The following is a 72,089-nucleotide window of genomic DNA, read 5'->3' on the forward strand; positions in this document are numbered from 1 at the left end:
GCCCTTTGTAATCATCTTCATTTCGTTTTTTTTTTTTTAATTTTAAATAATCAATCCACCATTCAGTGTTATTTTTGCATTTCTATTTCTATTAGGTTCGCCTGCATCCCTCTCTTCCACTTCGGTCGAGTTTATTTAATAAAGTACTTGAACCGGCTGCAAAAATTGTGAACTGGAATAAAAACAAACGTAACCAGCTGTGATTTTCAAAAAACCAGGTCGTCTCGAAAAACATTACCAACTGGATTGTACCAGAGCCCACCAACCAAACGAAACGAAAAATATATCCTGGTTAAAAACAAGCAAACACCATAACATCCACTGATGGAAGCATCCATGCATCCATCCACCCAACCACCACCATCATCATTCGTTTGATGTTTGGGTATGAATGACGATTTGTTCGAACGACGCGTGCCATGTGACCTAAAACACATGTTTTTTGAGATTTGCACACTCATACGCAAACAGCAACAACAACTCAGCAGAAACAATCAGATAAGAATATCACAGTTTAAAGGTCCTGTTGATCCTTTTTGTGTTGTTTCGTGATGACTATTTATTGTTTTGTGTCCATTGAATTGAATGATGTTAAACATATTAATTGTATTATGAAAAAATACTTTTAAAACACTATTTGTTGTAGTTATTTGTGTGTGTGGACGGGGATGAAATGGAGAGACGGGCAGGCGTTGGAGGGCCTTTGGAGGTGTGCATTATTTATTTGTCCGTAATATAAATACTAAAAAATAAATACAAATTTTTTTGATTTGAGGACAAACCAAAGGCGTGGATTTTGAAAAAAATATATATATTTTTTTGAAGACAAATCAAAGGACTTAAAAAAAATATTTTTTTAGGACAAATCAATGGTGTGGATTTTGAAAAAAAAATATTTTTTGAGCTACCAATTTTTTTTCACCAAAATTTATTTTTAAAAACATTTTCCTTTCATTATTCATGTCAATTTCTTTTACAAGGCCCCTTCCTGGCATGGCCCTTCATTGCAACTGCCGAAACAGTTGCGAAAAACCACGACCAACCCTAAACCACAAAATATAGCTAATAATTAAGGCATTAGTCAATTATTATGACAATAGCCGTGTGGTTAGGGGAGGATTTTCCAGCAACGTTTTAATATTTGACAAACCAAAAAGAGGGTTGGAGGGGGGTAAGAAACAGATTTGTTCGGAACACGATCGTTTATATTCAATTAAAAACCTTTTAATGCCCGCACGCAAGCAAACACGCACACACACACGAACAAATACATACGCATTCAGTGAAAAGCCAAAAAGGCTTACAAGGACAATTGAAAAACGCACTCACTTGTAATTCGGATATCCTTGCTACACGGAATGAGGGGTGAGGACGGGAGGTAAACCGAGTCAAGTTGGAAAATTGTACACTTGCTGTTGAGGATGCTGCTGCACTTGTACAACCACCCTGATTTTGTAAGGAATGTTGCTTGTATGCAAACTGAATGTTGGGGTATGCAATGTTTGTTATCCTCACTGCTGCTGCTGCCGAGCTATACAGCCGCGCAAACGCTGGGAATTTTAACACTTGTTGGCACATGTTGTCAGCTTAGATTGTTTTGTTGTGTTTTGACACTGCAAGCCGTAACAAATCGTTTAGCACAAATCGCACAAATGGGTGAAACCCCTAATGTCAGTCAGCCAGCCAGCAGCCAGCAAGGATAAGGGTTTTGCAAAACCCAAACAGAATCTGATTGCGAACACGTGGTGTTGTACGCTAAACGTACTCTTCGCATATAAAAGCCAAAGGACATTTCCAATTGGAGTTCAGAATCAAGTTAGACATCAATCGAACAACATCATCCGACACTGAAGCGACAGCATACGTGAATGTGAAAATAATGCTTCCGGTATTGCCAACCTCACGCAGTATAGTACAACAACAACAGCAGCAGCAAAATCATCATTTAGTGGATAATAGCCGGGCACATAGTCAAAGTCCAACTCCCAGAAGTCCAACTAATAAACGTAACGCCAGTATGATATTCCGCATTGAACATTTATTGCCTCAGGCAGCAGCGGCAACAACAACAGCAACAGTTCCAGTTCCAGGATCGTCATCACCATCGGCGCCAACATCACCGCATTCGGAAAATAATGGCACCTCCTCAGCAGCCTGCAGCTCTCCGAAAAAATCCAAAATTATTCGAGCTGGAGTCCATGTCACCCAATTGATACCCAAGGATACAACATCGATTCTAATTGACAGTCATGCACTTTTGGCTGCCGGCACCACTGAAGTGGCCACCGAGCCACTGGCACGTGCCTATTGTTCGCTATCACCCAAGGGAGACACGCTCATCTTGAATGCATCGATAATGCGTAAAATCAAGCTCTCCGAGGATATTCACAGCTATAATGCCCTCTTTGAATTACAACATGGTCAGGTGCAGTTGCGAGTGGTACGCGATATCCAACGTGATGAGGAGATTGTTGCCTGGTTTGGCGAAGAGCTAACCCTGCTCATGGCCATACCATTCCTGACACCCTTGAATATTCAGGGTAACAATCGGTATATGTGTCATTGGTGCCATTTGACCTTTGAAACGCCAAATCCTTTGAAAATCCATTTGGCATTGGGGTGTGGCCGTCATAACATTGATGTCTTATGGATACGGCTGCACTATGCCCTTAGGGCCAAGCAATATAGCCAACAATTATTTACATTGCCATTGGTTAGCTCCTCTGCACGGAGCTCTCCAATAATGGTCACCACTACCACCACTGCCAGCGGAAATCCAATTACTCTTCAAACCACAAGTTCCAGTACGATGCGTAATGTATCACCCACCTATTCTCCACCTGCAACGCAAACATCATCACCACCCTCACCACCACCAGCACCAAGATTTTCCGCCTTCAAACCAATATCCTTGGCAGCACACACCCACCATCAACACCCAGTCACCTCACTTCCTGTTTCCCTAACCTCAGCGCCACATCTGCACACCTCCACAGCGGCGCACAGTATGTCCTTTTTACCCAGCCTATCATCGGCCAGTTTTCCACCACACATGAGTCTCCTACATCCATCGTCGAGCACAAATCCCCTCAATGCCGCCGCTCAAATTGAGGCAATTGTCAGTAATATGGGTGCCTCGAAACAGGGCCACCTTTGCATCTATTGTGGTAAAATGTATTCCCGCAAATATGGTCTAAAAATTCACATTAGGACCCATACTGGATTCAAGCCCCTAAAATGTAAATATTGTCTGAGGCCATTTGGAGATCCCAGTAATTTAAATAAACACATACGACTACATTTACAATCATCCGGCTCGGGTCACGGCAATGGGGCGGAGGTATATCAATGTACCCTGTGCCATAAGTCCTTTGGTCGGCGTCGTGATCTACAGAAACATGTTGAAAATCGTCATGGCGAGGCAGCATCTGGGGATAATAAAATGGAAAGTTCACACTCCGATTAAGGAGAGAGATCAATACACACCCATGAACATTGCCAAAAAATTACAGGAATCCATAATACCTCATCCATAGGGGCCAATTTTTTCTACAAGAACCATATGTGATATTAGACTTAAGCCTTACATATATATATATCAATCATATAATTATAAGAATATATATAATACATATACAGAAATATATTGAATCAATAAAATTGTACACTTATAAAAATAATAATTTCGGATTTTTATTAAAGTGAATCTTGAAAAATATTTAAAAAATCACACCTAATAATATTAACGGCTATATGTGGATCTTAAGAACAAAGCATATAAAAAAATTGGGCCTTATGTTTTTAATTAAAGGCGAGAGCCTATAGATAGGCTATGCATTTTATTTATAATTTCACGCCTTTTGGTATACTTTGAAAAAGGATTTTAAATACACACGCCTATAGGTATTAAACAAATTATTTAAAAAAATACATTCCTTTATGTAGATCCTGAAATTTATTTAAAAAATCACGTCTATAAATAGAACCTTAAAAATGATTAAAAACAATTACACATATTTTTTGAACATATTTTTAATCAATACTTGGATATAGACCCTGAAAAATATTATAATTTAATCAACGCCTGGATGTAGACTCTGACAAATATTTTTTATTAAATCCACGTCTGGATGTAGATCCAGAAAAATATTGAATTCATGCCTGGATGTAGACTCTGATAAATATTTGTTATAAAATCCACGTCTGGATGTAGACTTTAAAATATGGTTTATTAAAAACACGACTGGATGTAGACCCTGAAACCCCTTTTTATTAAAAACACGCCTGGAGGTAGCCCTGAAAACTATTTTTGAACCAGTAAGGAAAGCAGTAAAGTCGGACTGGGCCGATATATATACCCTTCACCACTTTGGGTGTATTCTACATGTGTATCCTAACAGACGTCGCTTTTTATATCTGAACCGATTTCAGGGAAACTTGCCAGAGACTTATTTATATTACATCTGTGGGCCTAGCTATGGATATTTCTCGAAGCTTAGCAAAATAATTCTAGACTCAATTAAGTACCCTATACCAAAATTCGTACAAATCGAAATATATGGTGCACCAATTACATAAAATTGGACGAAAATATATATAGGAGCTATATCTCAGTCTGAACCGATTTTCACGAAACCTTGCACACATCATTCTAGACTTAATTCAGTGCGCTATGCTAAATTTCGTGCAAATCGAATGATTTTCAGAGACTTTGGTGCACCAATTACCTAAAATCGGATGAAAATATATATGCAAATCGAAAGATATATAGGGACATTGGTACGCCATTTACCTTAAATCGGACGAAGATATATATGGGAGCCAAATTTAAATATGGACCGATTTACACGAAAATTATCACATATCATTCTGGACCTTATTCATTACGCTGTGACAATTTTCGTGCAAATCGAAAAATATATAGGGACTTTGGTACACCATTTACCTTAAATCGGACGAAGATATAGATGGGAGCTATATCTAAATATGGACCGATTTACCCGAAAATTAACACACATCATTCTAGACTTAATTCAGTACGCTATGACAAATTTCATGCAAATCGAACGAGATATAGGGACTTTGGTACACCATTTACCTTAAATCGGACGAAAATAAATATGGGAGCTATATCTAAATCTGAACCGATTTCAATAGGATTCGTCCCTGGGCCAAACAAATGAGCTATGCCAAGTTTCATCTAATTCGGATTATAAATGCGACTTGTACTTTGTTTACAATTTAGCATGGATAGACAGATGGATGGACGGACGGAATGCATAAATCGACTCAGAAAGATATTCTATGCATATTCTCAAAAACATATGCACAAAGACATAATACATTGCACCACAGTGTGGTGAAGTGTATAAAAAATCTACGCCCAGGAATTTATTTTACTATAAAAGAGAATATCCCCAAAAAATTTGAAATAAGAAGTCACAATGTTTTTTTAAATTTTTTCTTTATTTTTTTTTCTCATTTTCTTCTATACTTAAATCTGACACAATTTTGTTTCATTTCATTTTCGATTTTATTTTTCATTGGCTTACTGCTAAACATTACCCATTGATTTTTTTTAATTGCAAAATAGTTTTAGGCTAATTTCAAACACATGCACATACACGTGTATGTATTTGTCAGTGTATATACAATATTAATATGTTTGATTCTTTCATCTATAATTGTTTGCCAATTACCTTTGATACCTTTTGGTTTGTGTCATGTAAAGAGACTGGTCTTTTATATACTCCTTCGTTTGGGTTTATTTTTAATTGTTTATTTAACGGTAAAAAATTATGTGTTTAATGATAAATAGACACCAATATTTATTTGTTTTTTTACATATATATAAGTAATTTTTATTAACTCTAACAAATAATAAAACAACTTGGTTTTAACCACAGAGAAAATATAAAGAAAATATTTCAAGTAGTTCGGTATTTTTTCACTTATACAAAAAGTGGACATACATACAAATGTATATATGTTTATATCTATACATATGTTGATGTACAAATATTTGTTATTTAATGGACAATAATTTTTGTTTTTAAATTCTTATAATTTAAATATTTGTTTTTTATTTTCATTGAAGCACACTTGGGTTTTAATTCGTAAAAATTATAACTTAGTTGTTGTTGGTTTATTTAAATATATTTGTTTTTGTTTTTTTTTTTTTAAGATAGAGAAGTTACAAATATATAGTTATAATTGTATATATGTATAGTGTCAATGGATTTAGGGGCGGAACTCTTTATTTAATTCTTTTTGAATTTTTAAGTTTTACTCATTTAATTTTTAACAATATTTTTTGTTTTTTTGGTATTGAATATTATATTTTTTTTAGATTATTTTATATAATATATATTTTTATATCTACCACAGTGAATATATATAAATATTTTTTTATTTCATGTTGTTGTCTAGTACAATCGTTGTTGTTCCCAATAAGGTAAATTTTCTCAATTTTTTGGTTTTCCAGTTATTTTTTTGACTGCCTTCCTTACTTTATTTTTATTTATTTTTTTTTCATTTTAGAACTTCTGTGTGTTTGTATGTATGTGTATTTGAACATATTTGTTAACACATTTCTTTTTTTAATCATTTACTAATACTTTTTTCTAATTAAATACTAATTGCGCCATTAAAAATTACAACCTGTACGTTAACAAAATTAAAAATTAAATAATTTTGAGATTGAAGCAAAATAAGAAATTTATATACCATACTACACCAGTAGCATATATAAAAATTAAATGAATCCCAAGAATGAATTTTTTATATATAGGAAAACATTTACAGATCCACTAGACTGAGTATGCCGACTCAGAAAACAGCTGACATCCTTCAGTTATTAAAAACTATATATTTTTTTAAAATTCACGCCCATAATTAGATCATAAAAAGTATATTTATTTAAATAAAAATTAAAAATATAAAAATAAACTATAATATAATAAATAAAAATAAAAAATATAATAAATCAAAAATATTAAAAAAAAACAGGCCTAATAGTTGACTTTAAAAATAATTTTTAAAGAATCCACACCTAAAGGTGGACCAAGCCTAAATGTAAAATTTAAAAATAATTTTTAAAAAATCGAAGCCTAAATGTGGACCATACAAATATTTTTTTTAATAAACGCCTTTAATTAGGCTATGAAAAATAATTTAAAAAATCTTCCACACCTATAGGTAGACTATGAGGTAGGCTATGAAAATAATTTAAAAAATCCACACCTAAAAGTGGACCTTACAAATAATTTTTAATTAAATCCACGGCTAAAGGTGGAGCTTAAAAATAACTTTTGGAAAATCCAAGCCTAAAGAAAGACCTTAAAAATGGAACCTGAAAAATATATGTTTTTTTTTTTTAAATTCTGTAGTGTTGGCGGTTTTTTTCAAATATTTATATTTTCTTGTAAAAAAAATCCCCAGTCTGTAGAGCATCTCAACAATCCCCAAAATAAAAAAAATAAATTAAAAAAATTGTTTTTTTTTTAATTTTAATGTGAAATATGTATTTGTGTTTCGTTTCAATTTTTTATTTGTTTATTTTCAATGCTTAACTTACGTATATACGAATTATGTACTATGATCCATTATATTTTATGTATGTATTGATGTTTCTGAAACTATGTAGCTATGTTTCAATATTTAATGAATACCTTATTCAATACTAAGTTCATTTAAGGTTTTAATTATTTTAATAATTTTCTTTTTTTTTACTTTAAAGCTTTCCATAATGAAATGTGTATGATGTATGTATGTTTGGATGTCTCTGTTTAGAACTAATATGTCTGTTAATATGTGTTTTTTTGTATAATTGTATATACAGAATACAAAAAAAAATCATCTATGACTTCTTATTCGAATACAAGACACATTTTATATTACTTACATTTTTATTTTCTTCAATATAATTTGTTTATATATATATTGTTTCAAGTTTTACTAAGACATAATGTTGTGAGAAGAGAAGAAGGAGGAAGACGTAATATATATATGATATTAATAATATTATATACTATTTGCAGGATATTTTTTATTTAGTTTTTTTTCTATAGACACAAATTAACAAGACCTTAGGACTAGGTCGTTTTTCCTTACCTTTTTTTTCCATGGAAAAAAACACCAACATGAGGTTCTGTAAATTTTTTCTATGGAAAAAATCCAAAATTAGAAGAATTTTAAACCAGAAATATTATTTCATATTATATTATTATTTCAATTTGTCTTTATTACAATAGTCCTGCATTGTTGATAACTTTACATTCACGATTTTTCGAAGTATTTATGGAGGGGAATGTGTAGAAACCATTTTTTTGGTGTATGTATGTATGTCATTGTGTTACTATCTTTTTAAATATTCCAATATTTATTAATATGTGTTTACAAATAAAATATATGTATATATATATACATATATACTTTTGTCTGTAATTTGTGTCCTTCCAAAAAACACACTTTCTTTAAAACAAATGCAACAATTGTCTCTTTCATTGCACTACCATTTATTGCTTAAATATTTATCTTTTTTATTTATTTTATTTATTTATTTTTTTTTTTTTGTATTTTCAATTTTTTTCCTTACAATACATTTTAACGTTCGTTTGTCTTTGATCTTTACGTGGGTTGTTGTTATTTTCTTGTTTGTAGTAACTATTGCAAATTTCTTTTAGGAATATCTAAAATAAATTATTTCTTTTTTTCTTCTATTTTTTTAATTTTTTTGAAATTTAATGAGTCAATTGTTTTTTTTTATTATTATTATTATTTGGATACGAAAAATATGTTGGAAGGTAAAAAGCGTGTCGTTGTCATTTTGGTTTTTAATAAATAAAGAAGCATATTTGTTTGTAACACCGTTCCATTTGATATTTTTTTTATATGCAATGTGAGTGTGGTTAACAGTTTTAAACTTAAGAGGCAGCTGATATCCAGCTGGTCTCCCTGGATGACCTTATTAATAGACCTTGGATACATGTTATGTACAAAATATTTTAATAAGGAAAGTCAGCTGTTATTAATAGGCATTGATTAAGTAAAAACCAGGAATAGTAATAAGGTCATCCAGGGAGACCAGATGGATATCAGCTGCCTCTCAAGTTTGCTGTCAAAATCCATTATTGTGATTTGACTTCCACTATGAAAACGTAAACAAAGTCCAACTTTTTTTGACATTAGACTTGAGAAAAACCCTGCTTACTTTCGCTAGCTGGGTGACCTTATTAATAGACCTTGGTAAAAACAATTAAAAATAGTGTCAGCGGTTTTGCCGACAGATATATACCCTCAGCCTAAGGTTTGCGAAGGTTTTCGGACTTGATCTAATATTGGTAAAAGTATTAAAATCTGCAAAGTTTGTATTAAATCTGACATTCAATTTCCTTGGTAAAAAATATAGAGACGGATCCGATCTTCGAACTTTATTAAAAAAATTCGATAATGTGCAAAGAGTAGGCCAATTGCTTAATATAGGATTTATACACGAATGAGTGGAGCGATGGGTCCCATCTTCGAACTTAGTCTAGGATTGGTAAAAATACGACAATGTGCAAAGTGTGGGTCAAATCGGGCGTTCCATTCGCTTAATATTGGATTTACAAAATATGTGGCTCTAATTTGACATTTCCGAACCTAGATGGGTAAACAACTTCTTCGCAGGCCATTTTCAATTCCACCTTTTTTACTTGTTTTTATTTAGTATGGTTTGACATTTCATTGTGGAAAGTCTTAGGCCTGAACAATGTTTTCAAAAGGTTTAATTTTATTCTGCAAAATAGTCAGCCAGAATCCCAGTTTGTTGTTTTTATAAAAAAAAAACTATTTATTAGTGAGGAATGTATGGCATTGACCGCCGAGGACAACGGAAATTCACTTTCTCTAAGGAATGTGTTTTCTATACATAATTTTGTTCAGCAATAAGGGCCATTTAATGGCCATGGCCTAAAAATTCCGCACATGGGCCGGTTAAATAATCGGAAGGTATTTTTTCAAAAATTATACCGCTTTGATTCAGCATTTGCTGCAATACATCACACGTGTTGTCCGTCATATTTTTTATTAGAATCACATATCTAAGACCAAATAACAACCAACCCAACCAATTCAGGGAATACCAACTGTGATGAATTTGTAATGCCAGTTTTTGGAGGTTAATGTTCTAAATAAATTATCACAGTTGTCTGTGTAAATAAATAAGAAGAAAAGAAGTGATATAGAAACATTGTGACAAAGAATTCGTTGATAATATGTTTTTTTTTAATTTATTTACTTTTTTAATTGTTTTTAATATTGTACGATTATTAATTTTGTTTATTCCTAGAATCAATCACAAACAAAATATTATTTTTAATAGTAATGCATGTATAAACTTTTTGTTGGATATTTATATCATATTACAAAAGTGAATAATCCATATTTAATTATTTGTATTTAATTTGTTTTGTATAATAATTAAAGCTGTCATTTGAGTTTTATGCGCAAAACATATATTCATAATAACATAAGTGGTAGTTAAGGGGAAGAGGTTGGGGTTTTTTTTAAAGGATTTGAGTTTAAAATAAAATCGTGGAAGATTTATTTGAAATATGCATATATATAAGTTTGCTTTTCATCGAACACTTTATATTTTTGCAAATACTTAATGGTATATATATATATGTATATCATCTGTTTCCCAGTGCAATTAAGTATTTTTTTAACTAATTTCCAAAGATAATTTTGTACCCTAATAAGTAGAAATATGAAAATATGTGTTTAAAGAAAATTTACAAAACTCCAAAACATTTGCTCTTATTTGTTTGATTATTTCAACTTAAACTTTCGTCAATATATATATATATATATATATATTTCCAATAATAATTATATAAATATATGTAATTATTTTTAATAAGTTGATGTAGAATATAATAGCTTGAAGATGGCACAGTTCCTCTTTGGCTAAAATTTTAAATACTTAAAATGGGTTAAATTTCTGGAAGAATTTTGACTTTTCGAAAAATTGAGCAAATTTTTAAAATTATTTAATTTTATTTGTTGCACTTGTTTTGATTTCCAGATGATATTTATTTTAAGAAATAAATATTAATGGGAGCATTTCACATTAAATATACATACATATATGTATGTACGTATGTTTGTATATATTCGCCCATGTGTTGCATTTCGAGTTTGCTCGAATGTGAAACATTTTCCCATATTTGGTGTGCTCCATTCCGAATTCCCAAAAAAATATTGGGAATATAATTCGAGCACATATAGCCTTGCGGATTGAAAACGAAAATAGATAGTACGTGTTTTTCTGAGCACGTACAAGTTGAAAAAGAACGCTGAAGTAATATTTAACGTGTTTTTACAATATTTATTTAAAAAATACAGTATTTACATTAGTTTTTATAGTAAAATTAAAGAAAATAAAAAGAGCTCCTTTTATCAAAAACAACGCGTAACATTTTTGAGATCAATCTGGCAACTCAACCACCATATGATCAAAATAAAAATAGAATCTATAAAAAAATCTACTTTTAAGATTTCCTACAGTCCTTTTAATAATGTTTCTTGCAGATGTGTGCACTTAATTATATCGATATTGACAAGATCCATGCTCCACTTGTTTATGGGGCGTCATCAAAAATGTTTCTAAAGCGTAACCTCTGTCTCCTAGAAGCCAACTATTTTGCATACCATTTCCTCTTTTGTTAATGCTGCCTAGCTACACTCATATCTGGATCATGGCTGGATCCTGGTCTGCAGCTGTCGACAGCTCTCAGACACTTCCAGGATTTTCATTACTCTCCACAATATTTTACATATTGTTGTGCGATCAACACTTATATTTAAATCATTTGCCACTACCCTCTGAAACCCACCAACAGCCAGAAATCTTAAGGTAGCTGCTAACTGCAGGCTTTCGGGAATGGTACCCTTGTGTATGAAAGGACCAACTTCTCTCAAAATATCCATAAATGCTTATTTTAACACGTTCCAGTATCATTAGACTTTTTCTGGTAGAAACCAGGGCAATTAATAAGCCAGCAGGCATATTAATTGCCCTGGCCCGAAGAGCCTTCTGCTTTTTTTTCATATAAAAGACCAGAAGATCTTCTTATAGTAGATCAGAAGGTTTTCTAATAGGAAGCAATGGTCTTCTAACAGGAGAACAGAAGGTCTTCGTATCGGATACCATGAGTTCTTCTTATAGATGAAATGATATTGCTATAGAAGAATGGATGGTAAGTTGGTTTTCTTATTACTCTAGGAATAAGAAAACCGAAAAGAACCAAACGGACCAGGAGAACTTCTATTAAAATATAAGAATGTATTTTTACAGAAGACCAGAAAGGTTTCTTATAGAAAACCAGAAGTTTTTCTTGTACAAGAAAAATGTGTTTCTTATAGAAGACGAGAAGGTATTGTGATATCAGAGCAAAAGGTTTCCTTATAGTAGACCATAACAAATGATATTCCTATAGAAGTCTGAACTTGTATGAACATTCTTTCTGCTTTCAAATATTTTTCAAAACAAATAAATATTTTTGTTAATGGCAAGGAAACTTTTGTTTCTCATAGACGTTCCATGATAAATTTTTTATGTATGTTGACATATCCCAGTAGAAAATACTCTCATGCTTGACAATTTCGATGACGAAACGTTGACGAAATTTATAGAATTGTCATTAATGACTAAACACACGATATGTCGGCAAAATGTCGTTCTTCTCGAAATATGAAAACAAAATAATAGTCTGAATCGGGGTGCTATGAAGTATTGACAGGACAAAAAAGAAAATTCTTTCTGAAAAATTTACAGGAAATTTAGGATAAAGAAGGCGTGCTTAGGATAAGTTTAACTGAATATATAATTATATATCATTATTTAGATGCATTGTTTTACTCTTAGGATGGATCAGGTAGATTGCAATTGGTGAAATACTGTAAGTATAATCGGAAAGATATTTCATATTTCAATGATTTTTAATTTTGTTGTTTCTTTACATATATAAAAATGTTCATGCTATAAAAAATAAATATATGAAAAAAAATATTTTTTTTAATTGAATATGTCGTTAACGAAAAGTAGGGAGTTTAGTCGCCGAAGTTGTCGTCAACGACAGTATCGCTTACCCTGTCGCCCAAATTGTCTTGCGACACTTGTGTGAAAATTTCGTCAACGATCTCACATTGTTGTCTGCAAAGTTTCTTCAATGAATTGCCATTGGCTTGCACTATTCGTTAATGTTGTCTGCGAGACACTTTCTCCTGGGATAATATTAATATATGCATGTGTACTTGTGTTCCATTGTAATTTTGTTTTCTTTTTAATTCATATTGAAATAAGCAATAAAAATTATATAAATTTAGCACATTTGCAATACTATTTTTTCCACGAATTTAAAGCAAACTAAAATGGCCAAGGATGACAGGAAAGGATTTGTATGGGTGTGTGTGTTTGTTTATCTTTCTTAAAAAGTCTTGTTTTTTGCTTTACTTTCTTCTAAGATCTTACAATTTATTTTGAGTTTCATGTGTTGTTCTTTTGTTCTATATTTTTTGTTTTAATGTGAATCTAATTTTGTACTTTTATAAAAAGTTGATTCTTATTCCATTTTATTATATAATTGTTAAGATTTCAATTTTTCAAAACAAATTATTAATTTTTTTTATATATATACTTGTATATGCATATGTGTATGTTTTGTTTTTAATTATTTACTTATTTAGGTTAGTTCTTGTGAAGTTCGTTTCAATTTAGACACATTTAAGTAGTAAGGCGGGGATTACATAAAAATTTTAATTTAATTTGAATTTAAAAAAATATTGTTTTCTTTTTTTTAGCTTAACAAACCTCTTATTTTAGATATATTGTAGTTATTTTTGGATCATGTTGTTTTGTTTATAGTTGTTTTTTCTCATGGTTTTCATTTTTCTTTGGACGAACACTTGGTGAGAGTAAAAAATAAAATGCTGATTCATTTGCTTAATAAATTATTATTATTTTTCCTTAAATTGTTTGGTGTTGGAAAACAAGTTATATGATTTTTTAATTATTTTTTTATACACTTAGGTCAAAGCAAATAAAGAAATTGAATTAAATTATGTTATATATGGAGTTTGGGTATTTTTTTACAAACAAAAGAAAAATGTTTACAACCAAATAAGGTACAATTTAATTATATATGTGAATGAGGCTCGAAAATTAATATAAAAATATATTTTCTTCTAGGGAATTTATAAGAATAAAATTATTCGAGAAATATTTGTTTGATATAAAATTATTTTGGTAGAAAATATTAGAAGCTGATTACAGTTTTGGGTAGCTTTCTTTAAATATATATCATAAATGAAAATCTTGCTCAAGATCCCCAGAACGATTCCAAAGACCACAACCAATGGACTGCTCCCCAAAACATTTAAATTAAAATTACTTTAAATTAAAATTACAATCAAAGCAATTTAAATGTAACCATAATTCATCATTTTTTCTTTTAATATTAACATTCCCTAAATGCTAATATTTACTACAAAGAAACTCGTAAAGGAACATTTATTTACAAAATCCAAAAACTGCACTGGTTATTGACGATATTTTTGATAGAATGAAAGATTATGAAAATATATAATTAACTATATATTTCTATAAAAAAGGCTGCGCATTTTTATATGAAAATGCTCAATAAATTATTCAGAATATATTTTTCTATGGTAAAGAAATATGGTCAATTATTAAGCTTTTATTACTATACAAAAAATTGCATCCCCAGATATTTGGACATTATTCTATGGACAGAAAATTAAGGACATTTATTATACATTCCTTTTAATCAAATTAAGCATCTAAACGTTTTTAATTTTTTCTTTATTTTGAAGATTGAGTTTTTAAATTTTATTTGTAAATATTACATATATGTATTAAGCACTGATAATACAGCCATCTCCCACCTCTATTTTTTACCCTTTTTAAATTTGACAGAGAAATTGATATTTGAACACAAATCTCCAATTTAAATGTATATATCCACAAAGTGTTTTTATATACCATCAGTTAAAAAGAGACCTAAATGTATATGTATTATTGAAAAAAAAACTAAACGATTCTCCCTAAAATAAACGAACAAAAATAAAATAAATAACATTTTGGTATTAACTTCGTTTCTGTTTTTATACAGCATTTGATGTTTTTGTTTTCTTTTTTATTATTATTTTGTATTATTAAACAATTTATATTTAAAATTTAGTGATTTTTGTAATTTTAAGTGAGCAGCACATACTTCGCTTTAAGCGTATGAGACGACATAACTATAAAAATATATAATGTTCAGTTTTCTTTTTTCATTTGTTTTTATATATGTAGTATGTACTTATTTATGACAAACTAAAAGTAAAAAAAATCAACAATATCATCATTGAGAAGGAGTATACAAAGAATATGTGAAAAAAATAAACAAATCTAAATAAAAAAATTCTATTAACATATCTTCTAATTAAACACAATTGGCAATACGAGCGAGGACTTAACGTGTGTGTGTGTGTTTTTTTTTCTTTTTTGAAATTAATAAAAATATATAATTATGTATTTCTATATATGTATGTATGTAAGAATAGGTAATAGTATATAGTTTATGTGATACAAAGTCGTTTTCCTAACTTTTAAATATTTTCATTTAAATACGACGCTTTGGGCGGGCAATTAATACACAATTTGTTTAATGTACTACGAGCCTAATTGATTATTAATATAATTAGTTGTATAATGCTATTTCAATTATTGTTTTTATTATTTTTTTTTTTTTTGCATTTTTCACATCTAATTGCAGTGAAATGTTCTAGGGGGGTATAGGGGTAGGGTGTATGGAGTAGACGACATTTGGAAATGGTAGGAAGATAAAAGGATATTTTGTTTTTTATGGACACAATTAAACGTAATGTTTTGTTGTTTATTTTTATATTTTTGTTTCTCATCGTACATGAAAAGCTATATTTTTCCTTTTTTATTTTTATTTTTATTTTAAACATAAGTCTAACTACAGGACACAACATGTAAAACAAAACATGTCTTCAACCTCAGCTATTTTATATCTTTGATTTCAAGTCTCATCAACATTATGAATGCCTTTAGGTATGTAAAAAATTGGTTGAATATTATTTTCAACAACAAATACATATTTGAAATAAATTTAACATTTGGTTTGTTTTGGTCTTGAAGAAGGAGGATTTTTTAAGTAATAAAAAGAAGTAACTAAATGATTTGGTAAAGAAGAATGTTTTTTTTTTTGTGGTATCGAAATGTTCAAAATGTGCGACATAGTGACATTTATATTGTGTGTGTAAGTTTTTTTGTGGCTATTGTGGTTTTCCAAGTGTATCTGCTGTTGCTTTTCTTCGTTTACATAAATTTCTTTATGTTTTTCAATCTCAATAAAAATGCTCTTTCCATAGACACTATTTACGTTGTAGTTTCATCTGCAATAGGAGTACTTGTTGTTGTTGCATCAGTATTATCGGTTATTTTATTATCCTTAATATCAGCAGTATTATTATCGGCCTCTATTGTTGATTTGTGCTTAGTTAATGTATCATCATCTTCATTGTTGATAATTATATTTTTGTCTTCTGCATCTGAATCTTTTTCTTGATGCAGTTCCTCTTTATTCGTTAGATTTGTTGTATTGCCATCATCTTCTAGCTGTTGTTTAGTGGTAGGTTGTTCAACAACATCCACGTTATTCCTATAGATTTAAAAAATAATAAATTTTTTTATATTGTTATCATATCATTTAAATATTGCAAATTAAACAAAAAAAAATCAGCAAATATTTTTTAAACCAAAAACTCATATTCTTATGCATAAAAAACAAGATAAGTTTGTATGTTTTTTTTTAATTGGAAAATAATGCATATATATTTGAAAGCCAAAAATATTTAAGAGAGATATTTTTATGTGAATATTGAATTACACAAATATTTATGAAAATATGTTTGCACAAGCATAGATTTTTTAAACATATTTTCAAAGAAGTCAATAGGCATACAGTTTACAAAATACAAAAAACAAAATACTAAAACAAATTTTAAGTTACATTCCCCACTAATAAATAGTTGAACAAAGTGTAGATTTTTTAGAAAATTTTCAAAGCGTTGGTTTTAAAACTTAAAGTAGTCGACTTTTTTAGAAAAAATAAAAGAATAAATTTTAAGAAAAAAATCAAAGTCGTACATTTTTAGAAAAAAATGTAAAGGCGTAGATTTTTTTAGAATTAAAAAAATTTACAAAAACATATGTACGCATTTGTAAAAAAAATCTAATAAAAAATTGACTTTCAAATATACATATGTAAGTTAATTTGAAATTATATATCTTACAGTTGTTTAGTTGCCGCTTCTTGTTCGTCTTTTTCCATTGAATTATCTTCTTTTTCATTTTCATCCGGACTCGTCGTTGTGGGTCCATTTGTAATGGCAGACGACGTCGTCGTCACCGTTTCAACATCAGCTTTTTCACACGACTCTTGTTCATTGTTGTCGCTATTATTTAAAGCGGATGCCCCCAATGGCTTTGTCCACATACCTTCATCATCTTCATAGTCATCGATAAACGTTGTTTGTCTCGACTGGAATGATGGAAGTTCCCCCGACCACGACAATTTCTCTACATTGGCATTATTGTCATATTCCTCAGACGTTGTTGTATTGGATAAATTAACCATTGTGTTGTCGTCTGACGATGACCTTGAGTTTGTAACATCATTATTGCCGGCCGTATTGTTGTCATTAATCATTGATGAAATTGTGCCTGCCAGCGTCTCGCCCATATCATTGGTAAAGGAACTGAAGTGCGCATCAAAATCGGCAAAATTATCCGCGGTACTTGAAGTACTTTCCGGCGCCCATGTCATTGCACTGCTGGCCGATTTGAAGACATCAAAATCATCATTGGTATCCCATGGATTGCTGGTCACCGTAAATGACTTTAGTTTTGACAAGGGATTGGCGTCGAAGGATAGCACATCACCAGCTGCGTTATTCTCATCGTCGTCATCCTCGTCATCATCATTGCTGCGACCGAACTGAAACAAATTTAGAGCATTTTTGACTTGATGATGGTTGCCATTATCTTCGTTGCCGTTCTCATTATTATCGTCACTATCATTGCCGTCGCCATCATCGTCTTCGTCGTCGTCATCATCATCATCAGAGTCATTTTGCGTATTGTAATCAAGTGTAAAAAGAAAGTCCTGCTTTTACAGCACATTTTGTTTTTTTAGAAACGCAAAAAATTTTGAGATTTTGTTGTTGTTTTTTGTGAATGGTCAAAGAGATAGATAAAGTTTTTTGATATGCTCTTAGAAATTCAAAAGTTTCAACACAAAAAAGAAAGAAACAAACGTGTAACCAAAACATATGGAAATTGGAAAACATTTGAAGGAACAATCCCTCAGAGTAGTAGTGGTAGTAGTAGGCCAAAAACAGTCAAACAAAGTTAAGGATTTTTTTGCCAAAATAACGAAACAACAACAAAGATAGGAAGCATTAGTAGTGGTCATTAATTTGGAAACTAGTCCCAAATAATAATGTCATTTTTTTAACGTATTAATTGAGTTTGGCAATATATAAACAGAGAACGCCAAATGACACTAGATTACAACACACAATATTTCTAGACTACTTACTGTGTCCATGGCATCCGTGAGAGCGCATTGAGTGTTGCTAAAAAAAAACAAATATCAAAATAGAAATGTATTAACAAAATAATCGTTATTATTTTGTGTGAAAGAAAACATTGACTTACAAAGCACCCGAAAAATCATTATCGGTCAGGAAGTCCAGAGATATATCATAATCACATGCTTCACAATTGGCCAATAGCTTACTTTGCGTTTTTAAGGCCTGAGTTAATTCACCATCTGTGCTATTTACAATAGACTGCCATAGTTCACGTTCAGTATCATCTTTAAGATTATTTTCGATTAAGGCACCGATATGTTCCGATTCTGATATACAGGTTGTAATATGTTTGAAAATTTTAATTAAATGTCCCATATAACCCAGGCGACGACCTTTTTCTGCAGACCTAAAAAAGAGGAGAGGAAATACAAAAACAAGAACATTTATTTTTTTCTAAGGTAGTATTGAAAAGAAATTAAAATATAGTTAAATGGTCCATAATCGTCTATTAATTTCTAGAAATAAAACATTAGAAAAACTTATTGTTTATTTCTTTGAAAAATATTTTTTGTTTGAAATCCAAGCTCAGTCATTTGAAAGAGATTTTGTAATCCTCTCTTAACAAGTTTGTGCAAATATGTGTTTTTATGCAGATTACATGTTAGGATTTAGAACAAATATTTAGAAGATCTAGTATTTAAAAAAAAAACTTAATTTTGTCCTAAATTCACAGAAATGTTTTTTAAATATCTACCCATAAAAGGGTACATTTTGAAAAAAAAAAAACATTAATTCAATACTATTTTTGTTTTATATACACAGCGTGAACTGAATATATTAATAATCGATCTGTGCTTTTATTTGTGACATAAAAAATTAGCATGGATTAAAAGATTTCGAGAAATTACGCGGCTTTTGTTCCAACAAAAAGTAAAAACATATTTATTTAACACACTTACTCAATTTCTTTGTTAATTTTCCAGCATTCTATAAGCCTTGAAACCACTTGGCAATTCACAATTAACTGTAAATTAAATTCCAAAATATTTTATATAGCCGTTGCGAACAAACCCGTCTTTACTTACATGAGTTCTTATATGCTCCTTACTTTCATCCGATAATTCTGGTTTGCTTGACTTTGATAAATCCTGAAAAATATCTATACCGCTATTGAGGAATTTGAAATCGGTATTTTGTGGGCCATTTGCCGGTTGTGTTGTATTATTATTGGCATTATTTGTTGAGGAAGTATAAAAAATTGTATGAAGACATTTTTCCACTTCGCTGTGCAAAAAGTTATTCCAGGGATATTCTTTGAATAATGTTAGCAATATATCGAAGAAATCTGTTTCGCAAATACTAAAAGAGAACAAAACAAAAATCACAAACCATTAATGATTGTCAAATTATTGGAATTTATTGTATATGATACTTACGCTTTGCAAATCTCTTCGTTATTAGTCTGCAGTAATACTGTAAATAGACGGCAAATTTGTAAGCGTGTCATACCAAAGGGTGGTGATAATAAACCGGCTGATATGACAATATCGGCTTTCTAAAAATAATAAATGGAACAAGAGTTAAAAACAAAATGCTGGCAATATTTTATATGATGAATATCTTACTTTTGGCGGGTTCCTAAGTAATTCATTGAAGTGTTTAAGTTGAGGTTCAATAACACGGATCACAGTCGATAATAACTCATTGTGGATTTCCTTTTCACGATCTTGTAAAAATTGCAAACGGTCTGACATACGTTCATCTCTATAAAATAGAAATAGAATACAAATGTTTATATTACATTAAAATGAAATTGTGAATTCTTTCAATACTTACATCAGCATTACGGGTCTAATTATTTTAAGTACAACCGTTATGCCAGATACAATAGCACTTTCAAGAGCATTTGGTTGCAGGATCACATTAAACAAGGCAAATAAAGTGGTTGCACTTTCGATATTTTTCAATATAGGATTCGAACCTTCAAAAATTGGTTCAAAACTATCATTTTCTTGATCACTTTGACGCATGGTGCGTCCCTGATGTATAAGATCACAGAGGAATTCAGCAACATTTGCATGCTTCTCACTTTGTTCGGGATCACCAATGATGTCGATAAGTTTTTCAACCAGTCTTTCTTCATTTAACCACTGAAATGGAGAGATTGAAAAGCCACACGTTAAATTTCACATATTATAAATTTAAATGAGATGAATCTTAAAAATATTCTTAGTGGATCAACTCACCTCGTACAAGCTCCTCTTTAATTGAGCACCCTCAACATTACGCATCATTTCCATAATTAAATCGGGTATGACGGGCGTACTGAAATGCTTGCATATCAAATCCAAAAAATTACTTTGCGTTTTTAAAAACTCCAAAAGTTTTAGGCACAATTGTTGATACAAAAACCAATCTTGATCAGACTTTTTGGTAAAGAGCATGCTAAATGTCTTGCTAAAAAATGATGCTAGCAAGGGATTTAACGGTGGTTCATTTTCCAGATATGAATATAGCATTTTTAATGTCTCTTCTTCGGAGATCAGTTTCTCATCTAAGGACGGTAGGCCGCTATGGAATTGAAAAATAAAAATATTTGTAACGAAAATTTATAGGTTTTAAAATTAAAATACTTACAGCAATAAAATTTCACATGCCACATTGGCATGACGAAAACGTTGAGCCAATGGTAAATCTTCTGGAGGTTCTGTTGTTATTAATTCGATCATACGTTTAATGACATCGGGGCGAGTAAAGCTAAAAAGAGATAATATAAATTTAAAAATAAAATTATATGGAAAAAATATAAGTTTGCATTTTTAATGAAAATTTTAAGTCTGAATACAAATCACGAAAAAATCTTTTAGAAATCTTAAACCAAATCAGAGGTTTTATTTAAATGTTTGCAGAAGTAGTGGACCTGCATAGATTGGAAAAATATGTATATGATAGTTGCATTTTTTCTGGATTAATGCCTTTGTCAGACGAAATTAGAGAAAGGTGTAGGATGGCCCGCCGGCTTGACTTGCAAACCGTTTTAGTGCCACGGTGAGTTTTGAATTTTTAAGCCATGTTGCTTATTAGGTTTCGGGAAAATTTTGAAAAATTGAGAGTTGCTTTGAAGGGAAATATTGAAGTATTCAGTAGTCCATTCGTCCCAAAGCGAATCTTGAATTTTTGAAATAGCATCATTTATAGGCTTGAAGAAACCCTAAAACTTCAGCTGAGATTGAAGATAGTTTTTTATTTGTGCCAAGTGAGTTTGTGTTTACGAGGGAGAATGCTGCTCCAGATGTATGATCCGAGACTGAACCGTCGGTGAAAACATGTTTTACCCTTGAAGTCGTAGTTTGTTTATTTTCTCGTTAATCAGGAGGTTGATGGTTTCCCAGCTGGCATCATATATTTTAGATACAGCCCCTTGGAAGAAGTCCGGTTTGTAATGATGTTGGTTTCTGCGACGTTATTTATAATGTCACCATATTTGTCGATGTCTTGATTATAGCTGGTATTGTAAGGGAATAAAATCCAGGCATTGTTAAGATCTGGATGTCTGTATGCTTTAGCTTTAATAAGTTCTTTGGCGGTACTAGTTGGAACCTGTAGCTGGGTGGTAATTCTGCTGCCAATTGATAGATTATGGGTATTGGTGTGGATTTAATTACTCCGAGAGCCTTTCGCAGTAAACCATTTACTCATGTTTTGATTTCCAATGTTTTTGTAAGATTGGATATGGCTGCTCCGCCATATTCTACTTTTGCTCGTGGGAACTCCTTGTAGAAGGGTAGAGAAGGAGATACTTCGAATTTACAGCCGCTTTTAATACGGAGAAAACTGCAGGCTTTATCGACATTTTCCACGTCATTTTCTAAGCGTATTTTAGCTGATCCACTGGATGCGATGTAAATACCGAAATACTTCATGCTGGTTGTTTGGTTGTGAGTGATTCCGTTAATGGTAATGTCTAATTATCTTGGGCTTCTGCAAAAATGCAAAAATGCATAGTACTTTTTCCATATTGAAACTTAAACTCAGATTTGCGCAGTATGAACTGAAATGGTTTAGTTCCATTGCTAATAAGTTTCTTGTGGTGAGTTATGTTTTGGCATAGCATAAAATAAAAAAATCGTCTGCAAATTGGTACACTATAGCACAATGCGAAGATGTTTTGTGCAATAGAGCAGTATATAAATTGAAAAGAATTGGGCTGAGTCCACTGCCTTGTGGCAATCCATTTTTAACAATTATTGAGTTTTTTCCTAGTTCCAGTATTCTATATTTCATTCCATCCACTATCCATTTTATTATATGAGTGTTTAAACCATTCTCAAACAGAATTCTGTCCAACTTGGAAATATCGTTTGTTGTCGAACCCTTTTTCAACTTCGACACATGCACCTACCACATGGTTTCATCCGGGTCTGAAAGCATAAGACCGAGGTGGCAAGATCAGAGATGGCCTGTAAGAAACAGTGACGTAAATGACATACATTTCCGACGTAGAATACATACGTCATACATACGGTTTTTGACAAAATACCTATTTCCATTAATCAATTTGGAAATTACGCATGCTTTACTCAAATTAATAAAAAAAAATTCAAAATGTAGAAATTTTTATCAGTTCTAGTGAAATAATAAATAAATGACGTTTAATACATTTATTACATTTTATACAGGTATATGACGTATTCGACGTTTACAACTTTTCGACAGTCGAAACCCTAAAAATTCGTCACAGGGGCCATCCTTGGGCAAGATTTTGTTCGTTACAATAAATTGTAGTATTGTATCTTTGATAGCACTCTCAATTACAAGAGTGCAATAGGTCTATAATTTTGTACCAATGAGTCTTTTCCCCTTTTGGGGATGGGCGTGATTTTGATCCGTCTCCATTCTTCGGGGAAGACACCCGAGTTCACACTTCCAATAGTAATTGAAAGAATTTTCTTTCCTCATTGCTTTCTAAACTCGCTATCATACCGTAAGTTATCTCGTCAGGACCTGCAGCGGAAGATGGATTTCTACTGTTGAGAAACTGTTGTAAAATATCAGGATCGAGAGATAGGCATTCACGATAGTTGCACATTAGCTACATGAAAACATAGTGCTAAAAGCAATTAATCCAAAGTTGAGAACAGAGGCACGTAGATAATATATAAACGTCGTACAAAGTCGTCGAAACCCAGCAGACGTACTCGATATCAGTCTTTGTCATTATGTCCGGAACGAAGAGTTTTTCTACTTTACCCAATAACGTCACATCGGTCCTACTCGTGATACACAATTGATATATAATATCCATATGCATTTTGTTTTGGAGTGGTAGATTTTCTTTGTGGGTATGTTTTTTAGTATTATCGCTTTTGTGTTATCGATATTAAGAGATAAGGCGAAAGCATTTAATATCCTCCTTTGTAAAAGCCAAAAAAAAAACAATTTTATTTGGGTAGATGTTTTCACACATCTCTTAGTTGAAATCGTGGTATTCAAATCCAATAATTCTGTGTTATCTTTCTGAATGATTTTTACCCATCTCTTAGTTGAATCAAGGCATTCAAACAAAAATAATTCAGTGTTATCTTTCTCTATGATTAATACGAAATCTATTTGTCATTGTTCTAAGAGTACGGCCATTCATTCAAATATCCCCTCCACTCTACGTGAAAAAAGTAAATAAACAAACAAATTGTTACAAAACTTACTAGTTGACAATGCTTTTCTTTTGAGTTTTACATTCCTGTATAATATCATCTTCATCCAAAAATTCCTCCACTGTAGAATTCTGCAATAATAGGGGGTTTAATTAGCGGAGATTATTCATCAAAAATTACAACAACATCAATTATTACTACTTACCTCCCTCTCCAGCAGAGCCTCAATATTTTGTGAGGGTGAATCGTTTTTATCCCAAAACATGTTGATGGTGATGATGTTCGACCGTGATTATTTTTGTTTTGTTTTTTCGTTTACGTCTTCGACGTCGTAGTTGTGGCAGCCGCACTAAATATTTGATTTGATAATAATACAACAAAAACAAAAAAGAGAAATAAAAGAACAAAATGTTATTGTTGCGTGACGACTGAATGTAAAATCTGATGACGGTGGGTGATGATTTTTTTTAAGGAAAACTAGTGTGTAATGCTGCTTTACATTCACTACAGCAGAAGAAGAAGAACATGGCAGCACTGTGTTGTATTGCAAATTATGAATGGAGTGACACCACACAGGCATAACGACGAAGAAACCCAACAATGCATCACGGAAGTGGCCACAACATTTCATTACTATATCTCCCATGGACTTTTTCTGTATTGAGGGGAGTTTTTTAACTCTTGTGGTACACCAACACACAACATAGCAAAACACAACCAGCAGCAGAAATCACTCTGCTCTGCTGTACACGCACACAACTTTTATTGATTTCTTGTACCTTTTGTGATATTTTCCGATTAGAATGTGTGTTAGAAATTATTTTCCAGAAATCTGCTATTACATTTTCATTTAGTTTTTAACTTTTCATTTTGTATGGTTGAAATAGTTTTGAAAATACACAATTTTTCTGTTGCGTCTTATTGGTTAACGATTTTTTTCTTTCTACTACGTTTTGGTCTTGGCAAACTTCATCAATACTCTGCGGGGCGAATGAAAGTAATGCCCGCTCTCTGTGCACTGTACACACTCTCTCAACACAAAAATGACATTTCAATGTTGTTCTCACCATCCAAACAACAACAACACTCTCTGTTGTGTACGCGAGAATCGCAAACGTCAAACTGTGGCCATAAAAGTCCAACTGTCATACTTGTTGCATTTTTTTACATTACGACCACAATTTTTTTTTAATTTAATGAAATTTATGCATATTTTTTTCTTTTTCTGAAAACGTGGCCAGTTCAAATTTTGTTGCTTCCATTTTTCTTTAGACCAAAAACAAATAAACACAGTTATCGTTATTTACACATTGCACCATAGAAGGCGTTTCATCAGACCACACCACACACATTTTTTTATTTTTTCTGTTGCCATTCTTCGTTTTATTTCTGCTGCTTTCTTCCTCATTACACATCACAAACGTTGCATGACGTTGTTATTTGACGTAGCATTACTCACCTTTTACGTGTAATTGATTAATAAAGAAAAAGAAATATTAAATTGTTAGAAAGAAAGCAAAAATATTTTGCAAATTGTTAGTCCAAACTCGAAATATGTCGATGTCAGAGAATGAAGCTGACAAGAGGTTCTTGCCTGCGGCGGATTCAATAGACCGCCAATGTTATGTGTGTTATTTGACAGTCCAAGGGCAAAGGCGTGTTTCACAAAAGGGGGATTCACATGTTGAGGTTAATGAAAACTACAATTCTTTCAGTTCTTTTTAAAACGCAGAAAAAACATAGTTGGTTCGAGTATAAAGATTATAACCGTTTTAACCCTTCTGATTATTCAGGTATTATTAATGAATCTGACTTATACTTATTATACCATACAAACGATACGGATATGCAGTTGTCTACACTAAATAATGTAATAAACTTGCTTCATTCTTATGTTCCTACAGTTAGAATCAAATCACACTCAAACACTTTATGGATGAATTCTCCTGCAATAAAACGGGACAGAAGAGAAAGAGATCGATCTTATAAATCTTATTTGAGTACTCCTACTGATGAAAATTGGAAAATATATACCCGATTTAGAAATAAAGCTAAGTCCATAATAAGAAAAGCACGATTTGAATATGGTACAAGTTTTTTTTTCTAATGTGAGTGGTGCTGAAATATGGAAAAAAGTTCGGCAACTGGGTTGTACTGTGGAACAAAGAACAGAATCTGAGGAAATTGATGTAGAGTCCATTGCAAGTGAGTTTTTGGGTAACATGGGTCCTGTTGAAGATGTATTTTTAGACTTTGATGGTTTTGTCGATCGTACAGATTCCTTTTCGTTCCATTCAATAACTGAATATGAACTTATTCATGCTCTGAATTCTATTAGGACAAATGCTGTGGGGTATGATTTAGTTCCAATCAAATTTATCAAGATTATTTACCCTATTATTTCGCAATTTTTACTGCATTTAATTAATACAATTTTAACAGTTTCTAGTTTTCCAAACGCCTGGAAACTAGGAAAAGTAGTACCAATCCCCAAAGGTGATCGGAATGCTGTCGAAAGTTATAGACCAATTTCAATACTTCCATCAATGTCAAAGATTCTAGAGAATGTAATGAAAGAGCAAATTCTAGAACATTGCCAGCGATATTCAGTTTTTAATCCTTGCCAATTTGCTTTTCGTAGACATCACAACACTACATCAGCCTTAATTTCAATAACTGATTCCATTAGGCAACAGTTGGATAATAGTTTCTTTGGATGTCACCAAGGCTTTTGATCGTATTAGCCATGGTATTTTATTACTGAAGCTGCGCGACCGCCTTAAATTCTCAAAAACTGCTTGTAAACTTATTTATTCATATCTCTTTGGGCGTAGACAGTATGTTACTGTAGATGGGGCTACATCTTCAATTGGCAATGTGACATCTGGTGTTCCACAGGGATCAGTTCTAGGTCCGATTCTCTTCCTGATATATATAAATGATATTATCTCCGCCATTGTAAGTCCAATTTGCCAGCCATATGTCTATGCTGACGATATTTTCTTATTATTTAATTCATTTGCTTCTGAAGAATCTATCAATTCGCACCTTTTATACACATCTGTTATGTCAGCCGGTTAACGCAATGCGCAGCGTAAACATCGCCCGCATTGTGGTCGATGCATTGATAGCCTGACGGCTACCGGTTATCGATTACCCCTTTTTTTTGCAAGGTGACATTTTCGATTACGAACAGCCTAATCGTTTACAAAGGGAATGCAAAAGAACGCCATTTGCATTCTGTCATTTGTTTCAAACTCATCAAGGCGGCAATTGGAGAAAAAAAATAAAATAAAAGTGAATCGTGCTAATTGAGAATAAAAAGTGAGTGCTCCGAATTTACTACCATCAGAATTTTGACGGCGCCCGGGATTTTTTTGTATAGAGTGAGTTGGATCAAAATCCTTTCATGCAGATAAGGCATTGTTATAGTTGTGCATTTTTTTGTTTCTTATTGGCAACAGGTATTTCTTTGGGCACATGGGAGCGTAGGCTTCGGCCTCAACCAGCACTTATTTAAATTGCTACCACGCTGCCATTACCAATTGCTATTGACCAACGACCACAGTTTGCATTTTTGTCCATTGTTACCATTCCAATACCGGGTTTCTTTCACCGACACCACCACAACTCATTGAGAGTGACCACCACTCCAACCCATATACAGTGACCACCACCAGAACCAATTGGCAGTAATCCCAACTACAACCCATTGTAATTTATCACCACCACAAACCATCAATAGTGATCACCACCATTGTGTGAAACCATTCGGTACTACAACAACCACAAGCTGTTGCATCAACCATTTAAAACCATCTCAATAAAGTCCAGCCTTCCAGTCGCTGAAGTTTTTTTGTAAGACCTGGGTGCGCTTCCCCCATCACCGCAGTAAGCATTTAGTGTAAAGAAAATATATCATCATTAGTTATTCGTATTTTTCTGCCACAGGCAGGAAAATACGGATACTATTATTTCTATATATTCATCGACGGACAGCCGATCTGAAAAACATACATTGTACTTACGTACATTTAGGTATATATAGTGCAAATATAACGGCATATTACCGTTATTTTAAGCAGCCCATGTGCTTTCGTTTCTTTTCTTTTTTGTGTTCCAAAAATTTTTGATACAGTACAGTTACAAACAACGATAGTTGTCGAAGATGATTAATAATTAAAGTTTGTGAAATAGCTTTAATCGTTTAAATTATTTAAAAAAAAAAAAAAGAAAAAAATTGAATTCATTAAAATTTATGAAAAATCTAGAATAATAATCTAATTTTGAGATTATTTGAAATGAAAAATGAATAATTGAAAACCAAATAATTATAATAATTAATCATTAAAAAAAAAAAAATTATTAAATTAGAATTTTAGTCGATTTTACAATAAACTTTTTTTTGATTGTCGATCACATTAATCATTTAGAAATTCGATTATCAAGAAATTGATAAATTAATGAAATCGATTGATAAAAAAAATATTAATTAATTATTTGAATTATAATCTATCATTAATTTAAAGAAATTAAAAAATTAAATTAATTATTTTAAATCAAAAAAATAATTATCTGAGGGTCTAATAATTAACAAAATTAATTATACTATAATAAGTAAATTGTTAATATTATTATATAATTTAAATAATTAATGAAATTAAATTTTGATAAAATTAAACTCAAATTTTTAACTCAAATAATTATTAAAATTAATTATTTCAAACCCAAATAATTATTAAACTTAATTATTTCACAATAAAATAAATTAATTATTTCAAAATTTAAATAATTATTAAAATTAATTATTTCATAATTAATAAAATTAATTATTTTAAACTTGCTGGACGAGTAATTATTGGAAGACTTCAAAAGATTGATTATTTGAATAGCAATCTAACGTTGAAATAATTAAATTAATATTTTTTTTGAGAATTAAAAAAAAAACGATTTCCATCATTGAATATTTAAAAACTAATGAAATAATTCAAATTATCATTCATATTATTATATTATATTTTCTATATATTATTGTATGTAAATGTTGATCCCTATTAAATACTAGTAGCTTTTCAGTCATACCCGGTCTAGAAGGTGACCGAATATCTTACCTCTTGAGCTCAATAGGGTCGAGATTTATTTTACAAATTCTCATATGTTTGCATATTTCTTTTTATTGAATTTATGTTGGGATAAACATAGAACAATATAGGTATTTTGTTACTATACATATTCCTACCTTTGCTTTAATATAATGTTCACTCATATAATACAAACTTAATGTCATAATGTACTATATATGAATCCCGATACAAATAAAAGGGAATAATGAATTTTTGTAACGGTGAAGTGAAAATGTGTTAGTCATTTATTTAATGGTGAAATAAGGTAGGTTCAGCCAAATAAAAATGTTTTAGGGGGTTTCCTGCAAAAGAAGAAACCCGCAGGGGATTTTGAAGAAATCCGTGGGAGGGCTCAAGGTACCCATACACCATCTGGGGTACCCACAACAACAATATCAAACATCTGTATCGCTATCGTGACTTTTTAATGTTATTTTTCTTTAATATACTGTTGTGCATGGTCGAGTGAGGACGATGAGCTGAGCCGAGGCAAAACAATAAAAATTGATGACATACCAACAACAGCTGAGTATGACACAAAGCCATAATACACTCTCGCCGATTTCATGTTACAACAAAATGGCGCCCAACGTAAAGCAAATTTTGATTTTTAGTGTCATCGGTTTGATTTTTGAGTCCTGAGGTATTATTAAATTATAATACTCAGTTGCGTCAGAAACAAATCAATGCATGCAATTGTTATAAGATCTCCATCTTCTTATAAACTATTTTGTTCGTCTTGAACAGTTGTGTATATAACAAGGTTCAATCTTGCGACAAAATATAGTCAAGTTTCTTGTTTTTCTATTTTTAAACAATGCTAGTACATAGTCATTAGTTGCAGATTTTTATGTCAAGCTACTAATTTGCGGTATTAGATATGTTTATTTGGTATATTGATACAAACAGAATTTTATTGGTAAAATTTTTAAGATGATCTTTACAGATGTTTGATGGTTACAAAGTTGTTGTTTCTTTTATTTGGCTGGAACCTAACCTATATTCATATTTCACCTTATCGTTACATATATATATACTATACTTTTTCTTGAACATATTCTTTATGATTTCTTTTTGCGGAATTTCAGTGAACATTTTGGAAGATTTTATATCAGATCTATATCGTTTTGTTTTTGGATATTTTTCTTATGGTATTTTATGTTAATTATTGTTGAGGGTTAAAAGATTTCTAAAACTTCGAAATTTTACAGATTCTAATTTAGATTACGGCAAAGACAATTATTCTACATTTACATTCTAAATTACATTTGGCATTCAACTTTATTTTCAGGTTTTTTATCTTGGTTTATTTTTCTGTTATTTTTTTTTAAGTATATTTCTGGTATTGTTTTTTTTTTAATTTTAATTATTATGCCACTTCCACCTAAAACGCAAGGCAGGACAACTAGGTCCAACAGTAGGGCAACCGGAGAGATGGAATTAAATACGGAGTCATCTACCAGTCATGCCGCAGGCATACTTCCAGTTACTCAGCCTGATGTAGATGGTGAGGAAACTGTGATACAGTCAACCCCTGTCACGGGAGACGAAAACTCTATCAGTCAGCCTTCCTATAGTCCATTGACCATCCGCGGCAATAGTGTGAATGAACCGCAAGGTCGATTAAGTAGTCCAGGAATAGTTGAAGTAGTTGAGTCAGCTTTAGGTGCGACCAGGGAGTCGATGATTGAGGTTATGCGCAGCGAAATGCAGCAGGCAGTTGCACAGGCGGTTAAGACAGCGTTATCTCAGACATCTTTATCTCAGGAAAAGTCGAATTCTCCTTCTAGAAACATAGATTGGCCACATGAATTTCCAACTTTCGACAGGAATTCCAATCAGAATCGCCGAGAAGATGATCAAGGTAGATTTAACCACAATTATATGCCATCATATGAGAATCGAGATTATTTCAATAAACCCAAGTATCCGTACATTAGTAAATGGGGAATCCGTTTTGATGCTACTTCTAAAACTCCGCAAGTGGAGGATTTTATTTTTAGAGTGGAGAAACTCCAGAGAAGTTATGGTTGTTCGGATCAAGATCTTTTAGATGGTTTCCATCATTTGTTGGAAGGACGTGCAAATCAGTGGTACTGGGCACAAATCAGATTGCATCCGAATATGAACCTGGCGAATTTAAAACTTTCTATTATACGTGAATTTCAGAAATATCAGTCCAATTTAGACGTGTTGAGGCAGATCATGGATCGTAAGCAAGGTCGGGAGGAATCTGCAAGCCAATATATTGATGCCATAACTAGTTTGAGGTCTCAGTTGAGCAATCCGTTGAAAGATTACGAGGTCATTGATATTATTAAGGCTGGTCTGAAACCCAGATTAGCTCATTTAATATTCAGTGCTGGTGCTTATTCAGTTGAGGGATTACGAAGCGAGTGCAGGAAAGCCGAAGAATTTCTGGATAGGGAATCTTTTCAGCGATCTAGAAGCAACTTTTCTCCTCGTGCAGTAAACGAACTTTTTGATTCCGAAGTTGATGATTTGGTTGAAGAAGTTGATGAATTGAGGTTGCGACATAAGCCAATTGGTGTTTCAAAGAACGATACTGGACATTGTTGGAACTGTGGTAAAAGCGGTCACGGGTTCAAGCAATGCACCAGTTCTCAACGTTCATTATTCTGTTTTCGCTGTGGTGCACCTGGTGTTACTGCTCCTCAGTGTAGTCAATGCAAGCAAGGCAGTCGTTCAAAAATTGAATCCAAATCTGAGTCTGTTTCTACTCAAACAGTAGATTGACTATCTGTAAATGGTAAGTCTACTTCTACCGATCCTTTTGTTGTTGACCCGAATTTTGTTATAACCAAGCCATCTGAACACTCTGCAAAAACAAAACCTGACATAACTCAGCCTTTTCATATTCGAATGGCGAACTATTTGAAAGTTCGTGAGCGTATTTTCAACTCCGAAGTTTCCGTAAAACCCATTTGTATTTCCAAACGTATTTTGAAAGCTCGAGAGCGGTATCGTATCCGTCGTTTAAAACGAATTTCTATTTCATCTGCAAAATTTTCTGAATTGGGATTTAACGATCCTCGTCCATTTCGAGAAGTTCTAGTTAATGGAGAACCGGTTTTGGCATTATTTGATAGTGGAGCAACAGTGACCTGCTTAGGCAAAAATTGTATTTCTTTAATTGAAAAATTGAATCTTAAGATTATTCCTGTTTTCAAGTGTAGTGTAGGTACTGCTAATGGACAGCGTGTTACTTGTGCCGGAAAAATTAGGGTAGACCTTACATTTGATGATATGACGAAGACCATGGAAGTGTATGTTATTCCGGGTCTCGAAAACTCTATGTATTGCGGTGTCGATTTCTGGAAAGCATTTAATATTGCTCCGAAGCTTATAAGCAGTTTAGAGATCAGTCCAAAAGTTGAAGATTCTGATTTACATATTCTTAATGATGATCAGATAGCTCTGCTCGAGAAGAGTAAAGAAAGTTTTCGTGATTTTGACAAATATGGTTTGGGGAAAACTCATTTAGAGGAACACGTCATCGATACTGGTGATGCCGTTCCGGTTAAACAACGTCACTATCCCGTTTCTCCAGCAGTGGAATCTTTAATTTATCAGGAACTTGATCGCATGCTTAGTTTGGGAGTCATCGAGCCGAGTACTTCACCGTGGAATTCACCAGTTACTCTTGTGCGTCGTGGGGAGAAGAATAGGTTATGTCTGGATGCACGCAAGTTGAATGAAGTCACCATCAAAGATGCGTATCCATTACCTTTTATTGATGCATTGCTAGGTCGTTTGCAAGATACATATTTCATTTCGAGCATAGATTTGAAAGATGCCTTCTGGCAGGTACCTCTGGCAGCTGACAGCCGTCCGAAAACTGCGTTTACAGTACCGGGGAGACCACATTATCAATTCACTGTCATGCCGTTCGGGTTGTGTAATGCAGCTCAGCGGTTATGTCGGTTGATGGATAAAGTGATCTCACCGGAACTGCGGAACAAGGTTTTCGTATACCTTGACGATCTTTTAGTGGTTTCGCCAGATTTTGAGACTCATGTCGATCTGTTGCGCAAGGTAGGAGAGATGTTGACCAGAGCAAACCTGACCATTAACTTGAAGAAATCTAAATTTTGTCGTCGAGAGTTGCGATATCTAGGATACATTGTCGGTGAGGGGAAGCTCAAGCCAGATCCTTCAAAGATAAACAGCATTACCGATATACCAATTCCTAAGAACACACGCGATGTTCGCAGATTTTTGGGAATGGCCTCTTGGTTCAGGCGTTTCATTCGAAACTATGCCGAAATTACCGCTCCTCTCACAAGCACGTTGAAGAAAGGTAAATCTTTTTGTTTTCATGATCAGGCCATCGATGCTTTTAACAAGTTGAAAGTAGCTTTGACTACTAGTCCTGTACTGAACCATCCTGTTTTTGATAAAAGATTTTATGTCCAATGTGACGCCTCTAATTTGGGTCTTGGTGCAGTCTTGTTCCAACTGGACGCTGAAGGTCTGGAACGTCCCATCGCATTTCATTCCGCTCAGCTATCCAAGGCAGAACGGAATTACAGTGTAACAGAGCGTGAGTGCTTAGCTGTCATCAGTGCTATCAAGAAGTTCCGTCCTTTTATTGAACTTATGCCTTTCACTGTAATTACTGATCAGCGCTTTGAAATGGTTGATGAGACAGAAGGATCTCAGCGGTCGGTTGGCAAGATGGAGTTTAAAGCTCCAAGCTTTTAATTTTGATATCCAGCACCGTAAAGGATCACAAAATGTAGTCGCGGACACATTATCCCGTTTGCACATGGACGAAATCAACATGTTTATCGATGAAAAACCTTTAATTGATTTAGAATCTCCCGAATTTAAAAGTGAAGAATATTCACAGATAGTCAGCATGGTGCTCGAGAACCAAGACAGTTTACCCGATTTTAAAGTTTGTGATTCGTTTGTTTATAAAAAGACACTTCCGTCTGATGGCACTTCAGTCCACGAAAATTTCATTTGGAAACTCTGGGTTCCAAGTAACCTAACCGAATCACTTATCGAGAACACACACAAATCTTCTAGTCACTGTGGTATAGGTCGAACGATCGCGGCACTTCGACAGTATTTTTATTGGCCTAAAATGGCAAAACAAGTTCGAGATTTCATTAATGGTTGTATCGTTTGCAAGGAGACAAAAGCTCCAAATAAAATTTTACGAGGCAAGATGGGAAACGAAACTGTCACACACAGGCCATGGCAAAAGATTTTTATCGATTTTATTGGACCGTTTCCGAGATCGAGGTTAGGTAACGCGTTTATTCTGATTGTTTTAGATCACTTGACGAAGTTTGTTCTTTTGAAACCACTAGCTAAGGCAAATTCGAAAAATGTTATTAAATTTCTAGAAGCCGAAGTATTTCACAAGTTTGGTGTACCACAATTAGTCCATTCGGACAATGGAAAACAATTTATCTCGTCCGAATTCACTTCATTTTTACAAAAGTATGGTTGTAAGCAGATTCGTAACGCGGTGTACTCTCCACAAGCGAATGCATCCGAGAGAGTCAATCGGACCATTATCGCAGCGATTCGATCTTACGTATCGGAGGATCAAAAGGATTGGGATAGATATTTATCCTCAATCGAATGTTCATTAAGATCCACGCTTCACACTTCGACCGGCTTCACACCATATTTTTCACTTTTTGGCACACACATGATCACACACGCGAGTGAATACGATTTGGCACACAAACTTGGGATTCTAGAGGACGGCACGGTAGATATTGTTCCGAAACACGATATGTTGCACTTAGTCCGAGATACGATTAAAAGTAAATTGCACGATTCTTTCGAAAAATCGGCAACACGTTACAACACTCGATCTCGCGAAGTTAGCTTTAAACCGGGACAGGAAATACTGAGGAGGAATTTTGTTTTGAGTGACGCTTCCCGCCATCTTAATTCAAAATTATGTCAGAAGTTTGTCAAATGCAGAGTTGTTCAGAAGGTAGGGACCTCACTCTACGAGATTGAAGATTTGAACGGTAGGAAGATAGGGGTCTATCATTCGAAAGACCTGCAACATATGGTACCAAACAAGTAGTCGCCCGGCTAGCTAAATCGGTAGAGAATGAGTTTCGTAATCTCAGGGTCGCAGTTCTTCCCCACTTTTCGTACACATCACGGTTGACTTCCCAAATCAGTTAGACTTCGGCTGGCCTGCGTCAACATGTTCGGGTTTGTTATGTCAGCCGGTTAACGCAATGCGCAGCGTAAACATCGCCCGCATTGTGGTCGATGCATTGATAGCCTGACGGCTACCGGTTATCGATTACCCCTTTTTTTTGCAAGGTGACATTTTCGATTACGAACAGCCTAATCGTTTACAAAGGGAATGCAAAAGAACGCCATTTGCATTCTGTCATTTGTTTCAAACTCATCAAGGCGGCAATTGGAGAAAAAAATAAAATAAAAGTGAATCGTGCTAATTGTGAATAAAAAGTGAGTGCTCCGAATTTACTACCATCAGAATTTTGACGGCGCCCGGGATTTTTTTTGTATAGAGTGAGTTGGATCAAAATCCTTTCATGCAGATAAGGCATTGTTATAGTTGTGCATTTTTTTTTGTTTCTTATTGGCAACAGGTATTTCTTTGGGCACATGGGAGCGTAGGCTTCGGCCTCAACCAGCACTTATTTAAATTGCTACCACGCTGCCATTACCAATTGCTATTGACCAACGACCACAGTTTGCATTTTTGTCCATTGTTACCATTCCAATACCGGGTTTCTTTCACCGGCACCACCACAACTCATTGAGAGTGACCACCACTCCAACCCATATACAGTGACCACCACCAGAACCCATTGGCAGTAATCCCAACTACAACCCATTGCAATTTATCACCACCATTGTGTGAAACCATTTGGTACTACGACAACCACAAGCTGTTGCATCAACCATTTAAAACCATCTCAATAAAGTCCAGCCTTCCAGTTGCTGAAGTTTTTTTGTAAGACCTGAGTGCGCTTCTCCCATCACCGCAGTAAGCATTTAGTGTAAAGAAAATATATCATCATTAGTTATTCGTATTTTTCTGCCACAGGCAGGAAAATACGGATACTATTATTTCTATATATTCATCGACGGACAGCCGATCTGAAAAACATACATTGTACTTACGTACATTTATGTATATATAGTGCAAATATAACGGCATATTACCGTTATTTTAAGCAGCCCATGTGCTTTCGTTTCTTTTCTTTTTTGTGTTCCAAAAATTTTTGATACAGTACAGTTACAAACAACGATAGTTGTCGAAGATGATTAATAATTAAAGTTTGTGAAATAGCTTTAATCGTTTAAATTATTTAAAAAAAAAAAAAGAAAAAAACTGAATTCATTAAAATTTATGAAAAATCTAGAATAATAATCTAATTTTGAGATTATTTGAAATGAAAAATGAATAATTGAAAACCAAATAATTATAATAATTAATCATTAAAAAAAAAAAATTATTAAATTAGAATTTTAGTCGATTTTACAATAAACTTTTTTTTGATTCTCGATCACATTAATCATTTAGAAATTCGATTATCAAGAAATTGATAAATTAATGAAATCGATTAATAAAAAAAATATTAATTAATTATTTGAATTATAATCTATCATTAATTTAAAGAAATTAAAATTAACTTAATTAAATTAATTATTTTAAATCAAAAAAATAATTATCTGAGGGTCTAATAATTAACAAAATTAATTATACTATAATAAGTAAATTGTTAATATTATTATATAATTTAAATAATTAATGAAATTAAGTTTTGATAAAATTAAACTCAAATTTTTAACTCAAATAATTATTAAAATTAATTATTTCAAGCCCAAATAATTATTAAACTTGATTATTTCACAATAAAAAAATTAAATATTTCAAAATTTAAATAATTATTAAAATTAATTATTTCATAATTAATAAAATTAATTATTTTAAACTTGCTGGACGAGTAATTATTGGAAGACTTCAAAAGATTGATTATTTGAATAGCAATCTAACGTTGAAATAATTAAATTAATATTTTTTTTTTGAGAATTAAAAAAAAAACGATTTCCATCATTGAATATTTAAAAACTAATGAAATAATTCAAATTATCATTCATATTATTATATTATATTTTCTAACTATTATTGTATGTAAATGTTGATCCCTATTAAATACTAGTAGCTTTTCAGTCATACCCGGTCTAGAAGGTGACCGAATATCTTACCTCTTGAGCTCAATAGGGTCGAGATTTATTTTACAAATTCTCATATGTTTGCATATTTCTGTTTATTGAATTTATGTTGGGATAAACATAGAACAATATAGGTATTTTGTTACTATTCATATTCCTACCTTTGCTTTAATATAATGTTCACTCATATAATACAAACTTAATGTCATAATGTACTATATATGAATCCCGATACAAATAAAAAGGGAATAATGAATTTTTGTAACGGTGAAGTGAAAATGTGTTAGTCATTTATTAATGGTGAAATAAGGTAGGTCCAGCCAAATGAAAATGTTTTAGGGGGTTTCCTGCAAAAGAAGAAACCCGCAGGGGATTTTGAAGAAATCCGTGGGAGGGCTCAAGGTACCCATACACCATCTGGGGTACCCACAACAACAATATCAAACATCTGTATCGCTATCGTGACCCTTTAATGTTATTTTTCTTTAATATACTGTTGTGCATGGTCGAGTGAGGACGATGAGCTGAGCCGAGGCAAAACAATAAAAATTGATGGCATACCAACAACAGCTGAGTATGACACAAAGCCATAATACACTCTCGCCGATTTCATGTTACAACACATCTAACATATTGACAATGAATAAGTTGGAAATAAACGCTGCAAAAACAAAAGCCATTTATTTTCACACACGCCATCAGGAGACTCTTTGTCCAAAGATTGCTTTAAATGGACAAATGATAGAATTTGTACGTTCCCTAAAATGTCTGGGGATAATACTTGACTCTTGCCTTAATTTTAATGATCATATCAATGACATATCTAGGAAAATATGTTTCACTTTAAGGAGATTGTATAGTCTTAGAGCTTACACCCCAGAGAACATAAGAAAACGTTTAGCCTTTTCGCTTTTGATGTCTATCTTTAATTATGGTATTGAAGTATACTCTGGTACTTGGTCTTATAACTTAAACAGATTAGAAAAGATCATACGCAAAGTAGTAAGATATGTTTTCAAACTTGGGATACTCGATCATGTTCGCGCATTTGAATTAACATCTGTTTTTCTTGGTTGTACTTGCCGGAACTATATAAGTCAGCGCATAGTTCTTCATTTTTATAAGGTTATAAAATTGCAAAAGCCTGAAATTTTAGTCAAGCAATTTACATTTATTAATTCTCTCGCAACGTGCAGATCGAAGTACCCTTGGTCAGATCATCAATTTATGAGCACTCATTTGTGGTTCGTGTCTACAGAATTTGGAATTGTTTGCCTAATTCAATGAGAGTATTCTCTTATTCATATTTCAACTTCTCTAAATTGTTAAAATCATTTCTCAATGGTTAATTTAATTACATTACACATGTAGTTATGGGATCCAAACTTTTTTGTTTTGTTGTCAGCATTCATATTGGCTGGGGAGCCATTTAATTTAATTTTTCTTACTCTTAAATTTTTATTAGTTTTAATAATATTAATAAGGTATAACATCACTACCAGAGTTTTAGCTCTTTTTATTATTGTTATTTCCAATACATGTATAATTGGCATAGAAGCTTTCTTTGTATTGAGTAAATAAATAAAATAATAAAAAAAAAATAAAATGTCTTTTCCATCTATATTCAGAAAACTATTAAAAAACGAACTGACTTTTTTAATAAAATTAAAGTAAATAAAATTAAGTAATTAAATCGAGATAATGCACATTATTAAGATAAGAGCGCGTTTAGACTACTAAACCCATGGTACAATAATACAAGATAGGGCAGCTTGAGTTGAGTAACAAAAAAAACGTTTTTTTTTACATTTTTTCAACACATAACTAAAAACGAGAAAAATGAATGAATGGCTATGATTTCTTTCCAAAACCCAGTAGGGAATATAATTAAGTATTTCTTTCATCTATAACAAAGTAATTACTTCCAGGTGGACCCGTTAAAACATCATTCTTATTTCAATTAAATTTGAATATATTTCAATTTATTTGACATTGTAGATATGCTTATTTTAACATATTTTAAATGTTGGGTTTTATTATTTCAATTCACACAAATATCAATTTTAACAGCAGCATTAGGCTACGTTAAGACTACTAAATCCACTCGATCTCAAACGTCAATTCCATTGCGTATACGCCACGTTAATCCTGTTCACAAATCGAGTGGATTTCGAAAATCTTAACGTACCTTTAAACGGCATATACATTAGAAATTTTTACCGGTTAACCTGCTTTATGAGGATTTGACCTATATGCAAATGAATTGACAATTGAAAACCACTGGATTAACGAAATCCGGTTAAATGTAAACGTACTATTAATAGATATCGGGCACACTAAAGGCCTTGATACACGAGCCATCAATGTCATCTGTACTGTAAAATTTTACCTATGTTAATAGAAACATATTTCTGATAGAAAATAATTCGAAGAAATGAAGTTAAATTAGTTGAAGGAAAAAATAATAAAAAGTACATTTACACGTGTGAACATTAAAGTACCAATTTTGACAAACATTAATAATGTCGTATATACAGAAAAACTGACAGCACATATGCCAATAAGGGCTTGTATAACAACAACAGCATTTTTATTTTATTTTACTATTACCACTTTTTATTATACCATGGGCATTCTCTTGTTTCTTGGCCCAATTCGACTCGTATGCCTTTAAAAACTCCAACAAAAGTTATGTAATTAATATTGAAATGTTGTGAATATGCCATTATTGAAAATATACCACTTTAATGTATGTAAAAATATCTTTTATTTCATTTTTTTTCTGTCAAACCCTGTAATGTAAACATGTCATTACCTCAGTGCTAGAATACATTGCTGTGTCAACGGCGTTACTCTTCAATAACCGGCAATGCAGAGTAATCTTCTGATTCTGATTTTTTTCATATATTTCAATGGCCCAGCGAAAAAAACTATATGTAAAATGTTTAATAAACAAAAACATAGAGGAATCTGTTACATAAAGTTCCCCATTCCAAGTTCAAGTTCAGGAACATGTATACGGTAACCTCAGAAATATACAAGGAAACAAATTTCAAACCCATCAAGGGAAAGGATGGTAAAGTAACGTCCAAATTTGAGTTTGTTTATCCCGCCGATGATGAGGTTCTCAAGCCAACTGTGGATAAAGATGGTGATTTGATTGTCCCCCGAAAGAAGAAAAGTGATGCCACGACATGTGGTACTATTGAATTGCAACATTCGGAAGCAACTGAAATAAAATTGGTGGGTTTGCAAGTTTGGAGAGGTGCACTACTGTTGGCTGATTATATTTTCCATCGCCGTGATGAGTTCAAAGATAAAACTATAATGGAATTGGGAGCAGGAGTGGGTTTGACCAGCCTTGCCGCAGCATTATATGTAAAGAAAGTTGTGTGCACCGATGTTGATATTGGTGGTATATTGGATTTGATTAGAAACAATGTAAAGTTGAATTCAAAATTATGCGATACCAGCAAAATTGATGTTATGGAATATGATTTTATGAAACCCGAAAGTGAATATTCAAGGCAACTGCTAAAGGCCATTGATGAGAGTGACATTGTGGTGGCAGCTGATGTCATATATGATGACGATTTGACCAATGCCTTCATCAAGGTAATAGATGCCATCTTCCAACGCGAACAAATAAGTGGGAGAAAGAAAGAAATATTTGTAGCCTTGGAAAAACGTTATGTGTTCACATTCTCTGAAATGGATGCTGTTGCGCCAATGTTCGAGTATTTCCTCAAACAGACCTTGCATAAACCTTGGAAATTTAAATATATTGAGACAGATTTCCCACAGTATTTTAAATATGAACGTTGTAAGCATTTAGTTTTGTTGCAAATAACAAAGTCTTGAATTTGATTGTTTTTGCTAGAAAATTTGTATAAATATACTATGTGTCTTTATTGTTTTTCTTTATGGTCATACATTTTTAGTTACAAGTTAAAATTATATATAGGTATTTATATAAATTATTTCTTAAAATCTAAATATTGTTCGCGTCTTTGATTTTATAAATCTTGCATTGCTAAGATTATATTTTCCAATGCCTTGCGGGCATCATTGTTGGGGAAACTTTCGAGTACCTTTAAAGCTGCCGTTGTGTGTTTACGTTGCAATTGTTTTGTTTTCTCTAGACCGGGTCCTTGCAGGATCGCTTTGTGTATTTTATTGTAGTCAACATTTTCAACACTAACTTTGCCCTTTTCAATTTCATCATAAAGTTTTGGATCATATTCCAAATGGAATAAAACGGGAGCACTCACCAGACTGAATGTGGTATCTGAAAAGATATTAGAAAAGAACATGATTAAAATATTTAAATAAAATTAATGTTCCACGTTCTTTGATACTACTCACCATATGGAAGTGATGATAATTGAAATGGTTCCGCATCAATACATGCCTGCCAGGCCAACGACAAATGTTTACCAAACAAATATGCCTTCTTCTGCAATTCCTCACTTTGTTGAGCCAACAGCAAAGAGGCCGAACATGATTTGCCCAACAAACTGCCAACATTTAAAATATTACGTGCCTCCCATTCCTTTTCCGGATCACCCAAATATTTATTAATATTCATGGGTTTCAAGACATCTTCGCGACAGAAATCAATATCTGTTGTACTAATTGTTTTGCTGGTCTGTTGCAAAGGTTTCGTGCCCGGTCTTGATGGCAAGGGATTATTTTGTTCATCTCGTTCACCGATAAATTCCGATTCACTAAAGTCACGAACAGTCGAAGAAATCATTTCTACAACAACTTGATTTCTCAAATTGGCCATTTCTGCACTGGAATGACTTAGTAAATAGTCACCAATCAGCAAACCGATTTTATTGCCAAAGGTCATGTCATCATAGGAGGCACTGTCTTGGCTGGCTTTGGTGGAACGCTGTAGATTAACTAAACTCTAAAAAGGGGGAAAATAAATTAATTTTTAATAAATTATATCCTTTATTTGGCGACTACTCACATTGTGAATCAAATGGGATATACGTATCATTTCCGTAACCTCCACCAGACCCCGTTGACTGTGCAAAACTCCAGCACTTTTATCCTGCTCCATATCGGGTACAGATGGTGCATGACCAGCAGCTTTGGATATGAGTAGAACAATTAGACCCCAGGCCTGCATGGTATTTTTGCCATTATACAAAAGACCTCTGAAAAAATTTAATTAAAAATGAAACTATTTTCTTGCATATTGTTGTTGTAGTATTATAAAAATTGTAGATTACTTTTTTTTTTTTGCATGAAACATAAAAAATTTAGTTGGTGTTGTAAAAAGTCAAGGTCGTAACAGTTCAATGTTCAACACAAATGAATGCATGTATTCAGTTTTGATTAACAGCAAGGTTATGTTGCAAAAGTTAACGAATAATTTTAATTAACAAACTTAACTGTTAAACCAAAAAAAAGGTTGATTTCTATTTTAATGGATTGCAGTGCATTTGGGATGATCCAAGTGAATCTGAAAAACTTTCAAAGCAAACAACAACAGAAGTCGTTGAACCACAACCCAATTTGTATACCCTTCACCACCCTGTGATACAGGGTATTATGTCTTTGTGCATATGTTTGTAACATTTCTTTTGAGAATACCCAACAAACCAAAAGTATTGAGAATAATATTATATTAAGCTTACCACAAAAGCATTAAGCTTGAAAAAGTCTTGAGATAATCTTGAGAAATGTTTATTAATAATTGTTTGATATTACATTTCGATTGTTTACAAATGTAATTTTATCTTAACTAGTATGTATAAAGGTTAGTCATCTCAATATACAACTCTTGAGAAACATTTGTGTACAACAATAGTTTATCAAGCATAGTTGAAAACTGTTTGTGAAGTCAAATTTTAACAACATTTTTTTAATATTACGCTTAAGAACAACTATTATTATAAGCTTGTTCTCAAGTGGTATTGAGATTTGATTACTGAATGGTATGTTGGGTATGCATAGAATCACTTACTGAGTCGATTTGTGCATGTCCGTCTGTCCGTCCGGTCATGTATTTTTGTGAACAAAGTACAGGTTGCATTTATGACCCGATTTGGATGAAATTTGGCACATATGATTTATTTGGCCCAAGGACAAACCCTATTGAAATTTGAGAAAATCGATTCAGATTCGATTTTATGCCAATATTGGTCCGATTGAGACAAAATTTTGCACAGAGTATTGAATTAGGTCCAGATTAATGTATGCCAAGTTTGGTTGAAATCGGTTCAGATTTAGATATAGCTCCCGTATGTAGTTTCGTCCGATTTTATGTAAATGGAGCACCTAGAATCACTTTATAAGTCGATTTATGGATATCCGTACGTCTGTCTGTCATGTTAAATTGTAAACAAAGAACAGGTCGCATTTACGATCCGAATTGGAAATGGAAAATTCGGTTCAGATTTAGACATAGCTCTTATATATATTTTCTTCCGATACCCAAAGTCGGCCCGGTCCGACTTACTACATTCCTTTTTGGCTATTTATTACATTTCACTAAAGAAAATAATTGCGGCAATTGAAAAAAATCCCACAAGAAAATGCAAACTCTTTGTCGCAATTTCGGGAAATTTTTTTTTTAAATTTTGTTGTGGCACATAATTTAAATAAAGGCCTATTATGCCCATAACTATAATTTATTGTGTCATTTATATACAGATCAAAAACCTTGAATTCGATACAGCCTATCATTGTATTAGTTAATGTTTGTTTGCTGGATTTGTTTTACAAGATACTGATTTCAAAATCAAAAATAAAAAACTAGTTTCTGCACACTAAGATAATTTTCAGTCAAAACACGGTTGACAAATTTTCAATTAATACAATTTATTATTTGTAATAGACAGAAGGGAAAGTGGAATGCATACGACCGCTAGTCTTTAACTCTTCTTGATATATGTATAGGATTCAAAATCATTTCAAATTTGTATATCAAATCATGTCAGAGTTCCTGTCTGCAATCAGGTCATGTTCAAAGATTAATTGTATCTGTCTGTATTTCATTCATTCTTTATTTCATTTATTGCGGCTAAGCCATATTTAGGTGTAGATCCAGTATAACGATAACCCCAGTTTTAGAAATTTGATGGGTTTTGAACATGGGTTCTCAGTTGGTGGAAAACATTCTTTCCTTATTTTTATGTCGAGTTTGGAATGGCATTGCAAACCGTGTATCATTACTACGAATGATACTCCCGGAAATCTTAACTGTCCACCATACTTTTAATGAATGTCATCTTTTGACCAAGCCCATAAAAACACGATTGTTTAAATCACCATTACTAAATTGTTGTTTAAATATTAAACCACCTTCATAGCATAGTCTCTGGCTTATACACACATTATATAAATAACAAGACCAACAACAACGACAACAAAAAGAAGACATTGTGTGTAAACAATGGCTAAATGCGCACATTTACATTCCATTCACACACATAACGATGTCTCGATGTCGCAATCCAAGCTCATCACAATGCTTCTTCATTCATACATTCCTCCATGCAGCAGTACATATGAACGCACATCTTATCTCTATACACAAATACAACAAAACGAAGTAAACCTGTCTTAACTTACTTGGCTGTCTTCAACAGAGGATGACTGCTACCAACTAATTTACGTAGATACAATGCCACATTAGCTATTTCATCGCTAAGTAGCCAGCGTAAACTTAAAAAGGATGTGGGATAGCCAACAATACGCTCGGCTTCGCTAACAGCACGATCCCAGTCATGTTTTGGTGGAGATGATTTGACGCTGGTGGTGGTGTTATTACCATTGATTGCAGCCGTTGTTGTTGACCAACGTTTTTGTGTTTGCTGTTGTTGTCGTTGTTGATCGAAAGTGAAAGTTTTATTTGTCGATAGCACAACAGCAGGATTTGTATTAAAATGCCTATTGATTGCCAAATTTCTATTCACTTGTACTTGAATGGATTTTCTCCAATGTGACACCAATATTTTACTTGACTGCATTTTGTTTTGCAATACAATTGATTTTAACAAACTATGTAATCGATTCGATCTTTTTTGTTGTTGCCTACTTCTTTGCAACAATATTGCTTTATGCACAGCACTCGCGGGTATGATATCGCGTTCTTGTTAACACCTGTAACAGTGAAACTTGACTCACTAAACAACGTAACCGTTTCAAAACTCTTCAATGGCTCAAAAGATTTCTTTTCTCACATAAATGTTGGTTACAAGTCGTTGTCGTTGATCAGCTGTTAAACGTAAACACCTGTAGAGCTGTGACAGTATTGCCACATTATTTGACAGATGCATATTCAATATTACAATGAAAGCGTCAACGTTAGACGTCAGATTGCTTTACTAGTTGGCGTTAACATGTGGTATGTTCCCGTAATGCAAGAATCTACTATTTTTTACTCTGATAACACTTTTTACCTTTATGATATCGAAGAAAATAGTAAAATCGAGTAGATTCTTGCAGTAAGGGAACAGACCAATTATGTTGTTTATGATTGCGAGTGTTTACTTATGACAAAAATGGAAAGGATTTATTATTTAATAAAAAAACATATCTTTTTGAAAAATGTATGTAAAAAAATTTAATTTATTCAAAATTATGCTTTATAAATATCGAACTAAATGCAGAATTTTATTATTCCATTCAATAAAAACAAAAGAAACAGGTCAACACGTTATTAATGGTGTTTTTACACGATATGTATTTTACATATGTGTTGTCACTTATTTCATCCATATGTAATTCCTTATGTGTGTCAAAATTAGCGGCGTACACAAAACATTTATTTTTGTGTTCAAATTTGTATTTTACATATGACATAACCTATAAACAAAAAAATCACTTTTATTTTTTCTTAAATCAACATCTTTTTTTATTAAACACCTACAAACGAAATAATAATTTGTAATTTTTGCCTTTTCTTTGACTTGCAATTGAAATATTTTCTTCCAACAATGTGTTTCATTCAAACAGCTGATTTCCTTATGTTTCACATACGTTTAGATTTACGAAATCCACTCTAACTCAAATGTCAAATCCGTAGCGTATACGTCAAATATAATCCACTGGATTTGTGAACTAGATTAACGTAACGTATACGCAATTGAATTGACGTTTGAGATCGAGAGGATTTAGTAGTCTAAACGTAGCCTTAATTAATTTTTTAGATAAACTAAATTATAGTTCCATTCCAGAACCTTCAAGAATCTACTAATGTTACAAGTATTCACGGTAAACTGAAGTCCTGATATTGGACATTTATTTCTCAGAAAGAATGTACTGTATCTCCCGAATGCAATGATGTTGTGACGACAAATTTTGTACATACCCTATTTAGGATAATTGCACAAAAAATAAAACTGGAATAGTCATAATCCAATTAATCAAAACCATGTTTTTCAATTTGCTCGGTATAATATTTTTAGTAGTCCAATATCCCTCCCTTTTACATTTGTATTGATGGAATCTATATTTAATTATGAAATGTAGTATACAGCCTTAAGTCAGGAAAAAAATTTGGGTTATAGAGGTTAAGAATTGCCTCCTGTTGCATTTAAATTTTATTAACATTTGAGAATAACTAATTAAGTCATTTGAACAGACACTTCCACACACATTTGTTACATTCACTGTAAAATGTTATCCCCGACAATGACGGTTCACATAGTTCCTTCGTGTGAATAACATTTTGAATAGATTCGGAAAGCAAAACAATTCCATATATTTTGGATGTAATTGCACGTTTTCGCCACTTTTTTTCTGGCAAAAATAAACAAAATATCGAAGAACCATGAGATCAGTTTGCCGAAATATATTCAGAGAATATAATATTCCCCGGGATGTCCCCAAAAAGGGAAAGCGGACCACCAAACAAATGGCAAGAACAAAATTGCGGTTGAACACATCGTCTATATCCGCAACTCAGCTTGAAGAATCCATTGAGAATTTTAGCGAAGATGAGAATTTTTCACCAAGAAAACACTCCTTTGTTCATGTGAGGCGATCATTTGAAATTCCCCTAAAAATAACAAAGATACGAAGAAATTTACAAAACACCAACACATCATTGCCACACGAAGAACCTCCAACTGCAGCAATTGTGCCCAGATGGATAAGGAACGGTGAAATTATGCCAACACCGCCGGAAGATGACAGTGATGATGATGGCTTGATGCCACGTCCCATTGTAATAAAACAAGAACCCTTAACACAACCCAGTGAAGAAATACAATTATCTTTACCCTGTTCAGCTGCATCTGTTGTATCCAGTGTCAGAAGTATAACACCGCGTTTACGATCCAAGATATCATCTGATGAGTCTTCTATAGAATCAGAAGACGAGGAATCTACACAAAATTCAGTTAGAAGAAGACGAAAAACATCCTTGAGCTTAAGTGGCTTGAATTCCTCAAAACGTTCAAGAAAAGAAATTCTATCCCGATATAAACCATTGGATATTAGTATTACCAAAATGAGTTCGCCGAAAAGAAGAACTTCACCACGTAAAAGAAAAACAAATACCATCAGCAAAAGGCAAACAAGATCCCAAACATCAAAGACTGATTTGAATATATCTGGGCTGGCATCAGATGAAGAACCCTTTAATAGTCTCTCCAATGATAGATCATTTGTATGTAGTTCACCCAATCCTACTCAGGTTATTAGTACACCCTCAGGTACACCGTCTCCACGTAAACGTCCCACCGAATTGGATCTTATGATTGAACTTATTGAAAAGGAGAACTCTATGAAAAATAATTCGATTAGAAAATCACCAAGAAAGTCAACGAAAAAATGTTTACCAGGTGGTTATGTGGAGCTATACAGAAGATCGCTGAACAAAGCTAAAACTGATGCTAGATACTTCAAACATGATAAGAAATTTGGCTTGAGAATGGGTACTATTTTACGAGTACTCAAATTGGAATGCCAGCATAATGTTCATGTGGCCCGGGTGCAGCTCGATGATGATAGAGAAGATCTCCAGCAATATTTTAATGATGATGAAGTTTTTTATATTATTCTACCTCATGATATGATGGCACACATTAAAATTGATACCAAAATTGAAGCTTTCTTTGATGAAGCAACCCGACCTTACAATTTAAAATCAAAAGATGGTAGTAATACCAAAGTATATATTAAACCCTATAAACTATTAGTATTGTAAGATTGTTAAGTTGTCGTTGTATGTAGAATGTAGTTCCTATTATTGATTTTGTTTTCTCCTTTTTAGAACTGTTAGTGTTAATTTTGTTTTTGTAAACACTTTAATTAATGAAAAAAATATGCAATCAATAAAAAATCTTAACTTAATTTTGTTAAATAAAAACAAATTTATTTTCATAAAAAAATTAAACAGTATGACTCCCTTATGTTTTGGGTTTCTATAGGAACATCTTGTTTTATAATCTATAAAATCGTTCTCTAAAAGAACAATTTTTAGGCCGCTTTAAGAACATTTGTTGGTTTTCTTTTAGATATATTATATCCTACAATCGGAAGATTTTTTAGATCATAGAACCAGAAGATTCTCTGTACTTCTATACGAAGAAGATTTGCGGAAAAACTTTGTGTCTTAATAAGAAGAGCGTTTGGTCTTCTATGAGAACACCTATTAGTCTTGGCCTTTTATAAGAGGACCCTTGGTTATTTATAAGAGGGCCTCTAAGAATTCTGTAAGAATAATACCTCTACGAATTTTGTAAGAATACCTTTTAAACTGATGATAGAAGGCTTCTTTAATCAGCTCTTCTATGAACAAACCCTTCAGCTCTTCTATGAAGAAGACCTTCTATACGAAAGATGTTCGGAATAACTTTGTGTCTTAATAAGAAGAGCGTTTGGTCTTCTATGAGAACACCTATTAGTCTCTGTTCAAAAGAAGTCCTGCAACTCTTCTATTAAGAAGACATTCAGTTCTTTTTTATGGCCTTTTTTCTTTTGGTCAATTTCGATCATAAATTTTGGTAGTAGAATAAATTAAAATATATATGATAACACTGTTGAATTTTCACTCTAACGTTCTGATAAACCAAAATAACTCAATACCCCGGCAATTGAGTAGAAATTTGCTGTCGTATGAACTGATAAAAAACATATCGGTACACCAACAACAATATCAACTTCGAAAATTAGAAAAACGAAAACAATGTCCATAATGAGAATTTAGTAGAGTATTTGAGCGTATTGAAAAATGTACGTTCCTTGTTGCTGTCTAGTAGAATGGCCCTCAAATATTAAAAGTTTTCTTTAATAATCTTATCTTGACTACAACAACTATGTGGACATGACATAGTAAAAAAAATAACAGTGAATAAAAATGTTAGTATCACGACAAAATTTAATGAAGGGTATTGAAAAATAATAGCTGAATATATTTTCAAAACACGTCTGAAAAAGTAACGGTATTTGCAATGTGTTTAAAAAAGTGTGTGGGGTGTTGTTAATGCGCAGGGCCGGCTGAATACAACACTGACACTCGTTCCAGCCAAAAAGGTGAAGACGAACAAATGACATTTATGAATGAAAACATTTACGTTATCCTTTCAAAACCCACCCCTCTGTTACACCCCGCTTATCAGAAAGGCGAAAAACCGGAGCTAAAAACAACAATATTGGAAAGTTACACTCACGCATTTTCTATTTATGGGGGATAATTGTTCTCCGAAAATTATTTCAGTTGTTGGTGGTTATTCCAGTTTCAAATCAACGAAGAGTTAACACAACATAACAGTCGTCACAGCAATAAGAAGAAGACTATCTTAGACACAAAACCAGGCAATTTCCATCAACAACGACGACGTCGACAACGTCGTCCAAATCGATACGTAAGAATCGCAAGTGAAAAAACCAAACGGAAGAAAAAAATTTTGTTCGGTATTTAAAAAAAGTTAGTTTCAAAATTGGTGTAATTGTTTAAACGGGCAAATCGTGTTATCTTCATGTGAAGAAGTAATAATCAATGGCCAAAAAGGATAATACAACAAAGAAAAGTGTTAGAAAAGTTTGAAATATATTTTTTATACCACAAACACGCATAAAACCCCTTTGCCTAATTGTTTCTCAAGCAAAAATACCTTGAAAAATGCATAGAAAATCTATAGAATTGCTGCTTACAAGCCTACGCCTATGCTATATGCTTTTATTTGCCTGAAATAAAGGAATGGGAAAAATAAAACAGTTTTGAAATAAAACTTGGTTGAAACATAAAAAAAAAACGAAATAAAATTCAGTGCTTTTTCGGTGTGGAGAAAAAATTTGGGATTTTTTCTCGCTTCCTCATATACAAACATTACATAAGTGTACATAAGAAACCAATACCCAGACAAACAGGCAGGCAGGCACACACACATAGATATACACACAACATAATATAGAAATATACACAGCCATATATATAAAGCATAAATATTCAAAAGGGGATATCCTTTTCTAATGTTGGATATTTAAGAAGGCAATCATCCTCTACAAACACCACAACCACCACTACGATAAGAAAACTGAATCTTGTGAAAAAAAAACAACGAAATGAATTTAAATAACTACAATAATTTTTTTTGTACAAGTTTTTTTTCTTTTTCGTACTATTGGAAAATTGCCAGGGACACGTGAAAATTTCAAAGTGAAGAATTTTTCCTAAAAAAAAGTAAAAAAAGAAATGATTTACAAATTGGAATACGTTTAATATCCATGTCGACAAAGTGCATTGTGAAAAATGTACTTCCAAACAAGTGAAAAAAAGTAAAAGTGGTTTCCATAGTCCCGAGAAGTGGGTAATTGGCTTAAGAGGACACCAGGGCTGCATTAGTACAACTATAATAAAATAATCATTTAATATAAATACTTGAGTTAAGATTTTTATAGGAAGTGAGAAATGCAAGTGAAGATGTTGGACATAAAAAAAAAAACAAAAATAAATGAACGCAAATTTGATAAATTGGACTCAAACCCCAATCCAAAGAAAAAATAATAAATAAACGAAATTTTCTAAATTATATAAAAAGGAATTTGGCACTGAGTGATTTTATTGGAAGTGAGAAATTTAATATTTGGAGATAGAGAGTGAGAAGATATGAATATTTTCCTCTCCCTTCATCTCTCTCGAATGAACAAGAAATCAGCTGATCTGAAAAAATGGATTTCAAAATAGAAGCGCGTTTACCATTTTTGACGCCCACTTTTTATTAATGAAATTTTATTTTTTTTAAAAAAGGTTTTATGAGTTCAATATTGCAAAAAAGAAAAAAGAAATACGGTTATGATAAAAAGGTTATGGATCATCAAGCGACCCTTAACTTAGTAGCAGGGTTGATAAAAACACGTGGAATTCAATTCCCTTGATTATATGTCAAACAATGTATCCTTTATAAATAGACAATATAAGACAATTTTAAAATTTAATGCTGATTTTTAAATCCATAAACCAACAGATTTTAAATCGTTTTGAAATATACAACTTTTAAAGTACGTTTACATTATACCGGATTTTGTTAACCCAGTGGGTTTAAATTGTCAATTCCATTGTAGATATGTCAAATAAATTCCCATAAAGTAGGTTAACACCCGGTAACAATTTCTAATGTAAATGCTGTTTAAAATGTCCTAATTTGTTTAAAAATTATCTAAATTATCAAAAATACTGACATTGGTATGGAAAACGTTTTATAGTTAGTTTTATTGAGTTATGAAAAGAATTAAAAAGAAAACATTAGAAAAGGGTGTGGCAAAACTATTTTCAAAAATACAAAAAATTGATTAATGTTATTAAACATGGTTTTCTATAGTTCAATAAGATGTAAGAGTTTTTTTCGACTCCACTTTCTAAGCAGTTTTCATGGTCTTGATCGTAGCATCGTATTTTTATGGCCTTCTTTAATGTTTGGAACAATTTTGTTTTTGCCAAATAGTCAGGATGAATCCCATTTTATTGTTTTTATAAAAAACCAACTATTTATTAGTGGATAATATATGGCATTGTCCGCCGAAGGGTAATGCAGAGAAGACTTTAGTTCGGGATCTCGCCACTGATCCTCATCAATTCCCTTAGTTTTTTAGAAATTGGAGTAAATATAGAGACCAAGCTCTATTAATAATGTCGAAATCTTTGTCGTTATTTATGCCTTCATAAAAAATTAAGTCCTAGGGGTGACCCAGCAAGGGAAACAGCTGTTATTTCTCAATGACAGAAAACTTGTAAACAGCTGATACACAGTGGATTTCCATCGATGACCTTATTAATAAACTATAGTATGTCAGATCAGCTGATTGGGCTTAACTCTAGTTTAGTAAAAACGATCAGAATTTTTTTTCCAGAGGTATGTATTTGTACCCTAATTATGGGGATATCTTTTTCTCTTGGGGGAGTTCGGGTACGGGTCCCCGGTTATATCCGGTTCTACGGATCCGGTTAATATAATATTAGTATAATTTTAAAGGTTATAAAAATACCTTTCCATTGAAAGGGCATTTTGGAAAGGGCAAATTGTGGTCTATCATTTGAGTCTGGGTTGGAGAGGAACTATAATGGACCCAAGTTCAACTTTTAGGGAGTTTTTCAAAAAAATCTGGGACCAAAACCCATTTTTTGTCTATATCTCCAATGGTTGAGATATTACCTCTCAATGGAAAGGTATTTTTATAACCTTTAAAATGATACCCATTTTATAATTACCGGATCCGTAGAACCGGATATAACAGGGTACCCGTACCCGAACTTCCGGACCAAATAACCGGGTACGTCCCCCCAGATAAAAATATATCCCCATAATTAGGGTAAAAATACTTACCTCTGGAAAAAATTTCAGAAAAATCTGATCGTTTTTACTAAACTAGAGTCTTTCCGGTTGTCTAACATAGATCAGATCTTCAGATATCCTTACAAGGGTCTGCTAAAATATTAAGGTTCAGGAGAGCTTCCAAAACAATAAGGCCAGGATGTCTTACAGTAGAGACCTTCTGGCTTAGAATAGGAAGAGGTCTAATATTTAACATTATGCCTTCTGACAGAGAAGATGAATAGGTCTTCTAAAAGAAGACCAGGGAAGCTTCCCGAAAATAGATCATTATGTCTATTAATATATAATAAAAGAAGATACTCTGACGGGGAATATGAAAAGGCCTTTCAATAGGAATGTCCATGGGGTTGTTTAATACAGAAGCTCTATTGACCGCCAAGTAAAAAACAAAAACGTCATATTTGGAAAATATAAAATATACAGCGTATATAACTGAATATTTTTCCACTTATATATTAGAAGGTTTTCTACACCGGACGACTTTATTGTATGACTTATTTGATCAAGAATATCGGAAAATAGAAAATATCAAAAGGTATTTTAATATTATCTGGATGTCTTCTAGGATGAGAGTACTTCCCGTCTTATATATCAAAACTCATTGAAGTTTCTACACGGGACCTCTTTATGGCATTCTTCTGTTTATAGATACATTTCAATAATAACCGAATATAATTTTGTCCGTCTAATTTTTAGAATCTAAAATTATAGTCTTGTGTGTGTGTCTGTGTCCGTATACATTATGCATTGAACAATTTATTTTTGCACTTTCAAATCGCTACGACAGAAATAACGAATAAACCTGTATTATCTCAATAAAATATTTATAAGCTATCTCCAATTTACTTTTCATTTTCAATTGCGCATACATTCAATTAATTTCTATTTTTGTATTGTATTTTTAGATAAAACGACCATGAGTTCGTGCTTGTGTTGAATGAAAAACAAAAAACAAGAATCAGTAAACTAATAATAAAAACAATACGCTAAATGCTTAACGCTTAAACGCACCAATACTCACACATATATACATACATACTGTCATTGGACAACCAAGGTGGACTAAGGAAAACCCCTCTATTTACGGACATACTATGTGCTACCATTAAGCCTTGCATACACTATTTTCAAACACACACACATACACTCACAACAAATACTCATTCACATATGTACGTAAAGAAAAGCTAAAAATAAGAAAAAAACTGAACAACAAATCGAAGGAGCAAAAAATTTAACAAAACAAATTGTCATTCCATAAATTGGACGCTATTATTACTATTATTCATAGGATAAGAGAATACTAGAGACACTAATAATAAAATGCAGCCCCCACCGCGTAAGGTAAGCATATAGCCCCCCTCCATTCCTACCTTGATTAGAGTTGACCAGCCTAAACACAATTTCTTTGCTGGTGGATTTAATGTTTGTGTTGTTTTTTCGTCTCCTTTTTTATGGAATTAATTAATTAATTAATAATATTATCTACATCTTTGCTATATAAATCATTCATTCATCCATCTATCCAACGTGACAGCCAAACAAACTAATACATTCACATCACATTTTTATCACAACGCATGCAACATCATCATCATTATCATCAACAGCAACAACATCACCTGTCATCTTTCACTGTTCACTTCTGTTTCAGTTCTCTCTTTCTCTCCTTAATTGTTTGTTTACTAACTGTGGTAATATTCTCCTGTCCATACTTATTCATTTGTTTGTTTGTTTTTGTTTTCTATTTCTGTCTCCACTTCGTCGTCCTTCATGGCTAATTAGGGTAACTATGTGAAATTCCTGAAGAATTTACATACGGAACAAGTGGCCAAGTTGCAGCTGAAGAATCAACATGAGTGCGATTTGCTCGAGGATATACGACAATTCACCATTAAGCGTTCGGCCGTGGAAAAGTCCTACAGTGAGGCACTGCTCAAGATATCCTCACAGTATTTGAATAAGAAGATACCCAATATACCGGATATCAAAATGGAGGGAATGGAAGAAAGATGGTAAGTCTTGTACACGTTGCTGACGGAGTGTCTTTAAAGGGGTTACCTTGAAGTTTCCTTTTTTATATATAAGATTTTTTTTAATCCACGCCTGTCGTAATCCTTGAAAAAACGTTAAAAAACAACCAGGTCTGTCATAATCCTTAAAAAAATTAAAAACTCCGCCTGTCGCAATCCTTGAAAAAATATAAAAAAACTCCGCCTGTCACAATCCTTGAAAAAATTAAAAAAAATCGGCCTGTCACAATCCTTGAAAAAATTAAAAAATTAAAAAAAACAATCCTTGAAAAAATTTTAAAAAACAACCACGCCTGCCATAATCCTTGAAAAAATATTCTCTACAAAATCCACGCCTGTCATAATCCTTGAAAAAAATTTTCTCTACAAAATCCACGCCTGTCATAATCCTTGAAAAAATATTCTCTACAAAATCCACGCCTGGCATAATCCTTGAAAAAATATTCTTTACAAAATCCACGTCTGTCATAATCCTTGAAAAAATATTCTTTACAAAATCCACGTCTGTCATAATCCTTGAAAAAATATTCTTTACAAAATCCACGCCTGTCATAATCCTTGAAAAAATATTCTTTACAAAATCCACGCCTGTCATAATCCTTGAAAAAATATTCGTTACAAAATCCACGCCTGTCATAATCCTTGAAAAAATATTCTTTACAAAATCCACGCCTGTCATAATCCTTGGAAAAATATTCTTCATAAAACCTGGCATGGTTCTAATTTTGCCTTAATATTTGAAGATCCTTGTGTCCTTTATCTTCAGCCTTTGTAATCAGGGGCGTAAAAAATGACGTAATACAAAAACAACAAAATAGGTCACAAAACTATGTTTTTGTTTTATTTTCTGTTTCTTTTTACAAATCTAATCAGTTATAAAAATTGTGTTTCTGGTTTTTTTAGGGGGGTGGATTATAATTTGTCTGGATAGCAATTGAATCCATTTCAAATAAAACACACCCACACATTGATATAAAAAGAAAAAAAGATTAACAAACATACACCCCCTAATTCCATTGACTCAAAAACTAATATCAATTTCCCTCCCCCTCTCCTCGCTTACAGGAATATGTGGAGCGTTTGGCGTACGGTATTGGAAGAAAACGAAAAACTTGCCCGAGCTCGTCTGGCGGCCATTGAAGTTTTCCAACAACAAATTGCCGATGAGGCCAAAGTTCTGCGTGACTATAAATTAGGTATTGCCAAAAAATCCCTCTCCTACATTGTGAATGTACAAAAGGAGCTGCATTTGAGTGTCGGCGATTTGGACAAGGCCAAGAAACAGTATTTCGATGAAGAGCACTGCGCCCATGATGTTCGTGACAAGGCCCGCGACATCGAGGAGAAATTGAAAAAGAAAAAGGGTTCATTTTTCCAATCGATTACTTCGCTGCAAAAAAACAGTGCTCGGGTAACATCGCGTAAGGAATTGTTGGAGGAGAAATCGACAGGAGCTCGAAATGATTACATTCTGAGTTTGGCTGCGGCCAATGCTCATCAGAATCGTTATTTCACAGTCGATCTACAGACAACCATGACCACAATGGAGAATTATGTGTTTGAACGTGTGGCGGAATATTTGACTCTAATGGGTCGTACCGAATTGTTAACCTGTTCGGCAACACAAAACTCGTTCGGCAAGATTCGTGATCAAGCCCAACAGCTGACCAGGGAATATAATTTACAATGCTGCTATCTCTTCTATCCGGTACTCAAGCAACATATTCAATACGATTTCGAACCATGTGACAATGATCCGATACGCAAGGTTACCACAGAACATGAATCGGCCGTTGAGACGCTTACCAAAGAGGCTAAGAATTTAGCTGGTCGTGTGGTTAAGGAGAATCTTTCGATTCGAGAAAATGCCAAGAAACTGGCAGTATGTGTTGCTCTACGTGATTCTGGCCAACGCACCGATCCAAATGATCCCAACGGCCCCGATTTGGATACTAAGATTGAGGAGTTCCGTGATCAAATACGAAGATCAGAAACAGAGAAAGCCAAGGCAGAGGCGTGCTTGCAAAGTCTACGTGAAGGTGGTATAAATGTCGATGAATGGGTTCAAGAGGCTGAGATTATTGGGGCTCAGGAACTGACACGCTCGGCAAGTTCGATTTCTATGCGTACAGATGCCTCCGGGCAAGGGGTAGGTGGATGTTAATTTAATTTAAATAAAAAAATAAAAATATTTTTATTTCTGTTTCAGGAAAATCCAAGTTCAGATTCATTCTATGACAGTGATAAGGAAGAGGCTGCTGGTGGTACTCAGGCGGCTGCTCCTGCTTCGTCAACCAAGGAACAACCTGAACTTACCAGAGATCATACATTTAGTGATAGTGATGAAGGTAAGACGAAATGGCCCACTCCATTATGAGGGGGAATTGTCGATTCATTTTAATAAGAAGTTCGCGAAGGCCAATACAAAAAGAGTTTTCTTAATATAATGGATGGGGTTTTTCATATAAGAGATAATCCAGATGTCTTATCCATGTAAAAGAAGGTCCATTGATCTTCTCCATATGTGAAAAGGTTCAGTGGTATTTTTCATACTAGAAAATACCAGGGAATTTCGGATTAATTTTAATACGAAGGTCGCGAAGGCCAATATATAAGCTTTTACCATATGAGAAATAACCCCGTTGTCTTATTCATATAAAAGAAGGTCCATTGCTATTCTCCATATGGGGGAAGGTTCAGTGGTATTTTCTATATTAGAAAATATCAAGTAGTCTTCTCCTATATTAGTAGGTCAAGGGGTTTCTTAAAAAAATATTTTTAATACGGTCTTGGGTTGGATTTAAAAAACAGTGTTTCAAAAATCTAAGCTTGTAAATCCACGCTTATAATGGATACTTTTTTTAATCCACAATTATAAGGGATCCTGATTTTTTTAAATCCACGCTTGTTGTGGAACCTAATTATTTTTAAATGTGTTTTTTAAGTCCATGATTGTAATGGTTTTGAAAAAACAATTTAAGTATTAAAAATATTCGTTTGTAAATCGCAAATTTCTAACAATTTAATCCCCCCAATTTATTAGAAAAATATAGCCAAAACGTATGTTCTCTTTTTTGTCCACAGAAACCGAAGAACACATACCAGAACCAACAACAACAATGCCAGCAATGAGCGCTAATACCGGTTGGGAAGATCCAACTGAAGTTAATTGGGGTGGCGAAGACGAAGAAGAAGAACCCGAAGAACCCATTGTTCCTGAACCCAAAGAGGCCATATTCAAGTGTACCGCTCTATACAGTTACACTGTAAGTAACCGAACCCGTTCCGCTATTTCCGATCCACATTAAAATATTATTTTCTTATTTTAAAGGCCCAAAATCCTGATGAACTGACCATTGTCGAAAATGAACAACTCGAGGTAATTGGCGAAGGTGATGGCGACGGTTGGTTGCGAGCCCGCAACTATCGCGGCGAAGAGGGTTATGTACCACACAACTATTTGGATATTGAACAGGAAGCGGCCGCCAATGGTAGTGCAGCTAATCAATTGCGTTCTCAGATATCTTTCTCATCTGTCGATTATACCGTTGATAATGAAGATCAGACCGTGGATTCGATGCAATCGCCAGATCAGGTGTCGGTCATAATGGCTCCACAGAAAAAGAAATCCGATGTTATGTATTGTATTGCCTTGTACGATTATGATGCTACCGCTGAGGATGAGCTGACCTTCGAGGAGGGACAGATAATAAAAATAGTTACAAAAACGGCACATGGCGTTGATGACGGTTGGTGGGAAGGTGAATTGGATGGTAAATTTGGTAATTTCCCCTCATTGGTTGTGGAAGAGTGCGATGAGAATGGTGAACCGTTGACCGAGGGTGGTGAAGATTCACCACCACCTACAGCACCGCCCAGTTTTGCACTCCCACCTGCACCAGCACTACCGCCAGAGTATGCTCATGAATTGACCGAGGATATGTTCGGATCGCAGGATACGGCAGGTGAGTGAAATAGGGAATAAAAGAAAATTTCATTCTCATCTATGAGAAGAGGCCCTTTATGAAGAAAACCCAAAGCTAAAACTCTTCTATGAAGAAGACTGAAAGCTATTTTATAAAGAAGACCAAAAGCTCTTCTATAAAAAAGACATTGAGATTTTCTATGAAGAAGACCTTGCGTTCTCCTATGAAGAAGATTTTGAGTTATTCTATGAAGAATACCTAAAGCTCTTCTAGAAGAAAAAGATCTAAAGCTCTTCTAGAAGAAAAAGATCTAAAGCTCTTCTAGAAGAAAAATATCTAAAGCGATTTTAGAAGAAAAAGATCTAAAGCTTTTCTAGAAGAAAAGATCTAAAGCTTTTCTAGAAGAAAAAGATCTAAAGCTCTTCCATGAAGAAGAACTAAAGCTCGTCCATGAATAATACCTTAAACTCGTACATGAAGAAGACATAAAGCTCGTCCATGAAGAAGACATAAAGCTCTTCTATGAAGAAGACCTAAAGCTCTTCTATGAAGCCCTAAAGCTCTTCTATGAAGAAGACCTTGAGCTCTTCTATGAAGAAGACCTAAACCTCTTCTACGAAATAGACCTAAAGCTCATCTTTGAAAAAGACCTAAAGCTCTTCTATGAAGAAGACCTACAGCTCTTCTATGAAAAAGACCTAAAGCTCTTCTATGAAGAAGACCTACAGCTCTTCTATGAAAAAGACCTAAAGCTCTTCTATGAAGAAGACCTACAGCTCTTCTATGAAAAAGACCTAAAGCTCTTCTAAGAAGAAGACCTAAAGCTCTTCTATGTAGAAGAAGATCTTGAGCTTTTCTATGAAGCAGGTCTTAAGTCCCTCTATAAGAAGACCTTGAGATTTTCTATGAAGCAAAATTTGAACTCTTGTATAACGATGTCCTTGAGTTATTCTATGCAGAAAACCTTGAGCTTATCTATAAAGAAGACCTTGAAAACTTCTTTGAAAAGAAGTCTTTGAAATCTTCTATGAAAAAAATACCTTCAGCCTATCTATGAGGAATATAAAGTTCTTTAGCTCTTCTATGATAAAAATCTTGAGCTTTTCTCTAAAAATTTTTGCTAATTTTTCTCATATTTTTCCTTTTACAGATGACGACAGTGGCTATATACCAAATGGTGCTGCACCCAGCATGCCTCCTCCAGGTAATTTTTCAGAAAATTGTTTCAATAATTTAGAGGTTTTGTGTACCTTTTTTCATGTCTCTTTCTCACTCAACCTTTAGACTAATCAACCATAGATTTCTTAAGTTCGTCTTTCATTATCTTCAACTAACCACTCAAAGAACCTTCAAAACATTTTCTATCATTGGATATGATTTATTTTTTGAAAAATGTTTTTTTTTTTTAATTTTCATATTAACCCAATTTTTCATTATTACTTTAAAAATCATAATCTTTTAAAGATCCTCTTGCTTCTCTATAACTCTTTAGAGGTAAAACAAAAACAAAGAAAATAACTTGAAATTGTGTGATCGAATCTTAAGTCTTTCTCTTCTAACAAGCAAGACTTTCTCTTTCTCTCTCGCTCGCTCGCTCGGTCGCTCTCTACACGATGTGTCTTAAACTCTATTTCAAGTGTCTCTGTGTGTGTGTAAAAGAGTGTTGGGTGTAATACAACCAAAAAAAGGAAAATTAACATCTCCAACTGAAATCTGATATTTCCATTTCCCCCACTTCTTCTTTTTTATCTTTCTTTCTTCTGTACTAAATTCTTGAAGTTTTGAAATAATTGAAAAATATCTGTTAAATTGTTTAAACAACTCCCTTATATATGTATGTAACTCAGTGTGTGGGTGTGTATTTTATTGTTTTTTCGTGTGTTTGTGTGTGTGTGGGTGTTCATATCCTGTTTTGATTTCTTTACAGCATTTCTAAGAAATAAAAAATTGACGGCAACCACAAACATGATGACCTCGAATAATGTCATCGTTATGTCTCAATGTTATTTTGTTGTAATCTCTCTCTTTTTTGTTTTGCTACCCTATTTGATAAAGCAGAATATAAGAAGTATACAAATTAAGATGAAGAGAAAATATAATGACAAATTCAATTGTTTTAACCTCGTGTGTTTCTTCGTATTTTTTTTTAAAATTTACTTTTTAAATTGCATTTATATATTTCTTCGTTTAATTTGCTTTATCTACCGCTTTAAGTGTGTATTTTTTTCCTTTTTTCCTTGTGGTTTTGATTTTCCAAAACAAATTGTTATTATCTACTCCTTTTCCGTTTTAAGCACCGAAAACAAGCACTGCCAAAAAGGGTAATTGTTGTATTTATGTTGCCTTTCTTCAATGATTCTTAGATGCAAATGTACAAAATTTTCAATTATTATATTTTTTATTCAAATATTTAACACACTTTTCATAAATATTTTTTTAATTAAATAATTTTTATTATATAGATTTATTACGATTTGTTTTTATTAGATTGAGTTCATAATAGAAAAAAATATTTGTAGAATAGCATTTGAAAATCTGGAATTGAGGAAAAATGGAGTCAAAAGATTATTATTGGTCATGATATCCCTATAGAAATTTAAATTTGAATTTAAATTAAAATTAAAAAAAAAAATAATATAGAAAAAAATAGAACCCTGGAATGGAATGTAAAAATGTTCTTCTATTTAAGTGAACGTGTCAAGTGCTTGGGACCTTTATGAAAATAAATAGGAACATAGGTTCTATTCCTGTTCTATGAAAGTATTATATGAACATTCAACCACTGGCGTAGACTAAATGTTGGTGAACGCCTAATCAAAGTCCAGGTGTTATACATTTTTTTATTTACTAGTTCTGTAGGCCACATTAAAACTTCGAAATAATCTCCAATTTATAGGTAATATTCGGTCAATGTTTAGGCAAATTAGGGGAAAATACAAGTAGAGGAATGAACATGTAAAATGTTGAAGCCCCAATCTGGCGAATGCTGATAAATCCGCAAACTACATTTGAATAACGACGGCCGAAGATTTGCCGCAAATTATCCCACTTAGATATTTTAACGATATCGAGCTGTTTACTGTAGTTTTCTTGAACTTGTCTTGAGAAAAACTGAGTATTCAAAATCTTATGAAAACTCATAGATCTGACAGATGCTCTACGTGCAGGTTTTTTTTTTTGCAAAAACATTGTAGGCTCTCAAAGCTATTAATGTTGTTGAAGTTTTTATATTCATATACTTCGGAAAATTTATTAAACCTTGTAATCCGCATCGGATTTGGATCAAAAACACGTCTTCAACTTCATTATATGCCCGCTAAAACTAGAAGAAGAAGTCTTAAAGCTCTTCTAGAAGAAGACTTAAAGTTCTTTTAGAAAAAGAAGAAAATATTAACCTCTTCTAGAAGAAGATCTAAAGTCCTTCTAGAAGAAGATCTAAAGTCCTTCTAGAAGAAGCTCTAAAGTTCTTCTAGAAGAACATCTTAAGCTCTTCTAGAAAAAAAAGATCTTAAGCTCTTCTAGAAGAAGATAGAAAGCTATTCTAGAAGAAGATTGAAAGCTCTTCTAGAAAAAGATCTAAATCTATTCTAGAAGACGAAGATCTAAAGCTCTTCTAGAAGAAGATCTAAAGCTCTTCTAGAAGAAGAAGATCTAAAGCTCTTCTAGAAGAAGAAGATCTAAAGCTCTTCTAGAAGAAGAAGACCTAAAGCTCTTCTAGAAAAAGAATATTTAAAGTTTTTTAAGAATAAGCAGACCAAAGCTCTTCTAGAAGAAGAAGACCTAAAGTTATACTAAAAGAAGAAGATCTTAAGCTCTTCTAGAAGAAGAAGATCTTAAGCTCTTCTAGAAGAAGATCTTAAGCTCTTCTAGAAGAAGATCGAAAGCTATTCTAGAAGAAGATCGAAAGCTCTTTTATAAGATGAAGACCTTAAGCTTCTCCGGAAGTTCTTCTAGAAGAAGATATAAAACCCTTCTAGAAGGATATCTGAAACTCTTCTTGAAGAAGAAGGCCTAAAGCTCTTCTAGAAGAAGATCTAAAGCTCTTTTATAAGATGAAGACCTTAAGCTCCCCCGGAAGCTCTTCTAGAAGAAGATATAAAGCCCTTCTAGAAGAAGAATACCTAAATCTCTTCTGGAAGAAGGCTTAAAGCCCTTCTAGAAGAAGAAGATTTAAAGCTCTTCTAACAGAAGAAGATCTAAAGTTCTTCTAGAAGAAGAAGGCTTAAACCTCTTATATGAACGAGTGAAGCATTTCCCAAGAAAGCTTATGTTCCGGATCATTTGTTCTCAGAGTATTCAGAGAACGTTGTCTGCAGTTTCTTGAAAAAGCTTTTAATACTGGAGTATGGTTGTGAAAATACGTTGTTGTATATCCTTTGCTTTAAGAACATCCGCAAATCTTCTCCAGGGGAATGGCTGGTTTTTGAAAATTCTCCGAACCAAGTGGTTCTCTGGCAATAAATAAAGCCTCTTCTATAAGGAACTAAGTTTCATGGTCCCTATTCGTTCGCTATAACCGTACTTCTCTGTATATGTTCATGTGATGGATAGTGGTTTTGATTATATTTTTATATATATAAAGTGGCGTATACGTTTTAACTTTAAGTATGCGTACTACTGTACAAAAATAATATTTAATATTCTTAGATGAATAATATGTAAATGGAAACCAAATGAATTTTTATTACATATTTTTTAAAAATTGAATAAATATATATTAAATGTTTTATTATTTAATATAAACTGTTTTATTATAATTTATTTTCGATAACTTGTACAGCTTTGTTAACTAAATTTCCAAAATATTTTTTAAAAACCTAAAACACCACACACAAAAAAACAGCACGTTTTGAAATAAATTGCATGACAATTTGACACCAATACTTCAAAATTCGGAATGCACTCCAAACAACCCCACCCCAACAACACAAAACTAATTCAAAATTTCACTTCTCTACTCTACACACCAACAAACCCTGAAAGCCATTTTAATACACGGAACATGTTGTTACTTTTTTAATTCGTAGTTAGTGTTCCTTTTTTGTAAATTTTGTTGCTATTTTTTGTCATTATTTTCTCCCAATAAAACAGTAATATTTGAAAATATACATAATATTTTATATTATAGACACTTACGATTGTTGTCTAAATTTGGAATAAAAATAATTAATCAAAAATTTTCTATTCTATTTAATGCTTACATTAGTGCTCATACAAGAGCAGGATGATGAGGTAATTTTGTTAATATTGTAATTTAGAAAATATGTTTTAAGCTATTGGACTAATAAATGATCCGCATCTCAAAAAAAAAAAAAAAACGTCATGAAGAAAACTACGTACCCAGATAGACTCCCTCCAACTAGTACACTGCTCTCATCGAAAAACCTGCACTTCTGTCGAAAAGGAAGTCCATAAATTACGAGTATTTTCATTAACGACGGTATATTTCTCAGATTGCCTATAGCTACTCGCCCATAAAACTATCTACAGTGTCATAGATACCTATAAAATTTGCCCTCTCAGCTCGTCTATAAAGCATCCCTTCAGCTCGTCTACAAAGACTCCCTACAACTCGTCTACAAAGACTCCCTACAACCTGTCTACAAAGATTCCCTACAGCTCGTCTATGAAAGACTCCCTTCAGCTAGTCTATGAAAGACTCTTTTCAGCTCGTCTGTGAAAGACTACCTTCAGCTCGTCTATAAAAGACTCCCTTAAGCTCGTCTATGAAAGACTCCCTTCAGCTCGTCTATGAAAGACTCCCTTCAGCTCGTCTAGGAAAGACTCCCTTCAGCTCGTCTATGAAAGACTCCCTGCAGCTCGTCTATGAGACTCCCTTCAGCTCGTCTATGAAAGACTCCCTTCAGCTCGTCTATGAAAGACTCCCTTCAGCTCGTCTATGAAAGACTCCCTTCAGCTCGTCTATAAAGACTCCCTTCAGCTCGTCTATGAAAGACTCCCTTCAGCTCGTCTATGAAAGACTCCCTTCAGCTCGTCTATGAAAGACTCCCTTCAGCTCGTCTATGAAAGACTCCCTTCAGCTCGTCTATGAAAGACTCCCTTCAGCTCGCCTATGAAAGACTCCCTTCAGCTCGTCTATGAAAGACTCCCTTCAGCTCGTCTATAAAGACTCCCTTCAGCTCGTCTATAAAGACTATAGAAACTCCCTTTCAGCTAGCTCGTCTTTAAAGACTCCATTCGGCTCATCTAAACTTATATAATGACTCTCCCTTAAGCTTGTCTATAAGGTTAATATGTATATAGAGACTTAATTAAGCTCACCTATATATTGTCCTCTCAAATGTTTTCTCCTTCGGAGCTCATCTATATAAGATTGATTTGCCTGTTTCTATAGGTTAATAATTATTTTTTATTAATCTAAATATTATTTTTTCTCTTTCCATTTTTCCAGGACGATATCGAGGAAGATGGTAATCCGCCACCCTCACAACCGCCACCTTCATTTACTGCACCCACATTGGGCGCCAAGGTTACAAAGGACAAAGGGAACACATTAAATTTAGGTATGGCACAAATTATTGTTACCGCTGCAACCCCAATGGTTGAAGACGGATCCGATAAATCTTTCCCTCCAGTAGAAGACAAAGACGCGGATGATGCGGATGATAAGAAAACTAAGCCAATTGGTGCCGGTGATGGTGGCGGTGGTGATCATGATGACGATGCCGATGATAGCAAAAAGAAGGCCACCAAACAATCGGAGATACCACAAATAATTGAAGGTAATGAAGCCCTCGAGGCTGTAAGTGTAACAATAACACTAACCTCGCCTACACCCAATCCAGAGGATTTACCCTCATCTGATCAGGAACATGATTCGTCAGAAGTTCAGCCCTTAGAAGAGGCCGAAGACCCGTTTAATGAGAAGGCAAATGCTGGTGCCAGCACCGAAGCCGCCACTGGATTTGAGGCGAATTTCGAGGCGAATTTTGATGCGAATTTCGATGATGCATTTGCAAGTGCCGGAGGCGGCGGTGGTGGTGGACCACAAAGTGTGGATGAATCGCATCAGGAGCAGGCCGATGTTGTGGATGCACCCAAACAGGTGGTGGGTGGTCGTGCCAGTATACCGGAAGAATTGGATTCAAATCAATTGGCAAGATTACAAAATCTGAAAGAATCGAATGCTTAAGGGGGATGCACGGAAGGAAGAAAATGATAACATTAGCCATAAGTTATAATCTAAATTAAAAATATATATTTATACATACAAATAGACATTCCAATACACAATATTCAGACATTCCAAAATTACATACACACACATACAGATGTTAGGTGGAAATAAGTAATTAAATATGTTTAGCAGAAATTGTATTACAGCTGTTTATAGAAAGCGATTTAAGTCCATTTCATACCTAAACTTCCTAGGGGATTAGCATAGATTTTTCGATTAAGTCCAATGATTCCCCCCATAGCCAGAAGTATTAAAAATATGGCCGAAATATTGAGTTCTGTTTTGATATAAACGATTTTTATGGACATGTGGAGTGAGCCTTTATAGATGGGTCTGAGGTGATTTTTAAAAACCATGGTTTGAAGTGAGTGTATATTGATGATCTGAAGTAAGTGTTTGTAGATAAGCTGTAGTAAGTCCCTACATATGTGCTGAATGAAGTCTTTATAGAAGGGATGAAGGAAGTCTTTACAGACTACCAGGTGTCTTCATAACTCACAAGTTAGTTTCGATAAAAGGTAGCAGGTCTCGATTTCAAAATAAAATAAATTCAATACTTTTTTATTAATTGTTTTTAACAATTCTTCATAACTCACAAGTTAGTTTCGATAAAAGGTAGCAGGTCTCATTTCAAAATAAAATAAATTCAATTCTTTTTTATTAATTGTTTTTAACAATTCAATTTATACGAAAACGGTGGAAAGTACGGGTTAATTTCAAAGGATGCTACCATTCACATAGTTCACACATAGCAATACAAAATATTTTCCATTTTTCTCATGACCTTAGAACCCTTCATAATATTCTTATAAACAATACAACCTTACATATTTATACAAGGAAGAAATAAATGCAAAATGCAATAACAACAACAAGAATTATCTCAAATACCAACAAAATACTTTATTAGGGAATTCGCAAAAAAATAAAAAAATGACACAAAAACAACAACAACCAAAAACACATAACAAGTATTATTCAAATTTATTAAGATAAATTAGTTATTATTACTATTATGAGTATATATTTAATGTAAATAACAATAACAACTAAAGTAAACGAATCTTCAATGCAAAAAGAAAAATAAAAACAACAAAACAAAACAAGTATATAATGTTATAGGAAAATTATAATAAAAACAACAACACTCAAACGAATGTACTTCATCACTAGATGTGCTGCTTATGAAAAAAAACAAAAAAAGGAAAATACTAAATAAATTGCAATATATAGAAAATAAACGTAAACAAATAAATCTCGTTAATGTTCATACCTATAAACCTATTATTATGACTATTATTATTATTATTCTATTAATACTATTATTGTTCTCCTATTTTTAAATCCTATGTTTGTTCTTTCACACAGCCACATATATACAGCCATAACCATAAAAAACAACAACAACCTATTAACCTAAATAAATACATTTAAATAATTTACACTAGCTGTCAATTGTTTATATCAAACCAAACAACAACAAAATAATAAATACATTGTTTATAACAACTATCACTAAAAAATGTTTTTTTTTTTTAATTTAATAGAACTGAGGAAGGACATTTTGACTTCGAAAATATAAGAGTTTTAAAGATTTCCTCTTATATTTTCCATAGAAGAGCAGAAGGAGTGAGTGGGGGTTGTTCATATACGATCTAAAGGGAAGTCTTTATATTCGAGCTGAAGGGAGTCTCTATAGACGACTGAAGGCAGTTTTTCTTATAGCAGCTGAATAGAGTCTTTCATAAACGGGCTATAGGGAATCTTTCATAGACAAACTGTAGGTAGTCTTTCATAGACGAGTTGAAGCAGGGAGTCTTCCCTGTATAAGCTGAAGCAGAGGAGTTGAAGGTAGTCCTTCATAGACGATCTGAAGGGAGTCTTTCATAGACGAGCTGAAGGGAGTCTTTTATAGAGGACCTCTGAAGGACGTCTTTCATAGACGAGCTGAGGGAGTCTTTCACAGACGAGCTGAAGGGAGTCTTTCATAGACGAGCTGATGGGAGTCCTTCATAAACGAGCTTAAGGGCGTCTTTCAAAGACGAGCTGAATGGCGTCTTTCATAGACGAGCTGAAGGGCGTCTTTCATAGACGAGCTGAAGGGCGTCTTTCTTAGACGAGCTGAAGGGCGTCTTTCATAGACGAGCTGAAGGGCGTCTTTCATAGACGAGCTGAAGGGCGTCTTTCATAGACGAGCTGAAGGGCGTCTTTCATAGACGAGCTGAAGGGCGTCTTTCATAGACGAGCTGAAGGGCGTCTTTCATAGACGAGCTGAAGGGCGTCTTTCATAGACGAGCTGAAGGGCGTCTTTCATAGACGAGCTGATGGGCGTCTTTCATAGACGAGCTGAAGGGCGTCTTTCATAGACGAGCTGAAGGGCTTCTTTCATAGACGAGCTGAAGGGCGTCTTTCATAGACGAGCTGAAGGGCGTCTTTCATAGACGAGCTGAAGGGCGTCTTTCATAGAAGAGCTGAAGGGCGTCTTTCATAGACGAGCTGAGGGGCGTCTTTCATAGACGAGCTGAAGGGCGTCTTTCATAGACGAGCTGAAGGGCGTCTTTCATAGACGAGCTGAAGGGCGTCTTTCATAGACGAGCTGAAGGGCGTCTTTCATAGACGAGCTGAAGGGCGTCTTTCATAGACGAGCTGAAGGGCGTCTTTCATAGACGAGCTGAAGGGCGTCTTTCATAGACGAGCTGAAGGGCGTCTTTCATAGACGAGCTGAGGGGCGTCTTTCATAGACGAGCTGAAGGGAGTCTTTCATAGACGAGTCTTTTATTGACGAGCTGCAAAGCGTCTTTCATAGACGAGCTGCAAGGCGTCTTTCATAGACGAGCTGAAGGGCGTCTTTCATAGACGAGCTGAAGGGCGTCTTTCATAGACGAGCTGCAAGGCGTCTTTCATAGACGAGCTGCAAGGCGTCTTTCATAGACGAGCTGCAAGGCGTCTTTCATAGACGAGCTGCAAGGCATCTTTCATAGACGAGCTGCAAGGCGTCTTTCATAGACGAGCTGAAGGGCGTCTTTCATAGACAAGGTGAAGGGACTCTTTACAAACGAGGTGAAGGGAATCTTTCATAGACGAGTCTTTTATTGACGAGCTGCAGAGAGTCTTTCTGCGGAATCTTTTATAGACGAGTTGAAGGGCGTCTTTCATAGACGAGCTGAGGGGCGTCTTTCATAGACGAGCTGAAGGGAGTCTTTCATAGACGAGTCTTTTATTGACGAGCTGCAAAGCGTCTTTCATAGACGAGCTGCAAGGCGTCTTTCATAGACGAGCTGAAGGGCGTCTTTCATAGACGAGCAGAAGGGCGTCTTTCATAGACGAGCTGAAGGGCGTCTTTCATAGACGAGCTGAAGGGCGTCTTTCATAGACGAGCTGAAGGGCGTCTTTCATAGACGAGCTGAAGGGCGTCTTTCATAGACGAGCTGCAAAGCGTCTTTCATAGACGAGCTGAAAGGCGTCTTTCATAGACGAGCTGCAAGGCGTCTTTCATAGACGAGCTGCATGGCGTCTTTCATAGACGAGCTGCAAGGCGTCTTTCATAGACGAGCTGAAGGGCGTCTTTCATAGACGAGCTGAAGGGCGTCTTTCATAGACGAGCTGAAGGGCGTCTTTCATAGACAAGGTGAAGGGACTCTTTACAAACGAGGTGAAGGGAATCTTTCATAGACGAGTCTTTTATTGACGAGCTGCAGAGAGTCTTTCTGCGGAATCTTTTATAGACGAGTTGAAGGGAATCTTTCATAGACGAGCTGTAGAGAGTCTTTCATAGACGAGCTGCACGGAATCTTTCATAGACGAGTTGAAGGGAGTCTTTCAAATACAACTGAAGGCGTATTTATAGGCGAGCTCAAGGAGTCGATATAGGCGATCTGAAGGAAGTATCTACAGACGGAGTGAATGGAGTCTTTATAGGTGAACTGAAGGGAGACTTGCCAGGCGAGCTGGGACTTCATAGAGGAACTGAAGGGAGCCTTTATAGACGAGCTGAAGGTGACAGATGAGCTGAAGGGAGTCCTTATACACACATCGAATAGATGAGCTGAAGCTGGAAGACTCAGTTTTTTAACCATGAAGGTTGACATTCTGTGAAGCAGGTATCAGAGCAAGAAACCCAATAGATCCCATTTAGAAGATCTTCGGAAGGACTTTCATCCATAAAAGACATTTGAATTGTTTTTATACATAGAATACCTATAGAGGGCCTTCGTAGAAGAACTTTTTCTGTCCGTAGAAAAACTCTGGTAGACCTCCCGAGGAACAATGGAAGTCGTCGCACTTATAAACGACCTCTGAAAGACATTCTATATACAGAGGATATATGAAAGTTATTCTCTTTGTAGAAGGTCTCTGTAAGGATATGTAAGATGGAGAGAATCGTATGTATCCATAGAAAATTTTCGACTATACCTCTATCTATCGAGGTTCACACCTATCTGTTGAGATGTCGTCTGGAGGGTAGTTATTCTCTAGAGCACCTTTGGAAGATCCTCTATCTATACAAGATATCAGAATAGTATTTTACAATACAAAGAATATCTATATGTGATCTTCTATTCATAGAAAACTCCTGGAAGGCCTTATGTCCATAGAAAACTTTTGACACGTCTAGTTTCCATAGATGAACTCAGGATGGTCTTCTAACCATAGAAGACCTCAGAATGGACATAGAACCATAGAAGACCTCGGGAAGGTATTTTATCCATAGAAGACTTCTGAAAGGAATTCGGGTCATAAAAATTAAGGTCTAATATTCATAACATATCTCTGGGATTCTATCCATAGAGGAACTGTATTCTATCCATAGACGACCTGTGGAAAATCATTTACCTATTGATGGAAGGTATTTTATCCAGAGAATACCTCTGGACGATTTTCTAATAATGCCAAGGCTGTAGAAGGTAATTGACTTTCATAGACGTTTTTCTGAAAGGTCTTTTGTGTGTCCATTTGATTCGCTAAATATTAAGCAATTTTTGTCCCGGGTTAGAATTGAACCTACATGCAAACATTTCGTAATTTTGACCTGTTCTTTGAATGCATATTGTAATAGCCAAAATTTTCAACAGTACCTCTATCCATAGAGGTTCACACCTATCCGTCGAGATGTCCTCTAGGACACCTCTGGAAATATAGAGAACTATACAAGATATCCGAATGATATTTTACAGTGCAAGGAATAACTATAGATTGTCTTTTATTCATAGAAGGCCTTATGTCCATAGAAAACTTGTAGAACGTTTAGTTTCCACAGATGAACTCCGGAAGACCTCAGAATGGACTTCTAACCATAGAAGACCTCGGGAAGGCCTTTTATCCATATACGACTTCTGAAAGGAATTCGGGCCATAAAAATCAAGTTATAATATTCATAGCAGATCTTTGGGATTCTATCCATAGACAACCTGTGGAAAATCATTTACCTATTGAAGGCTTCTGGAAGGTATTTTATCCATAGAATACCTC

The 72,089-nt window shown here is 33.6% G+C and overlaps 5 protein-coding genes across 7 annotated transcripts; 3 read left to right on the forward strand and 2 right to left on the reverse strand.

Moving 5' to 3' along the window:
- Window positions 1-1,879: 1,879 nt before the first annotated feature.
- Window positions 1,880-3,466, forward strand: LOC133330454 (sal-like protein 3). Its single transcript, XM_061538888.1, has one exon. The coding sequence runs from the start codon at window positions 1,880-1,882 to the stop codon at window positions 3,464-3,466; it is 1,587 nt and encodes a 528-aa protein (XP_061394872.1).
- Window positions 3,467-16,453: 12,987 nt separating this feature from the next.
- LOC133330455 (serine/threonine-protein phosphatase 6 regulatory subunit 3) lies at window positions 16,454-25,913 on the reverse strand. Its single transcript, XM_061538890.1, has 14 exons — window positions 25,786-25,913; window positions 24,532-24,675; window positions 24,378-24,457; window positions 21,310-21,429; window positions 20,919-21,243; window positions 20,509-20,822; window positions 20,298-20,436; window positions 20,109-20,227; window positions 19,758-20,031; window positions 19,632-19,708; window positions 18,797-19,078; window positions 18,678-18,714; window positions 17,371-18,242; window positions 16,454-16,736 (listed from the first exon to the last, which is right to left on the reverse strand). The coding sequence occupies exons 2-14, from the start codon at window positions 24,589-24,591 to the stop codon at window positions 16,454-16,456; spliced, it is 2,982 nt and encodes a 993-aa protein (XP_061394874.1). The 5' UTR covers window positions 24,592-24,675; window positions 25,786-25,913.
- Window positions 25,914-40,594: 14,681 nt separating this feature from the next.
- Window positions 40,595-41,532, forward strand: LOC133330437 (methyltransferase-like protein 22). Its single transcript, XM_061538869.1, has one exon. The coding sequence runs from the start codon at window positions 40,676-40,678 to the stop codon at window positions 41,522-41,524; it is 849 nt and encodes a 282-aa protein (XP_061394853.1). The 5' UTR covers window positions 40,595-40,675; the 3' UTR covers window positions 41,525-41,532.
- A 137-nt stretch (window positions 41,533-41,669) lies between these two features.
- LOC133330456 (all trans-polyprenyl-diphosphate synthase PDSS2) lies at window positions 41,670-45,651 on the reverse strand. The gene is made up of 4 exons (XM_061538891.1): window positions 45,254-45,651; window positions 42,642-42,831; window positions 42,029-42,578; window positions 41,670-41,951 (listed from the first exon to the last, which is right to left on the reverse strand). The coding sequence occupies exons 1-4, from the start codon at window positions 45,649-45,651 to the stop codon at window positions 41,680-41,682; spliced, it is 1,410 nt and encodes a 469-aa protein (XP_061394875.1). The 3' UTR covers window positions 41,670-41,679.
- Window positions 45,652-54,722: 9,071 nt separating this feature from the next.
- On the forward strand, window positions 54,723-66,575 carry LOC133330438 (protein nervous wreck). Of its 3 annotated transcripts, XM_061538870.1 has the most exons (10): window positions 54,723-54,807; window positions 55,249-55,478; window positions 56,562-57,645; window positions 57,706-57,844; window positions 58,581-58,762; window positions 58,828-59,461; window positions 60,573-60,626; window positions 61,717-61,743; window positions 64,629-64,654; window positions 65,835-66,575. In XM_061538870.1, exons 1-10 carry the CDS (start codon window positions 54,787-54,789, stop codon window positions 66,573-66,575), a joined length of 3,138 nt encoding a protein of 1,045 aa, XP_061394854.1. In that variant the 5' UTR covers window positions 54,723-54,786. The 3 variants fall into 3 exon arrangements, with proteins under 3 accessions (XP_061394854.1, XP_061394856.1, XP_061394857.1); XM_061538872.1 differs by lacking the exon at window positions 61,717-61,743; XM_061538873.1 differs by lacking the exons at window positions 61,717-61,743; window positions 64,629-64,654 and having other exon boundaries at window positions 65,835-65,999.
- Window positions 66,576-72,089: the final 5,514 nt, after the last annotated feature.

Source organism: Musca vetustissima, unplaced genomic scaffold (assembly GCF_032173495.1).
Source record: "Musca vetustissima isolate MV318-11 ecotype Yass unplaced genomic scaffold, APGP_CSIRO_Mvet_v1 utg10841, whole genome shotgun sequence".
Taxonomy (NCBI): domain Eukaryota; kingdom Metazoa; phylum Arthropoda; class Insecta; order Diptera; family Muscidae; genus Musca; species Musca vetustissima.

What these genes read in the sequence shown, in the direction of transcription:
- LOC133330454 (XM_061538888.1), top strand. Translation starts at nt 1,880, where the DNA reads ATGCTTCCGGTATTGCCAACCTCACGCAGTATAGTACAACAACAACAG.
- LOC133330455 (XM_061538890.1), bottom strand. Translation starts at nt 24,591, where the DNA reads ATGTTTTGGGATAAAAACGATTCACCCTCACAAAATATTGAGGCTCTG. An exon ending in TACTTAGGAACCCGCCAAAA is followed by an intron (nt 20,228 to 20,297) that starts GTAAGATATTCA and finishes TATTATTTTTAG; the next exon opens with AAAGCCGATATTGTCATATC. An exon ending in GAAGCGGCAACTAAACAACT is followed by an intron (nt 16,737 to 17,370) that starts GTAAGATATATA and finishes TTAAATCTATAG; the next exon opens with GAATAACGTGGATGTTGTTG.
- LOC133330437 (XM_061538869.1), top strand. Translation starts at nt 40,676, where the DNA reads ATGTATACGGTAACCTCAGAAATATACAAGGAAACAAATTTCAAACCC.
- LOC133330456 (XM_061538891.1), bottom strand. Translation starts at nt 45,651, where the DNA reads ATGCAGTCAAGTAAAATATTGGTGTCACATTGGAGAAAATCCATTCAA. An exon ending in CCTCTGTTGAAGACAGCCAA is followed by an intron (nt 42,832 to 45,253) that starts GTAAGTTAAGAC and finishes AAATTTTTTCAG; the next exon opens with AGGTCTTTTGTATAATGGCA. An exon ending in ATTATCATCACTTCCATATG is followed by an intron (nt 41,952 to 42,028) that starts GTGAGTAGTATC and finishes ATATCTTTTCAG; the next exon opens with ATACCACATTCAGTCTGGTG.
- LOC133330438 (XM_061538870.1), top strand. Translation starts at nt 54,787, where the DNA reads ATGCAGCCCCCACCGCGTAAG. An exon ending in CGGATCGCAGGATACGGCAG is followed by an intron (nt 59,462 to 60,572) that starts GTGAGTGAAATA and finishes TTCCTTTTACAG; the next exon opens with ATGACGACAGTGGCTATATA. An exon ending in AACAAGCACTGCCAAAAAGG is followed by an intron (nt 61,744 to 64,628) that starts GTAATTGTTGTA and finishes TGCTTACATTAG; the next exon opens with TGCTCATACAAGAGCAGGAT.